The 52,004-nt window shown below is 40.5% G+C and overlaps 9 protein-coding genes across 9 annotated transcripts; 6 read left to right on the top strand and 3 right to left on the bottom strand.

Annotated features, from left to right (window-relative positions):
- Positions 1-406: 406 nt before the first annotated feature.
- LOC128739982 (WD repeat-containing protein 75) lies at positions 407-15,265 on the top strand. Its single transcript, XM_053835492.1, has 5 exons — positions 407-619; positions 682-2,999; positions 3,070-3,230; positions 3,291-3,491; positions 14,859-15,265. The coding sequence occupies exons 1-5, from the start codon at positions 465-467 to the stop codon at positions 15,219-15,221; spliced, it is 3,198 nt and encodes a 1,065-aa protein (XP_053691467.1). The 5' UTR covers positions 407-464; the 3' UTR covers positions 15,222-15,265.
- LOC128739983 (uncharacterized) lies at positions 4,891-13,544 on the bottom strand. The gene is made up of 2 exons (XM_053835493.1): positions 12,749-13,544; positions 4,891-5,570 (listed from the first exon to the last, which is right to left on the bottom strand). The coding sequence occupies exons 1-2, from the start codon at positions 12,866-12,868 to the stop codon at positions 5,442-5,444; spliced, it is 249 nt and encodes an 82-aa protein (XP_053691468.1). The 5' UTR covers positions 12,869-13,544; the 3' UTR covers positions 4,891-5,441.
- Positions 15,266-15,352: 87 nt separating the features above from the next.
- Positions 15,353-21,951, bottom strand: LOC128740857 (uncharacterized). Its single transcript, XM_053836427.1, has 3 exons — positions 20,622-21,951; positions 19,321-19,373; positions 15,353-16,683 (listed from the first exon to the last, which is right to left on the bottom strand). The coding sequence occupies exons 1-3, from the start codon at positions 21,857-21,859 to the stop codon at positions 15,353-15,355; spliced, it is 2,622 nt and encodes an 873-aa protein (XP_053692402.1). The 5' UTR covers positions 21,860-21,951.
- A 1,530-nt stretch (positions 21,952-23,481) lies between these two features.
- LOC128740856 (uncharacterized) lies at positions 23,482-24,756 on the top strand. The gene has a single exon (XM_053836426.1). It carries the CDS (start codon positions 23,482-23,484, stop codon positions 24,754-24,756), a length of 1,275 nt encoding a protein of 424 aa, XP_053692401.1.
- A 4,036-nt stretch (positions 24,757-28,792) lies between these two features.
- Positions 28,793-30,191, bottom strand: LOC128743767 (uncharacterized). Its single transcript, XM_053840427.1, has 2 exons — positions 30,009-30,191; positions 28,793-29,951 (listed from the first exon to the last, which is right to left on the bottom strand). Exons 1-2 carry the CDS (start codon positions 30,189-30,191, stop codon positions 28,845-28,847), a joined length of 1,290 nt encoding a protein of 429 aa, XP_053696402.1. The 3' UTR covers positions 28,793-28,844.
- A 5,597-nt stretch (positions 30,192-35,788) lies between these two features.
- Positions 35,789-38,112, top strand: LOC128742644 (uncharacterized). The gene is made up of 3 exons (XM_053839068.1): positions 35,789-36,035; positions 36,102-36,536; positions 36,597-38,112. Exons 1-3 carry the CDS (start codon positions 35,841-35,843, stop codon positions 37,257-37,259), a joined length of 1,293 nt encoding a protein of 430 aa, XP_053695043.1. The 5' UTR covers positions 35,789-35,840; the 3' UTR covers positions 37,260-38,112.
- Positions 38,113-43,098: 4,986 nt separating this feature from the next.
- Positions 43,099-46,527, top strand: LOC128740855 (uncharacterized). Its single transcript, XM_053836424.1, has 6 exons — positions 43,099-43,437; positions 43,512-43,616; positions 43,689-44,651; positions 44,726-45,161; positions 45,627-45,634; positions 45,923-46,527. Exons 3-6 carry the CDS (start codon positions 43,760-43,762, stop codon positions 46,522-46,524), a joined length of 1,938 nt encoding a protein of 645 aa, XP_053692399.1. The 5' UTR covers positions 43,099-43,437; positions 43,512-43,616; positions 43,689-43,759; the 3' UTR covers positions 46,525-46,527.
- A 494-nt stretch (positions 46,528-47,021) lies between these two features.
- Positions 47,022-48,782, top strand: LOC128740854 (uncharacterized). Its single transcript, XM_053836423.1, has 2 exons — positions 47,022-47,889; positions 48,322-48,782. The coding sequence occupies exons 1-2, from the start codon at positions 47,022-47,024 to the stop codon at positions 48,780-48,782; spliced, it is 1,329 nt and encodes a 442-aa protein (XP_053692398.1).
- A 233-nt stretch (positions 48,783-49,015) lies between these two features.
- Positions 49,016-50,725, top strand: LOC128740853 (sodium channel protein Nach). Its single transcript, XM_053836422.1, has 6 exons — positions 49,016-49,110; positions 49,161-49,355; positions 49,418-49,876; positions 49,942-50,141; positions 50,216-50,485; positions 50,589-50,725. The coding sequence occupies exons 1-6, from the start codon at positions 49,016-49,018 to the stop codon at positions 50,723-50,725; spliced, it is 1,356 nt and encodes a 451-aa protein (XP_053692397.1).
- Positions 50,726-52,004: the final 1,279 nt, after the last annotated feature.

Below are 52,004 nucleotides of genomic sequence, written 5' to 3'. Positions count from 1 at the left end.
GAATGTCAAAAGATTGTGCCCACTTGTGCTCAATATCCGCCATAATCGCTCGTGGAAAGCTGGATTAAACGAAATAAAGAGCAACACTGCCATACCTGCCATATACCAAGAGTGCCCGATTTGATGGAATGCTGAGTTGTCAAAAAGATTGTTCGCATATTACGAACACAATTTATAGCGTCTGCCATTATAGCGCTAAGAAGCTCGATCAGCTGGATACAGCTGCTGGATGGGGTCCAAAGTACGTTGGCTACCCTACATATTGACTATAATTCGAGCAGTTACGAACTTTGTTAATGGCATCTTTGCTACCGAGAATCGAGCTCGACTCGAAATACTTGACTTGCTTCGAAAACGCGTGCGTTTGTTATTTATTTACGTTCAAATTTTACACGAGGAGCAGATTGTGCGGGGAAATTCTGTATTTCGCGTGGTCGTAATTTACATGTGAAATTCATGTTAAAATGTGCATCGAAAGTGTAGAAATCGCGAAAACTAGAAAAATGGATCGAACGGAAACGAAAGAGTGTAATCAAGCGGATGGTGATGGATTGCGGATGCAGCGAATCGCCGGTGGATGCATGATTAACCATGCGCCGCTGTTCTCCCCAGACGGAGAGTAAGTTCAATTGATCACCATAGATTCCAGAACATTATCATTAAACGTTCACATCTTTTCAGCGTAATATACGTAATTTGGGATAAGTTGGTACGGGCGTTCAGTGTTACCACGGGAGAAGTGGTAAGGGACTTTGAAGGAACTGGAGAAGACATAATTGGCATTCTGTTCGACAGAAACAATCGGAAGTTTTTATATGGATGCACAAGCAGTGGACAAATTCTGAACTGGAATACGGACTCCGGTGTCCTCCATGGCAAGAATGAAATTCTGTTGGGAACCAAATACGCCGTTGATCATTTCAGCATATTATATGACGAAAACGATGTGGGCATTTTTCTTATCAATGGATATTCCAACAAGCAGTTGGTTGTGCTCTATAGCCCGACTAAGTTGAAAGTGCTAAATACTTTGCCAATCATGATCGAGGACTTTAAAACGCAATTGAAGTTGGCTCCGGGCGGAGATAGATTAAATTATTTTGCCTTCATCACCGATAGTCTGTGGCACTGGGCGACCATCAAGCCAGTGATAAAAACTGTTACCCGCAAGCACTGTAATGATGTCCCACCGCGAGTGGTTACTTGCCACCCTACAGAAGATATTGTAGCTATTGGGGACGAAATTGGCAGAGTGATTCTGTATAAAAATTTTCTAAGGTCAAAGTCCGCCGTCCCAGAAACTTATCATTGGCATCATAATACGGTATTATCGGTTAGATTTTCCCATACGGGGACGCATTTTTATTCTGGTGGTTCGGAGCGGGTCATGGTTAAGTGGACCGTAGGTAAACAGGACCTTCGGGAGATGCTCCCTCGATTGACCGACTCGGTCGTACAGATTGCGGTCGCTCCGGAGAATGTACGGGTAGCTTTATGTACGGCTGATAATGGCATTCAAATTTTAAACGCATTACAAAAGCAGACTGCGGTAATTCAAAGCTTTTCCAGAATTTCCGACAACTTTACTGCACGCAATCCATTCCCCATCGGAATAAAAGTCAATCCAAGAACCCAGACGATGATTCTAAATGGTAGAATCGGATGTATACAATTTTTCTCTACTTATAGTAGAAGCTTACTCTACACGCTGGATATTACACTGCGAAATTACAATACTATAGAGCAGAAAAACGTTATTTATAACACGGTTGTTAGCAAGGTGGCAGTGAATGCCCATTGGTTGGCCTCGGTGGAAACTTGGAACGACAATTGCTATTCGTCGGAAACAAGATTGAAATTTTGGAAATACGATGAATCGCAACAGAATTATGCGCTGAACACCAACATTGAAAATGTCCACCAAGGTGGTGGTGTCGAAGGATTAGAATTCTCCAACACTTCGAAGGAACGGGAATTGCTATGCGCCACAGCTGGTAAAGATCGTTGTATAAAAGTATGGTCGGTGGAGGAGATTGAAGTTACTGGTGGTGGCGAAAAACTGGTTTGGGTCTGCGTAGGTCGCGTGGACTATAAAGCTCTGTCGGTGCAGTCAATATCCTTCTCACAGGATGGCTCCCTGCTGGCCGGAGGATTTGGAAACACTCTTTGCGTTTGGAATGCGGAAACCTTGCGTTTAAAATGCGTTCTTTCTGCACCAGCCGGACAAGACGGAGGCGTTAATCGGGTCACAATATCCGTTCCAAAGCAAAATTCAAAAGTAACTCAAGCTCAACACAAGGAACAACGATCGAAATTAGTTCAGCAATTATTGCAAGTGCTGGAAAGTAAAGATGCTTCAGCATTGGTCAAAAAGGTTGATCCACGTAAATCCAAACGTGTATTGATAGATTCTACCAAACAGGTAGACCATATGTCTCAACGAGACAAGCAATATGTTTTCCAGCGAATTCAGCTTCACAACGAACTTTCGCTGTTGCAGAAAGCGGAACTTTTCTATCGACTACGCATGCAATGCAGAACAACTGATGACGTGTACGAAAAATTTGCCGAAAAACTGGCAAAAGCTAAACGGGTTTCTTCGCAGGCCGAGGTGCATCTTCGAAAAGCCATTGATGATCTTTGCTCGGACGTCAAATTTCGCTCCAAAAGGAAACTACACTGCTATGAGCAACGAAAAGTTTTTTCTCCAACGCTAGCTCAGTGCACCAGTGTGTTCAATGTTAATAAGAAACCACGGAAATATCGCCCCGTGAGCAACAGCACCAATCAGCCACCACTCAAAACCGTCGCACAAATCCAACATGTTCTCTTCTGTCATGGAGAGTATTCCCATCTGGTCGTGGTGTGTACGGAGAACCGACTGCTCGTCTGGAACCTTTTGAACCTCCGAATTCAAGTAACCGTCAATATAACCGTTGAAACGATGGTCATTGATTCGTTCACCAATTTGATTGCTGCCTTTACCGCGGATAAAGAATGTAAGTTTTATCCTAACGATCTAAATGTGTTTGTATTTTTCTTATAATAGGTACCAATCTTACTTTTTAGTGTTCGTATTTTTGCCAAATATCCCGATGCCCTTGTATCACAGAAAAAACATACCGCCGGTGTACGGTGCTGCATGGATCCCACGACGATATCCAAAATCCCAATCCCTCAATGTTAACTGGCAAGCGGTATCTCATCTCTACTTTCTGAACCAGAATCAGGTAGGTCTATAGACCACAGCACTGGGAACAAGTAGCCGTAACTATTTCTTTCTGTTGTAGGAACTCCTTCATTTGGTATCCGATAGCGATGAGGAATCGCACGGTCCGGTGGTCTATATGACTGACATGCTCGGTAAAGGGCTACCAAACACGCCGTTCGCAGCAATGCTAGCCAAACAAACCTCCTCCGAAGGAACGCAGTCGACTGTAAAGAACTATGCTGGCGCTATCGGAGTAGCTGGGAAAAGCAGTATCAAGGAGGTAAGTGAAAGATTTTTTTAAGCATTGGAGAGTATTTTCAATTTCCTAGTTTTACTTACGGAGGGTAAGTACGTTGCTAAGCCTTATCGAACTTAGTAAGCAAAGTGCAGTGAAACCATTTGCAATGACTTCTATCCTAGGGGGCTCTGTAGCCGCAAGGTTGCCTATTCTGCTTTGAGAAGCGAATGGTCGTGGGGTCTTCTCTTAGCAGAAGAATCAGGCCATTCGATGTCAAAGTGACATCAGCATGGGTATTCTCAAGCCCCTCATTACCCTTCTTTCATGTTAAATTCTATATTACTCCTGCGAAACCTCTTACTTGACAGTGCAAAAAGTCACTTTTATAGTTAAACAGGTCAGCCTCGCCACGGATGGCTGCAAATAACAGTTCCACTTTTCATTGAGTTTCCGATATAAAAGGAGCTGCTATGCGAGTAGCGACAGTCTCTAATGTAAGCCTACCAAAGACAGACTACCCCAAAACTAAACAATATCTGTAAGTCTGTAAGTGGTTCAACAACTGCTAGTAATTCTGAATGAAACGGCCATCGATACCTTGTGTGATTTCTAGGAATAAAATAATACTAGGAATAGAACAGTCCCGGTGGGAACCAAGGTCGTATGCTGACAGGGAAGGAGGGCTCTTTCGAGCTTCGAAGCGTTAGGAGCAGCTCAAAACGACGTTTGATCTTCATGTTAGGTGCGGCCGATCATCTTCCTGGTACCTGGCGATAGTTGGGCGACTACGGTGGGTGGTCCACGTCGTAAGGATTCCGGACGACTGAAGTATAATTTGTTCAAGAATCCCACCGGCACAAGGAATAAAGGAGCCCAACCTGCTAGATAGCTCGACCAGGTTAAAACCGACTTGCGTGTGACGAGACGCTCAACGAATTGGCGACGAATAGCCCAGAGTGTTACCTACACTACAATTGAAGAGTGGTAGGAGTACAGTAGAGAGGAATTCTTGATACTCTATGCTGCTAGAATATAGAGATGAGTAAGCGGCTGATGAACAATTAGTTATCTGGAAAGGATGGCATCCCACGTAACAATTTGGGTTTTATTATACTCTCATGATGGCATTTAAGACCGAAATTGGTCTTGAAGACCACCATAAGAGTACAATAAAACTCACTTTGTTGCTTGGGATAACAGCGGAGTTTATTAAAATGACCCTAAGAAAATTGGCTACTTGTCTGCTCCAGTTAATTATGAGAATTTGGGATACTAAACAAAGAGACAATCAGGAGCATTGCAAGGAAGATCTCAGGAATTAGAGAGCGATAGCCAACAACCGGAAGTGGAGGAATTACGTTCATTAGGTTTTGCAGTAAGATGGAATACCAGTGAAATAAATTTCGTTAGTTTCACTTTAAGCTTGTTATGCACTAGCAGTATTTATTTATAAATTATAAAAATAAAAAAACAGTCACAGCTTTAAAGCATAATCGTAGATCATAGATTCATCTGCCCGCAATACATATGTATGTGATAATAACTTTGTTGTTCAGTAAAAACGTGCCTGACGTGCCAACTGAATCGCAAATCGCAAAGGTAGAAGAAATGGTAATTATAATTTCCATTCTCCAGACTATTCTCTTTCTCGTGGACCATTCTTATCATATTTTCTCTCAGCGTCCTGATGGTAGAAATAACTGCTATTGTTGGATATATCTATATAATATGGTTGTTGTTTTTCGTCATTCGTCAACCTCATGGTCACTGACTACATTTGGTTTATATTTCCCCTCACTTCTGCTTGAGTTTGAATAGTTGCTTCGGTAGGAAGTCCATTGACACTGCTGTTCAATTATTTAGCGCATCGAATGATAAAATTGTTGTTTTGTTTTCGGTATTATTTTGTTTGAAAAACGGAAAACGACCAACCTCACCCCCCAACGGCGGGCGGGGCTGGCTGCTACCGGCTTCCAATCGAAGCTCCCCATCTCAGATCATGTCGTTCGGCCGGCGCAGCATGTGCAGGCGATAGTTGCGACAGCGTCTCATCAGGTGAATGTCATGCTTGAAGTACCGCAAGCAATGCCACTGGGGAATCTCCCGCATCGATTGGGCAGCCTGTTGAAGAAAAAAAACCATAAACATGAGATGATTTTTAGTTGATCGTTGATAATTTTCTTCCACAATTTAAATACACCGTACCTATGACTGTGTGATAAGGATCAAATTACAAATTTTTTCGAAATTTGGACACAGAAATCATGAAAGTGCCCGAAAAAAAATAAAACGCTTCTCACCGAAAAGTCAACAAGAGTAATATATAAAACGCTTTTTTGTTCAGCAACGTTTAATTAATAAAAAAAACTCTATTTGTGGGGTAATTGCGATGACCTCCAGTGTAATTTCGCAGTGCACATTTGAAGACATTCCAGCGGATTAATACACCACGCAACAGTGAAACCGGACGATATCGATTTCCCACCTCTTTCTGGGGTACGTGCCCTGTTGCGTGACTATTTATACAAATGAATTTCGTTTATTATTTGTGCTATTTTCGTCTGTATCACTGTGCCAAACAACGTGACGTTGTTTGTTCGCTAGTTATTTTCCGCCTCTTATCGACATTTTTTGTTCGCAGGGAAGAAAACTGAGTCCGATGATTCATGTTGGCAATGAACCTGACTGTACCGTCGGTTATTTTTAGGGCTGATCCAGATAGCGGTAAAGCATGTTTACTTCGGGCAAAACTTGTTTATTTGTTTATTTGTTACCAATCAACAGACCCAGATGGTCCTAATGATGCTTAAGTTTACTTAAAATATTTACTTTGATTCTAGAACGTGGAATGTGGAAGTCGAATCCGGAAGAAACCCTATTGAAGGTTCGCTGCAGACCGATGACAGCACCGTGGGTTCCGTAATTAGTACGTCGAACAGGCAATCTGAAGAAAGCAGCATCGCGAAGAGCTCGAGAGCGGACGTTGATGTTTAATTCGCCGAGAAGCGAAGGGCAATCGATGTGATTGGTTAGCAGATCAGCAATCAGCATAGCACGGGAAAGCTCTCGCCTCACTTGCAGTGAGTCAAGTCCTATAAGCTGTGCACGACTTTCGTAACTTGGCAGCTGGTGTGGATTATTCCAGGGTAACCGCCGAAGAGCATATCGAACAAACCTTCGTTGGACAGCTTCGATCCTGTGTACTCCGTTGAGGTAATGAGGATTCCAAACTAGCTTTCAGGCAGTAAATGTCTGTAAAATTCCTAGACACTCTCAATATGAATCCCAAGCAACGAGATGCTTTGGCTACTACATAGGAAGTATGCTGTTTAAAAGATAATTGCTCGTCGAGGTGTACACCGAGATCCTTAACACATGTTTCTCTATTGATTGCGTTACCTGCTAGATGATAGTCGAATCGAATTGGCATTTTCCTTCGTGTGAAAGTGATGACTGAGCACTTATTGTTGTTTAAGCTCATACGATTAGTTTGGCACCACTCAGCAAAAACGGTTAGTTGACGTTGAAGAAAGAGAGCATCCTCGGTGGTCCGAATTACACAGAATATTTTAAGGTCATCGGCAAAAGATAACCGCGGGCATTCAAGCGAGAAGTTCACATCGTTGAAATAAAGTAGGAATATCAGGGGTCCGAGATGGCTACCCTGCGGAATTCCGGAAGAGGCAGAGAACTCTTTGGATATACAGTCACCTATCTTGACTGACAAACGCCTATCTCTTAGGTACGACTGGAACCAACGTAGAACGTTAGGACCAAAACCCAGTCTGTCCAACTTTGCTATCGCGATGGCATGGTTAATTTTATCGAAAGCAGCCGATAAGTCCGTGTAAATGGCGTCAGTCTGAAAGCCATTGGACATTGCGTCTGTAGCATATGTTGTGAATGCTAAGAGGTTCGTAACGGTAGAACGTTTTGGTAAAAAACCATGCTGAGTTTCGGCAATATACAGCTTGCTATGATTGAAGACAGGTTCCAAGATGACCATTTCAAAAAGTTTGGCAACGGCACACAGCGTCGTAATCCCACGGTAATTATCAACTTGCTTTTTATCTCCTTTTTTGTAAACTGGGAACATAAATGAAGATTTCCAGAGAGTTGGAAAAATTCCGGATGTGAGCGACATGCCAAACAGATGTTTCAAAGGAGCTACTAAGGCAGCGCAGCAATGTTTCAGAAGGACTGATGGTATCCCATCCGGACCCGCAGACGTCGATGTTTTCATTCGGTTTATAGCCGAATGTATCATGCATTCATTGATATCGATACAATCTAACGACTGGCTTGATGTGGGAACGTTACGCGCCGCAAGCAATATATCAGACATTGACAACGTCTCACTTGAAAAAATGCGGGCGAACTTTCTAGCGAACAGCTGGCAAATTTCCTGTGGGCGCGAGCCAGTCTGCGCTTCATAGTGCATCGTTGAGGGTAGTCCAGGTTCCTTCCTCTGCTCATTTACGTATTTCCAAAATGATTTTGGGGCTGACTTAAGCCTGCGTTGGACGTTCTGCAAATAATGTGTATGACAGCGTCTAACTGTCCTCTTGTAGACTCTGTTGATTAGTACGTAACGCTGGCGCAGTATGTAACCACCATGCTTTGTGTATTTCCTCAGTGCACAGTGTTGTCTACAGAGATTTGTCAGAAAAGTTGGGAATAAAAAAAGGTAATACATTGGGTTTCCAATACAAATTTCCATAAGAATTTCGAACGCAAAACGAAAATTGGGCTTTCCGAGTTTTGCGCAGATGTTTTGGTGCTTCAAATAGAACCATCAGGCCTGTGCTCGCTTGATACGATGCATATTCTACATGTATGCCACAAATATGAATATAAATCGAAGATTCCGGCAAAGTGATTAGCAAGGTGAAAGGCAATCCTGAAGGAGTAATATCTGCGCCTCGCTTCATGCCGAAGAGGCCAAGACCGTCGACAGGAGTTGCAAGACAGAAGGACTTCAAGAGAAAGAAGGATACGATTAGCAGTTAAACAGATCCTACAAATGAAGAGGGCACCGAAAGGGACATTCATACATACTCCGTGGTAAGTCGTCGGTAACGAAAACAACAAAAAATACGAAGAACAGTCCTGGAAAATGGAAGAACATTAAGCTAACGTTGACTTGTACGAAGTGAAGAGGTGCTACGCTATGTAGACAATGCTGGAACTCAAGAAGTTAAGTGCAAATGTGCAGAAAATCAGGCATTTGAATCTTAGCAAGATCAGGCCATTGTTTCATTCTCAGGCTCATCTGCATTTATTAACAATAAAGCCTCTTGTTTCAAGTTATAGGTTTATAAGACTTGCTCGCGGCGCGTAATGAAACTTCTTGTTCATGGGAAAATTATAATTTGTTTCACTACCTTTTTCTAGAAACGAGACTGGTGATGCAAAGAACAAATCACGACTATTGAACTCTGCTTTATCGACGATGAAGCTTCCAGCCGTGACTAGTTAAAAGAATGGTACTGGCTCGAGGTGCGTAAGGAAGTCACTTGTCCAAAGGCAAATCATAATTAGTCTTTGAACTTTCTCACTCTAGAGAGCGAGATTGGTTGACAAAAGGTAAATCTAATCCCTTGTCTAATCCCAAACCCAGCCAATTCTTAAAAGCATCCTGCAAAATGACGATTACTTGAATCAATCATTTTCCTTATCAACAGCCAGGTCAACTGCGCAGTATGTACCGCAGGCCAGCGTTGCCAACTAGTTTTTACGAAAATCTTGAAAACGAGAATAAAAGTGTCTGGAAAAAGTCTGGCTGTCATTTGGTCTAATGGAAGACAATGTTTGGAAAACGTATGATAACGGTTTATTTACAGTCGTTGGGAGTTACTTTGCTAACAAAGGTCAAGTGATATTCCAGACTCTCGGGCCTCTAGACCAGAAGCCAGGCTGCAATTGGCCAAGGATATAGCACCTTATTTCGCTCTCTGATAATAGATTAGATTAGCAAAAATATTAGTTTAAATAGTATAACAATTGAAAATAAAATTGTGTGGTTCAATGGTTGCCTAAACCTGTAGTTCTAAGACCAGCACCTGAAAACCACACAACTCCGTACCTAGTAGCTTAGCTACTCAATTTTACAAATTATAGTATTTTCAGGTATGGCCACGTGAACGCGCTAGGTAGGGACTTGGGTTGGCTAGAGATATGTTGGGCACTTCTTCCTAGTTGTCTTCCCCATTTCCTATCCGAGATTGGTTAACAAGTAATAAAAGCATAAAAATAAGAAGAAAAAAGGTGATAATACCGACACTTACGCACGGATAAAAAGCCAGTGGCTTAGTCTGTAGCGATACTGCAAAAGAACGAAGTGCGGAATACAGCGAAACACCTCTTTCAACAAGTAGTTAGTTATACAGAAGAAGGCTTCGTAAAACTAATGGTGTCTTTATCTGTAGTTGGTACACACTTTCACGATGGACGATGAAGCACTGTACCCAGATACTAGACAAACTGACGAGGCAGTCTAATGTTCAGAGATCAGTTGTCATCGCCGGATGCTTGGGCAGTTGCGGAGTAGCCGCTTTACCAATCCAATGCGGTGCAATCTACTAGAGACTCTAGTATAGCTAAATGTACATCTAGGCAACAGATGTATAACCATCAGCACATACCGTAGGAAAAACCGAGAGGCCATTAGGGATGTTTCCATAGTATGAATCACCATACAGCGAGGAGGAGGTCCACGAAAAGGAATGCACCAGGACCAGGTCTAGTGCTGAAATTAGCAGACAAATTTCACACGCATTTTACTCTTCTGAACATCAAACGGGCACAAACGAAAATGTTGCTTCCGTTCCGTGCAGTGTTGATGAAGACCATTTCGTCGCCGTTTTCAACTATTGCGATTGTCGACTTTGTTTTTTTTTTTCGTGGTAGCGTTACTTATTTGACCACATGGAAGTTTTTACGCAAGTATCTTTGGCCTTAAACCACCTCAATAATCCACTTTCAAGAACTGAAGTCGAATGATTTGCATCAAGTTCCAATTTTTGGTAGATGGTAGATCAATAATTAACGTTACGTTACTGTCTTTTTCTCCTCAAAATGTAAGCATGTAAGTGGCTTGCTATCTATATCGTGTGATCACTACGACTACGGATCAATGTTCACCTTGCGTCAAATTCTTGACAAATTTCGGGAATACAACGCGCGGACTCACCGGATTTTAAGGCAGCGTACGATTCAGTGAAAAGAAATGAACTATGGCAGATAAGTTAATAAAACTGTGTCGTACAACGCTGAACAAATCAAAATCAAGTGTCAGAATAGCTGGTGAAATATCAGACGCAATCGTGACGTTAGACGGATTGAAATAAAGCGATGAACTTTCTGAGCCAGTGATGGCCAAACTGCGGCCCGCGGGCCGCACGCGGCTCTTGAATATGGTCCATGTGGCCCGCGGACTGTTTATACCGTGGCCACCACCGCTCTAACCTACTGTTTAATATAGCACTTGAAGGAGCGATACGAAGAGCAGGTGTGCAAAGGAATGGAACCATCGTCACTAAATCGCAAATGCTCCTAGGTTTTGCGGATGACATCGACATTGTTGGTGTGTTATGAATTTGCGAGAATTGGACTGATTATAAACAGTGCCAAAACGAAGTACATGGTTGCTGGCAGAGAGCGTGGAAGTCTGAGTGATGTTGGATCTGAGGTGGAAATAGATGGGGAACGGTACGAGGTTGTCGACGAATTCACATAGCTGGTAACATGCTACAATGACGGCACTCGAGATGTGAAGATACGCTGCAAATAGGGCTTTCTAAGCACTTCGTAGCCAGCTGTAGTCACGAAGCGGACGCGTACAAAATTAGCTATGTACAAACGGTCCTCTACGGTCATGAATCATGGACGTTAAGAGAAGCAGATCGGCGTATACTTGGTGTATTTGAACGAAAAATTTTGGCGGCAAGATGGAAAACGGCGAATGGCGTAGACGCATGAACCACGAGTTGTACGAGGGGTATAAACATGATGACAGGTACCGGTGGTTACAGTGGGCTGGACATGTAGTCAGCGAAAATAATGTTCAGCAGAGAACCTGTGCGAGGTCATCGGCTTCGAGGTAGACCACGCACTCGTTGGGTGTGTGCAATCGAGGAAGATGCACGCGCAGCAGGAGTGCAGGGTGACTGGAGACTGGCAGGCCAAAACCGAGAATCCTGGAAATCACTAATACATTTCGCTAGGATCCGTTAATATGGATTGTCGGCCATTAAAGTAAAGTAAGTAATATCGTGTGATTTGACGCCTGTAGTTTAGTTTTTGTGGAGTTACGTAGTCCCTCGTCTATACGGATAAACCTGCAACGATTGAGGCCTTGGAAGACGATTTAACACGAATCATTGGTGAGATATGCCAGCCGAATTACTCCAAAGTGACAAAAAAGTCCGAAAAAAGAATATTGTTTGAAATCAAAACTTAATATGGGTTAACATCGGTCCTCTGAAATTAATTATTTACGACAAAGACACAAATGGTAAAATTAAAAGCGTTCTATGTCGATTTACTATAAAAATGCATAAGTCGCGAAGAGCTGAAAATTCGCAAAAATTTCCCTGGACTTGAAATTTGTTTGCTCTCGAAATAGTTCGAATTCATAGAGAAAAGATTTTTACTTGACATCATACTTTTACGCTTCTTTGTTGTTCTATTTTTTCCACAAAAGTCAAAGTCGTTTGGCATTAAAAACAAGGGAATTGTGCGTTTTTGTTCTGAGGAAAACTTGTTTTCTTTTCACCTCCATTGCTTCGCATTTGAAATTTAATCTATTTTTTTACCCGTACTACGTCTTATGTCCCAGCTATTATCATCAAAACTATTCATAGATCCTGTCCTAATTAAAACAAGTGTCACTATTCCTTCACCTATTTTATCTAGCGTGACTTTAGAATCGTTATGTTAAACCGCCGTGTATATGTATATCATGATGTTTGCCATTATCCTTGTAGCTATGGTAACAATGCTAATCAAACATAAAGCAATGATAGTTTTATGGGTTGGCTTTAATTGATGCTCCTTTAAAAGCAAACAAACCGAAGAGTGTTATTTCTTGCAGGAACATAAACTTTGACTCGAATTAATTACATTTGCAATATTTAAAAATCCAACTAAATTTAATAGCATATGTAATGATTAATATTCGCCAATATTAGAAACATTCAAACGTGCTGGCAAATATCGTTACGTTTTATTTAATGTCTAATACCACACAGTCCAACAACATATAAAGAATCCCAACTGTCTAAAAGTTGATACATTACCACTTCCGGGTTGCTGAATATCAAACTGTCCACCACCTCGGGATTGACGGGCCAACAGCGAACCGTTCCGAAGCAGCACAGTGCTAAAACGAGCGCTATTAGCAGTCCCACAGCTTGCATTTCGGAATGCCACCCACTACTGTTTGTGGAAATATTAGTTTTTCAATCCGAGCCTTGTGCTTGCGGCGAATTGTCTGACAAGACACTCTGAGGTTTAATTTTCTAGTTCAAGTGTATGTTGTTTGCCACTTTCTTGGAAGGTACTACTCAAGTTCTGCGAATGAAGTCAAGTGCTCCTCGAACAAGAGCGGTAACGTAACACTCCTCCGCCCCTCGCGCTTTCCGGTTTCGGTGGAAACTCTTGTCACGACGCGCAACACTAGAATATTATTTTCCCACTGTAGGTATGAATGTGTTTAGCGACACTTAACCTCTTTGTTGGTGATTTAATAAAACAACACACTGCCACCGGAGAGCTTCCGTTCCGTACTCGGGCTGTTGATATTGTAGAAAGGATTCGCCGTTGTTGTACGCCTTTTATACTTTCTGGTGAGCAGAGGGCGGTACTTTGAACGCAAACTTTGTTGATGAAACTTTCACCTTCACAGGGGCCGCGCGCGATAGCCGCTCGGTCGCCAAACGAATCTTCTCGGCAGATTCGCCTATTTTTACTACTTCTTATCACTTGATTAATTGGTACCACTGTTGTTGCATATGTTCACGCTCAATAATGCGGTCGACCTTCAAGTGTTCATATGCATCCGCCTAACTCATCTGTTAACTGGTGTTGGAACTACAAAACGATTCGGTTCCTTCCTCGTTCACAAACCGTGCTCGATTGGCTGATAAAGCTTGCCGTGAATTCTTTTATACATTATCAAGCTTGCAAGCTATTATAGCATGTTCGAGTTTCAACCGCCATCCACCAGCGCGGCAAGGAACGCTTCCCGCAGGTTCGCGGATGTGGAACTCGACAACGTCTTTCTACTGTTTAGACAAAACTTATGTAAGACCGAGCGAGTGCGCCATGTATTCGCACGCAAGAGGCCCGCCATGCTGATTGTTGTTGGTTGCACATGTTGCAGCACCACCAATCATTCGCAGCCGTGCCAGATGGGAGAACTATTGATTAAACGGAATCGATGGGGACGAGCGGTGGTTTCGTTTATAGTTGGTAATCGACGTTTATAGTTACTCACCAGCCGACTCTCTGGTTCGAACGGTTAGGTCGATTACTTTTCTGATTTTAATAGTATTTTGCGAGGATGTTTCAAATATCCAATTTCGGGATTCTCTTTTTCAATTTAATGATAAATAACTAGAGAGTTTGGAGCAGTTTCCGTTTACTTCTACCTACTACTGCTTACAGCGATCTTCTGTTTACGACACTTACAGATAGGCGTCAATCCTCCTAGTTGGCTTCGAGGTATGACGCTGGCCTAAATAAGCCAGTCGTCGAATGTTGGAATCTCGGCTGGGAGAGGCTGTTAAAGTCAGAAGGATCGTAGCAACTGGCCCTGCAATTGTCCTGCACTCTAACAGCTGGCTGCGAAGTCTGTTGTATAAAAACAGAAGGTCAAGCTTCGATAACGGAATGTAGCACCTAGGCTTTGCTTTGCTTTGCTTTTACAGATAGGCGTATTTAGGTTATGACTTGTAACCTGAATAAGGAACTTTCTAGTTTATTAGTGAATTCTAAAAAGACGCTCGAAAAGAACAGAAATATAAAACGAATTTTATATTGGTTTTAAGGAAAGTGAGTTTTTGGAAAATTGGGGTAGTTTTATATTGAGCAGGGCTATTAAATTGAACGTAGATATCAGCTGACTTGTTCGAACTTCAAAAAACATAATAGTTACTAGCATTGAAGTGTTTCAGTTGAAATGAAAGACCAGAAAACATCTATAGATAGAAAACGACGGGTCTCCACCTTTTCAGCTTTAACATATATCTAACATTTGCCAAAATGCTCGCTTACAATGATTGAACAACAGCGGGAGAGCATCTGTTACGAGTGCGACCGGGAATTTCGCAACAGTAGCATCTTACATTTGTCACTTGCAGATCTATCGTTCAGGTTTCTTAATTTATGTTTTTCTCTTTTTCGTAGATTGCCGCATCTTCTGCCCATACAATGGCTCCTATCAGTTTACTGTGCAAGGATTTCCTCAGATCTCTTCTGATATTCGAAGACCGAAGACGGGTCAGTAAAACAAATGCTGGCTTCGAAACATCGTCAACTGTTGCTCATGGTGACGCTCCCAGTGACGACGATGACGGTGGTGACCCGTACAGCGATGTCGATAGTGAAGCAAGTCAAACGGCTGGTGTAAAAGCCAAAATCGCAATTAGGAAAGCAAATCAAGAGTCCGTCGAGCGAGCTAAGCTGAAAGCCCTGACCCATACGGAACTGCTCGATCGTGATTCGAAGCTGAGGAAACTGTTGCAGGAAAGCGTTCAAATAGAATTTTGACCAGCTTTTATGTAAGTAGAAATACTATACCTTCGTTAAATTTACTCCAGAATTATCATATATTTTCGTCATTTATTGAAACCTAAACATTCAATCTAATAGCATTGAAAGAAGCTCCCAAAATTATCACCTCATGGTAACTTAATAATGTCAATAATATTTTCAATCATATCCACGATTCTGGTTCGGTAACCCAGCTCTTCATCAAATACTTTTAAAATTTTATCATTTTTCTGCTGTCCACTAAACTGCGAGTAGGACTCGGGCGATGAGAAAACATTTTCCAATAAATTTTTCGGCAGTAAAGTAACGTGGTTGATGATGAAGTTATCGAGTGCTGCTGCCCGAGCATAGCGTTGGCATGAGGTCCGAAATTCGTCCTGCGTCAAATGTTTTTCGATCTCCAGCTGATGGCGAAGCAGTTCCGTTCGCAGTGATTGATAGTAGTACCCCTGAAGAAAACTGTAGTTCTTCCGTCGAAATCCTGTGGTCGTTGTTAGCGTCACCAACATGTTAAAGTCATATGCCGGAGGCACATAGCGAGCCAGTTGAAAGTCAACCAGTAGGCATTCCAGTGGCCTACCAGCCCCGGAATAGCGAAACATTATGTTGTTGTTCCACAGATCTCCGTGACTGAAAACATTCCGATAGGATTCGGATGTTTTGACAAGCTCATAGATTTCTCGCATGCATTCCGGAAGCAGTTTGACTAGTGCTTCCTTTCGCTGAGGATTCTTTTCCCAATGGTTGACAATCAAACAAAGAGTTTCTATGTCCGCTTCTAATTCAGCCACCCGTGGATAATTTTCCTCCAGAATCCAGGCGTTCTCATCTAGCAATCCTGGAAACTCTGTCACAAGGTTTTGATTTAGCTGCGATTCCAGGGCAAAGCTAGCGGCATGAAGTCTTGCTAGCGTCCGAAGGGCCTGCTCGAGATGTACTAAATCTAACAAACCGTTATTATGTTCTAACACGCGAAAACCTTCTATCCTGACATTTCTGAATATAATCATGCGATTATCTTTCTGAAACAATGCCTCCGGGCAGAACCGGCCGAATCGAGTAAGGCGCGGTATGATATGCTGAAAGAGTTGAGCTTCCTTGCTGAACGCTCTAGTTTCCTCTAAATATTTCGCTAGTGGCGGTAATCTGGTTGGTAACATTTTAACGAAAAGCGTTACTTCCTGCTGCTGTTGGTTTTGATCGGATTCAACGCCGATTAAAAGTATGGAGAAGGAGAGCCGATAATGGTCACCCAGATAGCCGGTTCGTTGATCACCCAAATTAGTGACGACCGTTGAGATAATCTCAAATTGCATGGTTTCATTGTTCAGAAAATTTTTCACTATTTGATTTTTCTCATCGGAGTTAAGTTCCAGAGGATCAGCCATCATCATGGCAGACGCTTCGCGTTGGTATCGCACTACTGAACTACGACTATCACTACTACTAGAATTACCGGCTAGATTGCAGAAGAGCACAAGAGCCGCGTGGGTAATTTTAATTTATGATGATTGTATATCACATGGTGTGACACTATTTCTCGACATAGTGTCATTAGAGAAAAGCAGCTAGTTTATTGTAAGAAAACATAGTTCCGAGTGAAGAACTAATCCATTAGTCTGAATAGCTTTCAATTCGCACTTTATCGCAATTCAACTGGCTTGAAGACTCTAAAACATTGGAAATTGACTGCTTTCTTGGAAAAGCCTTTTACAAACAAACAAACATTTACTGCAGCTTTTGTGGCTTAATGTAAGGACAAACAATAGAAATTTAGAATAACATTTAAGAAAAAAAAACGCTGTTCGAGTTGTTGAATTTAAATCTATATCCGTCATTAATAGTCTGTTTTTTAACCGTAACACAGGAATAAAAAGTAACTTCCGTGAAGTTTTTACCATTAAAAAAATTAGAAAACGGCGAACAAGAAAAAAATACGACTATTTTTGTGGCCACTTGACACAGAAAGAGTACCAAAGAAAAGGGCATCAAATTATAAAAAAGTATTCTAGAGTTTTTCGATAAGAAAGAAACAATTATGTGTATACACCAAATTTGAATAAAATCGGTACATTTTAAGATTTCCTATCAATACTTTCTCAGATTCCAATACAAGTTGTAGAGTAAAACAAGGTAAAACATTCCCTTATACGACACTTGAGTGAAAAACTTTTGATCTACTGACTTTTTTAACGTGAAGAACAGGCATGCCTTCCTGAAATTTTCTGATAAGAGTATCGAATTGGCATTTTAACTGTAGTAGAAAATTGTTGAGTAAAATGGAACAAATCAGAATTCTAGATAATATTGCATTGAAAGAAAAAATTTATATTCTTTTTTGCTAACATTTGTTACTTTGCTTACCATAGAATCTCAAATTAGAAAGAGTTTTTCTAGATCACCAATCGATTTCTCGTGATTTTTATATAACAAATATTTACCTCTTAAAAAGGGCGGCAACAAGTAGCTCCATTTTTCGGTCGATTTTGCCCACTGTGAGCTGGTTTAGTGGTTTCAACGACAGCTAACGTCCGTAGCGGCCGGAGACTCAAACTTACTTGCGACCAACTCGCCTTTGAATCATCTGCCATCTATCTTGATCTTGAATCTTGAAAATATTCTGAAAAATCTCAATTTTTTTAAAAAGAAGAAAGTATACCTTGTAATTCTTCAATTTTAATACGGTGCCCTTCAGGGTTAGAGCTTAGGAATAAGGAAGCATACAATTCAAAACAGGATAGAACGGGACGAAACGAAATTGGACAACATCAAACGGACGAGCTTTGTTTTTTAAATGATTAACAATGGCAAATCACTAAATAAGCAAAGCTTTGGGTTTGCTGAAGATGGTTGTATCTTAAAGACGTCACTCTTCTTTCTCGACAGACTTCTCTGCTGAGTACTCTAGAGAGTACAGCCGTGATTCGAACATATGACGACTGGCTTGTTTGACCAACATCGTACCTCGAGGCTAACTAGACGGTTAAATTGCCACTAATATGTATTTCAAAGAAATTTTTTGTTTTTTTTCCAAAACAGTTCAATTTTGCAACAGAATATAACAAATATAATGAGAGTGAGGTTTCGATTTTAACATGCCCTGATCATTCCACTCCTCCGTTTGTACAACCAAAGTCTTTCCACGTGTATGTAATCAGCGAGAAATCCGTAGTCCTACGTTAACTAAGTGGTCGTGTCTGGCAGAATCCTTCTGTTTTTTTTTGTTGAAAGCTACTGCTGTTTAAGACCATAAATTATAGTACCGATTTAGAGCTAGAAACTATACTTTTAATATAGTAGGGAAGGCTGAGCAACTATCATTTAATTTCTTAAAATGGAAATGGATGCCAATTCAAGTCTCAGTCTCAGTCCCGTACATAATTGTCTTTATTTGAAGTACAAATCTGCAACCTGCTCGAGCGTACTATTTGCTCAGTAATCTCTGTAAGCGTTATCTCCAGACCGGTTACATGAATATTTGTTGAAATTTATCTAAAGTAATCGTCCGGTCAAGACTTTGCGGCGTGCATTATAAATCACAGCCCTAGGATGTTTGTTGCTATGACCACAATAATAGTTGGTCCTTGGTCCACTTCGGTGCTAGTTATCCAGTGGCCGGCGAGGACGTGTGCAGTAACCATCATGTTGAGACCGGCAGAAGTGGGACTGTCTGAGAACGATATTCAGCTGATTGTGGCTCGCTATCTTGGGACCAGCACGATTCTGGTAAACGTTCGGGATGCTTGGATTGATAGTTTCGGTGGAAGTCCAGATGGGTTCCTGGCTGATCATTTTGCACTGAAGATCCGAGTCGATGGCGCGGCTGGACTGGAAATCCAAGAATTGTCGTTCTTTTTGAAAATTATTCCCAATGGGAATCCTGCTCTGGCAAAGTATTTGCGAGAGATCGGAAGTTTTCAAAAGGAGGTCAATCTGTGCGAGAAAATCATTCCCAGAATTCAACAACAAATCGAGAGCAGACAAATTGTTCCCAAGTATCTGTTGACTAAAGAAGATCGAATGATTGTCATGGAGAACGTGAAGGTAAAAGGATTTGATATATTGAAAGGTAACAAAGGGATGATGGATTACGCACATCTATCAAAAGCATTGGAAGCATTGGCGTTTATGCACGCCGCATCGATTGTGCTAGAAGAAAGGGAAGGTAAAAGGCTAACAGAAATGTTTCCAGACGCTCTGAAGGAAAATGCTTGGACTGGAATTGAAGGAAGCACTCGTACCAGGGATGTCGAAAATGTGATCGTTCTGTGGTGTGAGTTTTTGAGAATCTCTGAGCGAGATTCCAGCGAATTGGAGAAGTTTTTGGTTGCCCTACCAGGCACCATGCGGAGTCTGTACGAGTATGTTAAACCGTCAAGTAGGTGGAGGAATGTGTTTAGCCACGGAGATCTGTGGAGTAATAATTTAATGTTCAAAACCACACCAAGTGGAGAACCGTCGGATTGCATTCTAGTTGATTTCCAACTGTCTCGTTACACACCACCGGCTTACGATATAAACTTACTCTTCTCGCTTACAACAACAGAAGAATTCAGAGCTGAAAATATGAATTCGCTGTTGGGGCACTATTTTCTAATCTTTCAGCAAGTATTGAAATTGAATGGTATTAATGCCCAAAACATCTACACGAAAGAGTCCTTTTTGGAAAGCTGCCGGCACTATCGTCTGGCGGGACAAATCCATGGATGCATCATCGCTCCGGAAGTGCTGCTTCCGGAGCACTATCTGGAGCAGGTATTTGCCTTCTCTGCCGAATGTGCAGGATTCATGCCACTACCGAAGGTCAACATTTGTTTGAGTGCATTCCGAACGAACCAACAGTATCGGCAAAGGATGCTCGATATCATACAGGAGCTGCTGCCACAGGACGATGGCGAGGAAAATTTGAGTTAGAATTATCATATTATGGGGTAATTATGTATTAGAATATAAAATGGGAAATATGATTGAAAATAAATTAAAAATAAAAATGTTCCTTATTTCGACGGATATATTTGGACAAAACTTATTACGTCTTGCCAAAAAAAAGCAAAGGGTATTTGTTTTGGAATGTCACAAATCAATTTAGTACAAACGAAAGTCATGTTCCCGTTTTATTTATTGTGGTAGATATGATTAAAATTAACATCAAGCTACTATGGAATGTTGTATCATCTACTGTTCAGTAACGTTACTTATTTTTAATTTACAAATGATTCCATTGAAACTAAAATAGGATACCTAAAAAGGTATATAAATAGAAGTGCGTGTCAGTATCGCTCAGAATTGTACGACAGACATATTTTTTCCCAGTAAAAAAATTGTGAGCGATTTTTCCTGATCGTGGTTGGTTAGTCAGCCACGAACCAATAACCATGAAACATTGCATGGGTTTACAGTACTTCAATCATATCTCTAATTATGCCGGTAATCCTTGTTCTATAGGTCTCATCCTTTTCCAACACATCCAAACACATTCGGATCTTATCTGTCCCGCTGAAATTGCCGTATTCCTCCGGAGAAGAAAACACTTGATCCACACAGTACCGTGGCAGCAAAGTCACATGATTCATTAGGAAATTATCGATCAATCCGGAAGTCCGATAGCGTTGGCACGATTCCAAAAACTGCGTCCGAGAAAATATTTCCCCCGGCGACAGACACTGTTCGATGAGCTGCTGTCGAACCGTTTCGTAATAGAAGTTGATCAGTTCATTGTAATGTCGCTTGCGGAACTCACCCGTGGTCGTCAATGCAATCAGCATGTTTACATCGTAGGCAGGTGGTGCGTAGCGGGTAAACTGATAGTCTATTATCAGACAGTCAATGGGGAGGCCATCAGCTGAGTACTTAAACATCAGGTTACTACCCCACAGATCACCGTGGCAGGCAACGTTTCGGTACACAGTGGATGGTTTCACCAAGTCGTAAATTTGCAGAATGAAATCCGGTAATTTTTCTAGAATAATATCTAGACAGGGATTTTCTTTTTCTATAACTTTAACCAGTTCTTTCAAAACCTCAATGGCATTCTCTAATTCCTCGATGCGAGGATTATTGTCTTTGAGCACCCAGCAATTTTCGTCTAATAGCTTAGGAAACATTTCTGGGAGGGGTTTTCCGGTTTTGGTTTCTAACATTAATGAAGCGCTGTGAAATTTAGCAAGTGCGACGAGTGCTTGCTCCAGATGTGCCTTATCGAAAATACCAGTCGCAGTATTGCTTACTGTACGAAAGCCTTCTAATTTTAGGTTTTCAAACACGAGCAATCGGTCATCTTTCGAGAGATAAGCCTTCGGTGCAAATCTGGTGAATTGTGCCAGTTTGGGAAACATCACATTGTAGAGGTGAACTTCTTTCCGAAAAGTTCCAATCGCTTCCAAATAGCGTGTTAGCTCCGGAATGCCACTGGGGAGGAGCTTTAGAAAGGCTTCTAATGTTTCCGATTGAGCTTTGTTTTGCAGCGTGAACTCCAGCTTTAGCACGAAATGATCACCAAGATAACCGACACGGCTCGTACTGAAGGGCGTAACTTGACTCGAGTTAATCTTAAACTGTAACTTTGGATTGTTATAATAACACCGGACGATGCTTTCCAGATCGTCATAATTTAAATTAAACTTTTCCGCTTCCATTGTCAATTCTGTAAACTGCAACCGGATTTGTATTTGCCCTGTCGTCAACTCGTACACGACATGAGGGAATGTTTATACTGTGGAAACTCCTTTCGTTCCAGCGATAGTCGATAGACTGACTGATAAACGAACGTGAATGCTGCGAGAGACGATTTGTTGTGGCTCAATTGATAACGAAACAACTACCAGCAAAGTGCTGACCAGTCTGGTTGTGCTTGCTAATCAATATTTGGTTTGTTCGCGGCACACCAGTGTGTGTTTAAACAGACACTAGATTTGTATGAAAGAGAGGCATTGTGTTTCGTGGCTTGGAATGGAATGAACCTGAATCGCCAATTTTTGTTAGTAAAATCCAAATCAACAAAAGATCTTGAGAAGCATACTTTCCAGCACTAGTTATTATAACCCTTTAAAAGTTATATGTAAAACTCCCTTCGCATCATTTGTAGCTAATATACGCGATGATTGACACTTTTTTAAATTAAATAAAAATAAAACTATTCCAATCAAATTTTACTATCTATATTTATTCGCGACAGATACGTATTTCGCCTACGATTTGCAGGCTTCATCAGTGTCTGTTTTCGAACATTTTTTTTCGACTAGTAAAGATACCAAATAAAAGTTTTTATCCAAGTCTCTAGGCAATTTTACATTTAAATGTATACATAAAGCATGAAGTTCGATTTGGAATCAGAAATCATATACCTATCTAATGCAAATGAAAAGATGATTCGTTAAAAGAAAAAGAGCACAAAATCCAAAAAAGACATTTTTTAATTTAGAAAGCGCTATAAGCGACCAAATCAAGGTGACGTCATTTGGCAGATACTGAAGCCCTTGTTTACGTAACAGACGGCAGAATCCAACAAAGATTCAGTTATTTAACGACAAGTTTATTGCTTAAAAAGCAATATGACTAAATTAAAAAAGTCCTTATGCAAGTAAAATGTTAAACACACGCTACATTCGATAAAAATGAAAAGGAAAATTGTCCAAAATGTAAACAAGGGTGCCAGTATCGGTCAATTTATGGCATGATGATTTGTTGAATAACATATGGTATAGTTCATCTCCTTACCGCAACCCTCTGCGCATTTCGAAGGAAATCGAGAATGCGCGCGAAACATGCACGTAGCACATCACTCGTTCCAGAGTCGTGTCTGACAGAATCCTTTTATTTTTCTGGCGAAAACTACTGCTGTTTAACTGTTAGATCATAAATTACAGTACAGATTTAGAGCTACAAAGAAGATTACTTCAACAATATAATAGTTTTAATATAATAGCCAAGGCTGTGCACCTCTAACCTAATTTCTCAAAATGTACATGGATACCGAGTCTCAGTCTCCGTTTTAGACCGTGCATTATTGTCTTTATTTGAAGTACAAATCTTCAACCTGCTCGTGGTACTATTTGCTCGGTAGTCTCTGTAAGCGTTATCTCCAAATCAGTTACATGAATACTTATTGAAATTTATTTAAACTAATCGTCCGGCCCGGATTTGAGGTGTGCATTATGAGTCACAGCCCTAGGATGTTTGTTACTATGACTACAATAATAGTTGGTCCACTTCAGTGCTAGTTAACCTGTGGCAGGTAACGACGTATGCAGCAACCACCATGTTGAGACCAGCCGAAGTGGGACTATCGGACGACGATATCCAGTTAATTGTGGCTCGCTATCTGGGGACCAGCACGGTTCTGATAACAGTTCGGGATGCTTGGATTGAGAGTTTCGGCGGAAGTCCGGCTGGGTTCCTGGCTGATCATTTTACGCTGAAGATCCAAGTCAATGGCGCTGCTGCTGGATTGGAAAGCCAACAGTTATCGTTCTTTTTGAAAATTATACCCATTGGTAATCCTGTTCTGGCAAAGTATTTGCGAGAGATCGGAAGTTTTCCAAAGGAGGTCAATCTGTACCAGAAAATCATTCCCAGAATTCAGCAACAAATCAAGAGCAGACAAATTGTTCCCAAGTATCTGTTGACTAAAGAAGATCGAATAATTGTCATGGAGAATGTTAAGGTAAAAGGATTTGATATATTGAAAGGCAATAGTGGAATAATGGATTACGCACATCTATCAAAAGCATTAGAAACTTTGGCGTTTATGCACGCCGCATCTATTGTGCTAGAAGAAAGCGAAGGTAAAAGGCTAACAGAAATGTTTCCAGACGCTCTGAAGGAAAATGCTTGGACTGGAATTAAAGGAAGCACTCGTACCAGTAATGTCGAAAATGTGATCGTTCTGTGGTGTGAGTTTTTGAGAATCTCTGAACGAAATTCTAACGACTTGGAGAAGATTTTGGCTGCCCTACCAGGCACTATGCGGAGTCTGTACGATTATGTAAAACCATCAAGTAGGTGGAGGAATGTGTTTAGCCACGGAGATCTGTGGAGTAATAATTTAATGTTCAAAACCACACCAAGTGGTGAACCGTTAGAGTGCATTCTAGTTGATTTTCAACTGTCTCGTTATACGCCACCGGCTTACGATATCAACTTACTATTTGCTCTCACGACGACAGAGGAATTCAGAGCTGAAAATATGAATTCGCTGTTGGGGCACTATTTTCTAATCTTTCAGCAAGTATTGAAACTAAATGGTATCAATGCTCAAAGCATTTATACGACGGAGTCCTTTTTGGAAAGCTGCCGTCACTATCGTTTGGCTGGACAAATCCACGGATGTATCATCGCTCCACACGTGTTACTTCCGGAGCACTATCAGGGTCAGGCATTGGCATTCTCTGCCGAATGTGCAGGATTCATGCCACTACCGAAAGTCGTCATTTGTTTGAGTGCATTCAGAACGGATGGACCTTATCGTCAAAGGATGCTCGATATCATACATGAGCTGCTACCACAGAAGGATAGCGAGGAAGGACACAGTTAGAATTATCTTGTATATACAAAAAGCTTCAGCAATAGAATAGTTACGTACTTCTGCATTATAGGTATCAAGCTATAATTAAGTATTTTAAAATGGGCTAATTTGATCAAAAATAAATCAAAATAAAAATGTTCTTTATTTCCGTGCAATTTTGGATATAGGCATTTGGAGAACATGGCCGTTTCAGAGAAGAATTTGTAACGCAAAAGCCTTCTAGTTTGTCCAGTAGCGCGCCGATCTTGCAAAGAAATCCGGATCTCACTGGGGAGTTGTTATATGGTGCACGCCGAATAAGTAGAAACCATGAGCTTTTACAAGCCTGCTTTAAGGGGAAACCGAAAGTGGCTCAAAGATGGCTGGGTAAATGGCTACCATTCGAAGCATGTATTGTTTTGCACCTTAAAAATGCATCTGTATTGGCAGAGTACGCTTTCGCCACGTAATCAGTGCTTCCAGCGCTGTTATAATTTCCTAAAACTTGTAATTCAATTTATCGATCTGCTATCTATACCTATAAAGAAGGATTTCTGTCTGTCTGTCTGTCTGTCCTGTGTTCCTTATAGAATCAAAAACTACTGAACCAATCGGCGTGAAAATTTGCATGTAGAGGTTTTTGGGGCCAGGAAAGGTTTTAGTGATGGTTAGAGACCCCTCCCCCCACTAAGAGGAGGGGCTCCTATACAAATAAAACACAAATTTCTGCATAACTCGAGAACTAATCAAGCAAATAGAACCAAATTTGGCATGTGGGTGTTTTCGGTGACAAGAATTTATTCTAGGGTAATTTGAGACCCCTCCCCTCTTTATAAGGGGAATTATAACTCCTCTCCCCTTTAAGAGGGAGGGTTTCCATACAAATTTCCTCATAACTCGAGAACTAATCAAGCAAATGGAACCAACTTTGGCATGTGAAGGTTTTCGAGGGCAAGAAAATTTTCTACGGTGAATTAGGACCCCTCCCCACTCTAAGAGGGGGGGCTCCTATACAAACGAAATACAAATTTCCTCATAACTCGAGAACTAATCCAGCAAATGGAACCAAATTTGGCGTGTAGGTGTTTTTGGAGGCAAGAATTTTTTCTGTGATGAATTAGGACCTCTTCCCACATTAGGAGGGGGGGCTCCAATACAAATGAAATACAAATTTCCCCATAACTCGAGAACTAATCAAGCAAATAGAACCGAATTCGGCATGTGGAGGTTTTTGGAGGCAAAAATATTTTCTACGGTGAATTAGGATCCTTCCACACTTCAAGATGGGGGCCTCTACACAAATGAAATACAAATTTCCTCATAATTCGAGAACTAATCAAGCAAATGGAACCATATTTGGCATGTGGGTGTTTTTGGAGGCAACAATTTTTCCCATGATGAATTAGGACTTCTTACCTTTTTAGGAGGGGGGGGGGGCTCCCATTCAAACGAAATATAAATTTGCTCATAACTTTAGAACTAATCAAGCAAATGGAACCAAATTTGGTATGTGAGAGTTTTAGATGGCAGAATTTTTTTTCTGTGGTGTATTACGACCCCTTTCCCTTTTAAGAGGGTGGGCTCCCATACAAATGAAATACAAATTTCCTTATAATTTGAGTACTAATCAAGCAAATGGAACCAAATTTAGCATGTAGGAGATTTTTGAGTCTTGAATTTATTTTATGATAGTTAGAGACCTCTCACCCCTGTGGTAGGGGGATATGGACTCTCATACAAATAAAACAGAAATTTTTGCGAAACTCAAAAACTAATCCAACTCGAGAAATTCGAGACTCTTCTATAAAACATTAATCAATAACAAGACCACAAAAACTATCTATAGTAACACTAGATCATTCAGGACGAGCCGGTCGCGAGTGTTGCCGGTGACCCGCCGTCGGAAGCGCCGCCCACTGGGGGGCTTGCAAAACTCGAGAAGTGACAAAGATCATCCGAGATTCATGATTTATGTACAACACAGGTAAATTTGTGGCAATACGAAGTTTGTCGGGTCAGCTAGTGTATCAATAAACGCTCAGCAAAACATAATTGCTAATGGAAAATAAATTTAACTGATCATATCGATCATTACGTGTTCATAAAAGCGACCAATGTATAATTTGGAATTAGTTAATAGATATTTGGTTGCGCACATATTTCGTTGAACTAGCGATTTCCGAAAAAGCAGCAACACAGTATCAAACTTTCGTCACATAAATGAGCTTTTAAAGAGCTTTCAACTTTCGCCGCATCGATGAGCTTAGAGTGAGGTAAACAAACAAAACGCACACGCAGGAATCAAAAACGCAATCCGATGCAAGCGGATTAATTAAGTATCCTAGTCATCCTACGCATTATTCAGTTGCTGCTGTTAATTTTGATTGAATCGGAATGCCTTGATAAAGAAAACAAACCCTTTTTCGGGATGTTTGTAGTCAGTGCGGTTGGCTGCGAATCAGCTGTTTATGTTTGCAAGCTCCGCTATTTGACATATATTACCAATACTAATGCAATATTCAAATAAACGTTTAGGATTTTAACGAACACATGAGATGTACAGTACAGTGTTTGTCGCACTAACACAATAACGTGAGCCACTTTCGGTTCCGCCTTAAGTCTTGAAGTTTAGGGGGCTCCGTAGCCGCAAGGTTACCGAGTCTGCTTTGGCAAGCGAGTGGTCGTGGGTTCGAATCTTAGTAGAATCTGGCCATTCGATGTCAAGTGACTTTAGCATGGGTTAATTCTCAGGCCCCTCATTTACCCTTCCTTCATATGTTGAATTCTTTATTTACCCACAGAAGCATCTTGACAGTGCAAAAGTCCCTCCTATAGTAAAGTGTACTGGTCAGAGGAACGAATGAGTCCTCGCCAGGGACGGCGGCAATATGGGATAGTACTGGCAGCGAGGAATAAGTGGGTAAAATAAATCAAGTGTTGAAGGAAGGGTAAAACCCAAATACACACATGCACGCATAAAAAAATTTAATAAGCATATCCCTCACTCAATAGCGATTATAGCAAAAAGAAATGCAGTGCAGGTCATACAGCAAACACCCGGGCGATATAACAATAGATCAACTATACTGGTCGCAGTGATGAGGCCACACATGAAAAGGGTGAAGTCGTAACGTTTAATGCCAAGGCTTTCCTTTTTTCTTTTTAGTTCAATGAAAAGGGGAGATAGCTTTTAGAAATAGATAGAAATATGGCTTCCCAAACCAAATCACGGCCAGATTTTACTCAGTTTCACTAAATCCATTCTCTTACACATTTGATCTTTTACATTCCTGCTTTCCTGGAATCGTCAGTTTCCAAAATACGTAGAGCGAAAGGCTGACTCTTTCCAAACTATTTCATCGTCAACAAAATGCGTGTCGAATTGCTTTGCAAGTACCTATAGATCCTTTATTAAAAATATTTTAAATTCGAAACATTCTATTTTCTACAAGTTAGGTTTGGTCGACTTTTGAGAAGAGTTGATTTGCTATATAAATTTAATATACTATTCTTAGTGACTATGATTACTTCGGCAACTAATTTGGCATCAAATTTGATTTAGGAACAATCAGGTCTTTCGAGATATAAAGCGTAATGTTGTTGTGCTGGCTTATTTATCCTTATCAATAAATAATTATGTAGTATAAACAAAAGAGTTTACTTCTTTGGGTAAGCTTAATGGCAGATGCAAATTGAACAATTTTATTTATAAGACATTACATCACAACCACATCTCAAAATGATAGTAACTTATAATTTTTTGAATGTGCTGCATTCTCTTTCGTATGAAAGGATTTGTTTAATTCCCAAAATTTAACTTTTCAATCAAACTTCAAATGCAGCTAGACATCATTTTGAGTCAATAGTGCTACATTGTTGTTATTTTGATTTATCAAAACTCGCGTTGTTTTGTAAGTTACAATTCATTACCATTCATGGCTGTCAGCCTGCTGATAGTGGTTGACGAATGAAGCGATAAAAATAAGTTAGTCGATGACATTGAAATCCAATCTACTAATACTGCTAGTAGTAGTAGTAGTAGTTTTGTAGTTTTAATTTCCAAAATAGTTAAATTTGCCTGATTTTAAATATTTACTAATGAAGTACTATATCCAAAATTACTCAAATCCAAACAAATACTCAATAGTTTCATCAACGGAATCCAACAATCGTTCTCGATAGTGGTCGTCCTTCCGGAAAAAATCCATTATAATATCATCGCGACTGACGAGACAAAACCGGTGATAGGCTTCAACGTCCGTTACATGTAAATCGCCGAGGAATCCTTCCGGTAGATTTACGAAACCCAGTAAAATCCCCGACCATAGCAATCCCACGAGACGATAGTGCTGTAAACTCTCCAGAAATTGTTGCCACGGGAGGACATCATCTAAATTGAGATTCAACCGGTGCAGTTTTTCCCTCAACTTCCGATAGTAATATTCCACATAAGAATCGTAATGTTGATCCCGATGCGACCGACGAGTTAGCAGATAAATTGCGCTAAGAAAATCTATCGCCGGTGGCAAATATCGTGCAATTTGGAAATCTATCAAAACGCAACTAGTCGGATTGTCGTAATGAATTAATCCGGTGAGAGGGTCATTTTTAAACTTGAACATCATGTTATTAAACCACAAATCCCTATGAATCACGACCGATTGAAAGTGATCGGTTGGTTTTATCAGGTCATAAATTCTCTCCATTTTACTATACATCTCAGATGACATTTTTTCTTTCCACGCTGCCGTTCGGCCGTATTTCGATCCTTCCAGTGCTACTTTAAGAATCCCCTTTAGTCCAACAGTGAACCACGTACTTTCCTCCGTAAACGTGTTTTCGAATAGCATTGATCCAAATTTAGCATCCAACCTTTCCCCGCCCATTTGGTTGAATTCCAAATCCAGTGAGCAGGCATGCATTTGTGCTAAGGAATCGAAAATCACCAACATATGTGCTTCTTCAAAGCCTCTTCGTGAAGGCATGGGCCGGTATCCACTGGCATAAAGATCTTCCATCACCAGCAGATCATCTCGTGCCAACCAGCAAGATGGGCACCATTTCGTAACTTTGGCAGAATCCTGATTAAATTTCGCGAACAACTCCTGGTATGTCACGGCTTCTTTTTTGAAAATTCCGATTTCCTGTACTATCTCTCGTTGTTTCGGGTCTGTATAGGGTAGACATTTAACGAAATACTTCAGATCTTTGGTCCCACCATCAACCTACAATGAGTTTTTGTTTCAATACGATTTACAGTCGCCAATGTATGTCGGATTCACCACTTCCACCGTTACGATCAAATGGGCGTACTCTCCCAGAAAGCCAGGTTGACCGGGAACCTTTTCCAGTCGGAAGCTGACGATTCGAATGTCACTAGTTTCGGCATCGCGCGGTTTTGCTTGCTCTCGTCGAACCACTTCACTGCACTCGCTGAGTGATACAAGTTGATTTAAACTTGTCATTTCTTGTGCCAGTGCCAGAACTTCTATTTATAACGATGAGATTATCACGCCGTGCAACTCAGGATGAGGTGCAGCAGCAACTGGCGAAGCTCGCGAGCCGGACTGTTGTTAGTAGAATATCTTTAGGGCTTTTAACTGCTCGCAAGATATGATATGAGGAGTGACACTTCAAGAAAATGTGTCCGTTAGTTTGGCTTGTAGTAATGTGGTTTCTAAACTCGCCAGATTGCTGTATTTTTGAAAGCACATACTGTTATAATTTTATTTTGTTTATTTTATTTATAAATAGTGTCTGAAAATAGTTTCTTCTGTGATTTGGTTTTAAATGCAATACTCTTTTCTCAAAAGCAAAAAAAGACCAGAACATTCACCTGAGTGCTGACAGTGCTTACCTTTTCGTTTGGCACTTGTCTAATCATGCTAATGGTAGCATCCTGGAATGTGATGGTTAGTAGCAAGTACCGCGCGTATCATAGTTGACAAAGAGGCGCGTATGCTATGTCTACATTCATGTGTCCTATCTAGCGTCCATATTAGCGTAAATTCAGTAAAATGCGACGACATAAAATTCTAAAATAAATTTTTTAGACTTCAGCACACAATACGCAAATGTGCATATACGTATAAACAGTTGTTTAGAGAGAGTCTTGATTAAAATCTAGCCAGAACTAGTCTAGTTTATTTAGACCAAATCTTAGCAAACAATTGAACTTGTTTTCTACTACCATGTGAGAATGCTGATTGATATCCGCTGTGCATAGAGAGCATACTTTAATACAAAGTACCATTCAGCTGTCTGACAGCTCACCCACGCTATACCAAGTATGAGTTTCAGCTCTAGTTTCAGAAAAAATGCAAATAATTTGCCATTAAAAAGGATACGCTTTGTCCTTTGTATACATTTTTTTTGAATATTGTTCCTTTATTAAGCATGTTAGTGTATTTTGCCAATTATCGCACACCTCATGCAGGTTCCTTCAGTTTTGACGTAGGACTACGTCTTACGGCAAGTTTTGAGATAGGGTGTCATTCCAAAAAATCGAAAAATGCGAGCGTCACGAAAAATGAAAGGTTTTGAACGCTAATAGCTCAGCGGTTTTCCGATCGATTTTCAATATTCTTACACCAATTGATCGGAAAATCTTCTAAGAATTGACCCAAATGAAGAAAAGTATGGATTCTTGATGTTGAACTATTGAACTATTGAAAATAATGAACCTATGTTTTACCAGAATTCTCGCTTCGTGATTGGTTGGAAGATTCTTTACGATGATTTAAACCTATACCAATTTGATATCTGTGCTTGGGAAGTAAGCCAAAACAAGTAACAGTTACCTCACTTCAACAAGATTTCTTAACACCGCGGTTCAACCTAGACCATTTTGATGTCCTTGCTTGGGAAGTACGCCAGAGAGAGTAACAAGGCCCCCTCGAGCCAACAGATTTCTTACGAACGCGATTAAACCTAGTCCAATCTGATGTCTGTGTTAGGGAAGTGTGCCAGAAAAAATGACGCAAGTTCGTTGCCCCAACAGATTGCAAATTCTTTACTGCGAGACGATTAAACCTCGGCGAATTTGATATCTGTGTTGGAAAAATGTGCTACAGCTGTGTGTTCGGTTATAATACGGCTCTGTATGAATACGCATGCTTGCCGTTTCATCAGAAGTGTAGTGAAAAGATGTGCTGTTGATAAAATAGGATTGAATCGGTAAAATCCCTTCATCGTGGGAAACCATGGATAATAAAAACAATCTTTAATTTCAGTAAGGTAGCAGGAAAGTAATAGTTTGTGTTCTTGATTTTGTTAAATTGTTTTCAAATTCACAATCTTTTGAGAATTGAACGTATGCAATGTTACTGCTTTGATAAATGTTACATACAACGCATGTAGCATGTATATATGTTGCATAAAGCACGTATACATGAAGAATCGAATGATTACAAGCATGAATACATGCTACTATCCCTACAAAGAGACTTACGTAGTCCTGCGTCACCTATATATGCGGTCGTGTCTTGTACACAAACCCCCTGATTTTTCTTATCTAGCAGGGAAAATATTACGTTATTTACATCAATATTTGCCTTGTAAACAGAATGACCTTTCAGTAAAGCATTTGCTATGATTTCATAGCCTGAGACATTACATAAATTATGCTATACAAATCCAATCCTTACTCAACCCAAATCCAATTCAAATCTAATCCAAATACAATCTAAACCCAATCCAAACATTGAATTATCCAATCCAATTCTATTCGATTCATAAATAAATCCACTTCAAAGTCAATCCAAATCGAATCGTACTCCAAAAATTAATTTCAAATTTAATCCAAATCCAACCCATATTCAATCTATTCCATATCCGAATCTAATCCAAACATTTAATTATCCAAATCTATACAATCTAAATCAAAAAAGAATCCGCTTTAAACTCAATCCAAATCTATTCCAAATCCATTCAACTTTCCAACAAACTTTCAAGAACAACTTTCCAACAATCTTATCAAAAGGCAATACAAATTTCATCCAAATCCAGTTAAAATTCAATTAAAATCTAAAAGAAATCAGTCAAAATTCATTCCAAATTCTGTCCGTGTCCAGTGATCAACTCAAATCAACTCAAATCCCATCCAAGTTCAATCCAAATCATTTCCAAATAATAAACTATCGAATTTAATCCAAATCAAATATAGATCTTCAATACAACTTTAACTCTAAACTCAATGCATATCTAATACAAATTTCATCTAAATCTAATTAAAATTCAACTAAAATTCCATCCAAATCTAATTCGAATTCAATCTAAATTCTGTCCGCTTTTAGCCCAAATTAATTCAAATACAGAACAAATTCAATCAAAAGTCAAATAAAGTTTAAAAAAATTGTCCAAATTTATTTTCGAAACCAAATCAAACAATAAATTATTCGATCTAACCCAAATCAAATATGGATCCATTTGAATACAATCTAAATATATCCAAATCTAATTCAGAACCGATTTAAATCCAATTATTATCTAATACAAAATTCATCGAAATTCAATCCGAATCCAATTAAAATTCAATATAAATTCAATTTAAATTTCATCCAAATCAAACTCAAATATAATCCAAACCAAATCCTGGAACTCCCCTTCCAGAGAAGGGAGGGGTCTCAAACCATCATAGAAAAAATCCCTGCCTCCAAAAACCTTTCCATGCCAAATTTGGTGCCATTTGCTTGATTAGCTCTCGAGTTATACAGAAATTTCCTCTTAAAAGGGGGAGGGGTCTCAATACATTATAGAAAAAATTCTTACTTCCAAAACCCCCACATGCTAAATTTGGTTCCATTTACTAAATTAATTGTCGAGTTATGCAGAAATTTGTGCTTCATTTGTATGGAAGCCCCCCTCTTAGCGAGGGGAACGGCTTTAATACACCATAGAAAAAATTCCTGCCTCCAAAACGCTCAACTTGCCAAATTTGGTTCTATTTACTTGATTAGTTCTCGAGTTATGCAGATATTGTGTTTCATTTGTATGGGAGCCCCCCCCCCCCCTTCTCTCAACTAACAATTTGGGTTTTATTACACTCTTATGATGGCATTTAAGACCAAAAGTGGTCATTTAGACCGCTATAAGAGTACAATAAAACTCACATTGTTGCTTGTTGCTTGCTCTCCTCCTTCTAAGAGCTTTTAGGTTTAGCAGCCGAAAGCCGGGGCGGCTCCTGCCGTATCGAAAATTCCTCTCCATTGTACTCGGTCCTGGGCTACTCGTCGCCAATTCGTTGCACGTCTCGACACACGCAAGTCGCCTTCAACCTGGTCGAGCTATCTAGCACGTTGGGTCCCTCTATTCCTGGTGCCGGTGGGGTTCTTGAAGAGAACGGATTTCACTGCACAGTCATCCGGCATCCTTGTGACGTGGCCGGCCCACCGTAATATCTCAACTTTCGCCAGGTGTACGATGGGAATCTCTACAAGCAGTGCCTGTAGCTTGTGATTCATACGCATCCGCTACTCTCCGCTTTCCGTTTGTACTCCACCACGAAAATAGTCCGCAACACCTTTTATGCGGCGGTGTACGCTTCCAGATCGAAGCATCTTACGGAGGGAAAAGTAGGCTTGATTTCCAGCTTGAATGCGTCGTTGGATCTCCTTACTCGTATTATTGTTGGCAGTGACCAGAGATCCCAAATATACGAATCGCGGTTTTAATTCACCATAGAAAGCATCCTGCCTCGTAGAACCCTCATGCCAAATTTGGTGTCATTTACCAAATTAGTTCTCGAGTTATGTTGAAAGTTGCGTTTCATTTGTATGGGAACCCCGCCTCTTAAAGGGGGAGGGGTCTCAATACACTATAGAAAAAATTTCTGTCTCCAAAAACCCCCACATGCTAGGTTCCATATGCTTGATGAATTGTCGAGTTATGCAGAAATTTGTATGGGAGCCCCCCCTCTTAGAGGAGGAGGGGTCTCAATTCACCATAGAAAAAAATCCTTCCTCGTAGAACCCTCATACTCAAATTTGGTTCCATTTGCTAAATTAGTTCTTGAGTTATGCAGAAATTTGTGTATCATTGGCATGGGAGCCATCCCTCTTAAAAGGGGAGATGTGTCTAACCATCGTAAGAAACTTCCCCGGCCACAAAACTCCTGCATATAAATTTTCACACCGATCGGTTAAGTATCTTTATCTCTATTCCCATGTCTCTCTATCTCTATCTCGGTGTCTCTATCTATATCTGTGGTCATCCTTTATTTTATGTTACCTCTTTCTCTCTATTATCAACATTCAGCTACGCTACGTATTAGTCCTTATTAGTAATATTCGCTATATTGGTCCTATTTTCGCTACAATCCTATTCCTCCATTGCAGATGAATGGCTATATTTAGCGCATTTTGATTGAAACATAAATGAAAGTTACACTTAGGTTAGAAAAAATCCGAGATAATTTAGCGTTGCATTCATAGATGATTGTAGTGAAAATAGTGAAGTGTGAAAATAATAATGGCGCCATGAGTTAATTGAATTATCCAATCAATTTCGTGTGTTAAATTGCATAGACAGCTTGGAGTCGTATATACCATAGCTACCTGCGATTTAACTTATTTGGTCTTGGCATTCTGATTTTTTTTTAATCAGGAAAACCACTAGAAACAAATAAATAGTTGAATTAAATGAAAAAATTTCATCTATACTCAATTTACTGTCTAATGAATAATTCAAAAAAAAATAGCTTCACTGTTAAAAATTGCTTGAATTAAAAATATCAGCCTAAATCGACGTCTGCCGTTGCTACTTAACCTGCAACCGCCCGACACAATTTCCCGCGATAGCGAATGTAATTTTCAAAGTTTATGTTTACAAACCCCCAAAAACCAACAAAAGAATCTGCAAATTTCACGAAGGATGATAACTGCCACCATCGAGATAACATCACTCTAGTCTATTGCGCTGTCATACAATCCGCTGGAAGTGTTTGTGAATGGCACGTATCAGCACGGAAGCAATCAGTTAAATGATTTGACCACTCAACATAATACAAAACGCCTTGCCTGGTAACACGAGACGATTAGTCACTAGTCGCAAACATCACCTCAAGCCGATCGGCTGTAAAAGCAGTGGGCAAATCAGCAGGATAGATTAATAGTGTAATGAACTGTAAAACCGACAACGATATGCGGCGTGTTAAATGTTACGAAAATCTTGTGAGTTTCGAGGAATGCAAAGAGATAGTTGAAAAATCGCTTCATTTGAACAACCCGAAGATATTGGACTATAAACTGGAAAAAATTCCCGGTCATATAGGATTTCTGGGAGAGTACCTGGAGCTGGAAATAACTGTCGAAGTATTAGCATCAAATTAAAAACAGCTACAGTTGTTATTTAATCACGGATTTCATCCATTCCTTTAGGACAATGGAAGCTGTACCTCGAGTCACTATTTCCTCAAGGCACTACCAATTATCGACCGAAATCAGCGGGCAATGATGGAAGAGCTGGGATTTTTTCAGAAAGAATCTCGAGTGTACTCGGAAATTTTTTCTGCTTTCGGTCTCAATCAAGAACCGGCGAAATGGCGTCCCGATTGTTATCTCGCTCGTGGTGATTTAATCGTTCTAGAAGATTTAAAGAGACGATATGGTTTCACTATGGTGCACCATAAGACGCCACTCGATGGTAAATATTTACATCTAGTTCTAGAGGCGATTGCACAGATGCATGCCGTTTCGCTCAACTATGAATTCAATGTTATTGGTGGCGGACGGAGACTGGATGAAATGTACAGTGATATCTTGTTTGAAACAACAGTGACACACGATAACAAGTGGTTTATGGCAGGTCTTAGTGTAAGCGAGTCGCGCGGGATGTGACTTTAATCTAAAACAATAATGTAAATATCATTTCAGTGTATTAAAGCTATGGCACTAAACGCTACAAAATATGGTAAACAGCCCGAAAAGAAGCTACTGATGGAGCAAGAGTTGGATAACAATTTACATCGGATATTTGATATCGTCAAACCAACTAGTTCGTTTCAGAACGTTTTGGTGCATCGAGATATTTGGCATAACAATCTTATGTTCCGGTATGAAAAAGATCCCGTCACAGAAGAGAACCAAGTCAAGGCATGTATTTTACTTGACTTTCAAATCTGTCGCTACCTACCACCGGTGATTGATTTTTTGTTGGCCATTTATCTCACAACCAGAAGATCAGATCGGGATCGGTACTTTGAACACTATTTAGAGTTCTACTATGATACTCTACAAGAAAAGCTAGAAAACTTCTCGCTGAAGCCAGACCTGATACTGTCCCGAGAACAACTGCGTGATAGTCTCAGTCACTACAAAATAATTGCACACATATTTTCCTGCATATATTTGGCACTGACCAATCTGCCGGAAAACGTGCTGGACAATCTTCATCACGAAGATCCCGACCAATACCATCGAGTTTGTAATGTGAACAGAGATGAGTTTGTGCTAAAGTATCTGAACGAAGACGACTTCTATCGCGAAACGATGGTTGAGTGCGTCGAAGAGTTGCTGGAGTATTTTTTCGGATTTTGAAAATGATCGAATTGAAAAAAAGCTATGTCTATGTAGTGGTGTCTTATTCTACCAATCTAAATCTTACATATCCACTGAAAGTCACATGACTACTACTAAATCTTGACAAATTCGTATGAAAGTAATTTTCGTTGCACTAGTCAAAATTTTACCTATTTGTTCGTAAAGTTTCAAATCATTCGTGGTTGCTAAAGCTCTATAATAAAAATTACAGCTGTGAAATAACCAGCGCACTTCAATAATTGGGAGATCGTATAACATGTAACAATTATCCGTTTACTAAACTTTTGATTATTATCAAAACTTGCTGTAAAAAATATCTACCAATTACCTGTTCTTTCGTACAATTTTAAAGTACAAAATATTAGTACAATCAGAATTTAGTATGTACTTTTTGACCGCAGATATTAGTTTAGTATATGTACTTATCGCTAAGTTCAGAGATTATACAATTGTGTGGACAGAAAATCAATGGATAAATAGAAACGGAAGTGTAGATTATATAGCACTATTTGTCTAAAATAGGATTCTGGGACTCTGCTGTGGTGTTTGATGTACGGCTACGTAAAGCTAAAGATTACTTATTAGCGAAACAACTAAAAAACTTTAAAAATGATTAAAGATTAGATCTGAGCGTATATAATATCAAGCATGACCACTTACTTTAAGTTGGACAAATAATGCGATACCGTAAAGAAAATGAAGTGTAGAATACAGATATAATAAAGAAAGCAAGAACATGTCGTGTCATACATAAGTAGTAGGCTATAATCATTGTCTTAATATCAGTACCAAAAGTTTTACACCGAATAATATAAAATGTGCATTGTGAAAATGTATGTAGTAAAGAACGTTAAGTCATAGTGAATAAAGCTAATTTTTTTACGTTTTACTTTCACAGGGAGTCATGCTATGAAAACAAATCAGCAACATTTCAAAAGGTCGAATGTGTAAATGAGAGATTTTATTTGTCCATTTTTTCTCCTAAAATTAATAAGAATTAAATTGGATAAGTTTTCCTCTTTTTTTTTTAATTTTAGGTTTCGTATTCTACTAAGACGCTCCAAAAACTTCAGTCATTTTTTCTCTTTAACAAGTGTTCTGGATCAACTGAACCGTTTTCGCATTCATATAGATAATCCTCTATTATTCGATTTTGTATCAGGTGCGTAGAGGTAAAAAGTCAACAGTGATTGCTCATAAGTTTAGGTAAAATAACAATTTGTTTTCTGTTCAGTGCCTGCGAAGTTCCTGCGAAGCAAGGCTCAGTAGAAATCGTGGTTCAATGCTATGGCAAAATCTTCCCAGCATGACATTATTCCAGTCATGTTGCCACTTTTATGTGACAGTTAGTGCTCGAAGTGTTGGCAAAAGTAACAACCTTGCCAGCCGTGAGCGTCTGACTCCAGGTTAGGGGCGGCTCCCGACGGTGATCCCACTGCACGATGAATCGCCGTTTCCGTACCAGGTATGCGACCAGATTAGGGGCGGCATTAACAGCGGCTGATCCGGAGCGGGCGGCTGACCTATGAAACGCTATACGCAAGACAGCAGCCCTGTCCACGAGACTAGCTTAAACAACCTTCGCTAGGAGACATTCAGGAAAGGAACTATAACCGGATAATCGGTATGGACCCAGGCAAAAGAAAAAGGACAACGACTATTGGAAACTTGGTACTTGGAATGACAGGACTCTATTTGAACCGGCACGCGCGGTTGTCCTGGCAAGAGAGCTGCAGAAGATGAAGGTCGAGGTTGCCGCCTTGCAGGAAGTACGATGGCTGAAGACGGGAGAACGCGAATAGCGCGCAGTAGATCCTATAGCGGGCACGACATTCAAATATCACATCTACTATCAGTGGCGGCGATAAAGCAGAGTATATGGAATCGGATTCGTATTACATGGAAAACAAATGAAGCGTGTCAAAAGGTGGAGGCCCATCAATGACCGTCTATGCGTGTTGAGAATTAAGGGCATATTTTTTAACTACAGTCTGATAAATGTGTACGCACCGACGAACGACAACCCCGATAACGTAAAAGAGGCGTTCTATGATCTTCTCGACAGGACATATGGAGAGTGCCCAAGACATGACATAAAGTTAGTCATCGGGGATACAAATGCACAGGTCAGACGTGAAGAGTTCTTTCGTCCCGTTATTGGTAGAGAAAGCCTAAGGTAGAGGTAGAGAGAGCCTAATCAACTTCGCTGCAGCCAGAGGAATCGTTATCTGTAGTGCCCATTTTGCAGGTTGAAACATTCGGAGGCACACCTGGAAACACCCTAATGGAGAGGCCTGCTCTCAGATCGACCACGTTGTGGTTGATGGCCGGCACTTTTCTGATGTCGCAGCCGTGCGATCCTGCCGGGGACTAAACGTCGACTCGGACCACTATCTCGTAGTAACCAAGATCCGCTCCCGGTTGTCCAACGTATTCATATGGAAACTAACGAGGAAGATACGACTGAATATTCGGTGGTTATCAGCGGAAGGAGTTGCTGCAGAGTACTCTCGGAAGATGATGAGCGGATCGGTGAACCTCTCGGAGAGAACCTGAACGAACAGTGGAGACACATCCACGACGCGATCAGAACTGCAGCGCGGGAAGTGTTGGGTACTACTGCTGCAGCCTCTTCCAGTGAGTGGATTGGCGCAAAGTGCCAGTGAGTGATTGATGAGAAGAATCGATAGCCAGAGGTCACATATTGGCTGCAGCTGTGACACGCTAGAGCAGAGAGAGACACCTAGATGCTAGAGCTGCCGAAAAGAGACTTCATCGTCGAAAGAACCATCAGCACTGGGAGAAGAATTTCTTCGAGATGCACGATAGGAAACGCATCTTTAATACGATTAGCAGAATCAGGATCCGGACCGTGCCAACTCCTGTTATGTGCCACGACGGAAGTGGGTAGGCGTTGGAAACAACATTTCGATGCATTGCTGAATGGAGCAGTCAACAGGATAACGATTGTGGATCCACCAACTTTAGACGAGGTTAGGAAAGCAGCGAGAGAGCTGAAAAACGGCAAAGCAGCTGGAAAGGACGGCATCCCCGCCGAACTTTGGAAAGTCGGGAGCGAACGGCTGTATTGTGCAATCCATCAGGTTATACTAAAGGTATGGACTGAGGAGGTATTACCTGCGGACTGGCTGGAAGGTCTCATATGCCCTATTTACAAAAAAGGCCATCGACTCGAATGCAGCAATTATCGAATGCAGCTCAATGCTGCATACAAAATTCTCTCCCGCATCCTGTTTCTCAGACTGAGGTCGTTTCAGGAAACCTTTGTTGGCGGATACCAGTGCGGTTTTCGAGAGGGACGCTCCACGTCGGATCAAATGTTCACCTTGCGACAGATCCTCGATAAATTCCGGAAATTCAACTTGCAGACTCACAATTGTTTATAGACTTCAAGGCGGCGTACGATTCAGTTAAACGAAATGAGCTGTGGCAAATTATGCTTGAGCATGGTTTTCCAACAAAACTGATTAGGCTAATACGTGCCACCCTTGATGGTTCAAAATCAAGCGTCAGGATAGCGGGTGAGACATCGGATTCGTTTGTGACGTTAGATGGTTTGAAGCAAGCTGACGGACTATCGCATTGTTCAACATTGCATTGGAAGGTGCTATTCGAAGGGCAGGCGTGCACAGAAGCGGTACCATCATCACGAAACCTAATATAACAAAAATGTTCCTTGGACATCCTCGTGATTTTGTCTGAACCTTGTAACGGTAGCTTTTATTATCGACGGTGGGGACGGTATAAGAAAGTAATAAAACCAAAGGGTTTATCCAAACAGAGTGGCACAAGGCGTGAAGAGAAAAAAGCGGAAAATTAGGGAACGTTATTAACGCTTATAAAGTATATGTACCATTCCTCTTTACCCAAGCGGGGGGATTTACTGATCGAACCAAACTATAATGGGAGCCAATTATAACCGGATTTGTGTTGCCTCTCTGTGGAGGTCTCTGGAATATGGCCTGAACCGACCAACGTGGCCTTAGGTAATTAATTTCGCTTCTGTTAATTTTCTTATTGAATTCTAGTGTGATTTGATTTCCCCTTTTTTCCGTGTGGACCAGTATTCTTGATTTAATTGTGATATCGCCCGGGTTTTTACTGTAACCTGCAATGCATTTCTATTATGCGTACTTTTGTGTATTGGGTTTAGCAGGCTCTTTAAAAACCGGAACATTTCCGGACGGTTTCGATACAGCTGAAAGCTCGCCAATGAACTTACTTCTTACTTCTACCAGCCGAGAGCCGGGGTGGTTCTTGCTGTACCAAGAATTCCTCTCCACTGTACTTGGTCCTGGACTACTCGTCACCAATTCGTTGAGCGTCACAAATCACGGCTTCAACGCCGTCGAGCCATCTAACACGTTGGGCCCCTCTATTCCTGGTGCCGGTGGGGTTCTTGAAGAGAACCGATTTCACTGCACAGTCGTCCGGCTTCCTTGCGACGTGGTCGCAATATGTTGCAAAAAAGTCATTACTACAATTTACATTCGTTTTGGAAGTGTTTCTGAATATTCTTTGACCAACTTTTTTTTTAATTTTTGCTCACAATTGATGGCAATACAAATCAACTGAGATTTGCCAGATTGATAGCTTATTTTTCATAATAATGGTCAGAACGTCGTGATTTCAGTTTGATAAACCGAGCAAAGAATACGAAAAACGAGCACTAACCTCGAAAGCATTCGGCTTCTTGGTGGCGGTCAATGGGATAGAACTGCAAATGATGTGAAAAACAGTGAAAACACGAGAAGTGTTTTTCCCAAGTAGCTGGCACATTTCTTCGTGTGTTGGTTGTTTTGGTTGTAACCAAGAGAATACTTCTTATGTGAACAAAACGAAAGGGTATGCGAGGCTTAAAATCTGTCTCTTGATGAATTTGAAATTAAATCCGATTATTTCCAACTCATCTCATCTTCATACAGAACATTCTATTCATTTGCCCTAGCATTTAGATTCGAAGAAATCACTCATTCGGCAAAATGAGTCATCCAACTCGTCGCTTTTAATTTCGTAATGATATATGACGTCTACCTTTAGCTCTTATCGATCAGCACTTAAAGACAGACTAATTTCGAATCTCGAGCAATATTGGGCTAGTTTTAAATAGAGAAAAGACGTTAGAAAAAACGAGTTGATTTTAAAAATCATCTTCACTAATAACAGGTTTGTGGGTCCTTCGACAATAATTGCTCATGGTGTACCGTAACGCTGGAATGTATCTAATATCTCCGATACAACTTTCTACAAGCAATATTCAAACGTTTCGTGGTTATTGCTATTTGAATTCATTTTTGAAAAAAAAAATCAAATTTTAATCGAAGCGTAGAAATGTCCAAAGATGCCAAACACGACGGTAATTTGTTAATTTTTGGCTTTCCCGACCCGTTCGTTAACACACTTTCAACATAATTCATTAGGTAAGTACTCTATAAACAGGCGAACATCGAAAGCATTATAACTATTTCATGCATTCATTCGTTTGTATTAATCACTAAATGCGTCGCTGGTCACACTCTGTGGTATTTGTGTTAGGATTTTTTGATTATCATCCATAGTTAATAATTACGTCTATCGCGATTTAGAGAGCCCAGTCAAACGGTAGTTGAATGAATCAGCAAAAAATAATTAAAATCCGCCTGTTTGCTTGCTGGCTTGCTCTCACGACCAGCAAGCACCGCAGGCAGTGGTTCAACGGAAAGGTACGCGCACGCCATTCAGTCGTAGCGTTCACTGCAATGAACGCACGGCACGTGAGTGTGCATAGAGTTGCTTGCTACAATAGAACGAAGCAAACAGCAAAGCATTTACTTCAAACATTTGGCGTTTCTCCTTCACCACGGACAAAGTGGAAAGTTTGCCGCCGTAAAAACCAATCTGTGCTGGTGTGTAGAAAGTAAACACGTTTATAATATCAGACACCCAAACGCGGACAAGATAGCGGAAGACGTGAGGTTTGCTGCCACGATTAGTATTTGCTGTGCTCCGCTCTGGTGGACCAAACTGGATTTCAGTGGTACAGTGCAGTTTATCTCGCTAGTCATCACCGAAGATTTAAGCAAGTTGCGTATGCTGTTGGTGCTGTGATTTTAATAAACTATTAAGATCCTGTAAAACCAGATTTGCAGGAATCTTCCCGAAGTGCAGCTTTTTGGTATGTAATTATGTCACACATGTGAATTTCCCCTCATCAGCGAAATGTCAACATTTCAGTTCATCCAATTTCAGACCGCGTGAATCAGCAACATGACAGTACGGACGAATTTGTGGTGTTCCATCAGCACACTAGCTTGAAACCCGTTCAATATAGATATGTTGACGCATGGACCTTCGGTGTGTTTTGAATGCTGCTCCCGTTCTCTATTACGATATATAGTTTTATCTTATCTCGTACCGTATTTTTAGATTTACAAAAGGGTGCATTAGAGCAAGCAAAGAATTAGTCGAGTAATAACTACCGCTTGTTAGACGTCGGCATGGATCTCAAACTGAACGCAGCCGAGCTTGGTTTAACGGACGAGGATGTTGACGTGATAGTGAAACGTTATCTGCAGGAAAAACGTGACAAATATAATGCCAAGTTCAGAGTGCTTTCGTTCGAAATAAGACGATTAAGTGAAGAACCGATTGGCTATCTGGGGGATCATTATTTTTTAAATGTTGTGCTTCGAGAAAAAATGGTACACTATTCGGAAGAGGAAGAAGAGTACGCGGAGGAAGAATATCTCAGTTTTTTTATGAAGATTCTGCCCGAACAGGTACCGAAGTTAGCTGATTACGTTCGGGAAATGGGTTGCTTCAAGAAAGAAATTCAACTGTATACTTATCTGATACCACGACTGCAGGATGTAACCATCGGCATGAAGCCATTCGCTCCCAGGGCATACCTTACGAAAGATGAAAAACTGCTCGTTTTTGAAAATCTGCGAGCAGAAGGGTACCGCATGGTTAAAAATAACAAAAGCTTGCTGGATTTCGCTCACCTGGAAGTAGCGCTTAAAGCTGTAGCCAAACTGCATGCTGCATCTTTGGTGTTAGAGGAACGAACAAAACAACCCATTGCAAAGCTCTACTCAGGTCATCTGAATGAAAATGTGTACATAGACGATGAAAAGTATGTACGAAAAACTAATTTGGAAAATGCGATCAAAGCTCTAAGCGAGCTGATTAAAAGAATAGACAAATATAAAAATTCAGACCGGTTAGATTATATCTTAGAAAAATTTCCGCAAGTAATTAGAAAAATTTACGATTTTGCTAAGCCGTCGACGGTATATAGGAATGTATTTAATCATGGGGACTTATGGAATAACAATCTAATGTTTAAATACGAAGATACGGATAAACCCGCAACAAACAGTGATCCAGGTAATTAACGAATCATTACTAACACATTTCGTTACGAGCGGATAGGTTTCACTACTAACAAGCTTTGCTTCTAGTTCCTGTGGATGTTCTGCTTGTCGACTATCAATTTTCCCGTCTTGCACCACCGGCGTATGATGTAATGTCACTCATAATGCTAACGACTCTCAGCGAGTTCCGCAATCTACATCTCGAGCGGTTGAAAGAGATTTATTATGATGCGCTAGGAGCGCTGCTAGCGAAGCAGAGCCCTTCGCTAGACGTAGAGAAAGTACTGCCGAAAACGGTATATTTCGAATCTTGCCAAATCTATCACCTTGCGGGACTTATCGAAAGCTGCATGTACTTTCACTGGCCGCCACAGCCCGACTGTTATGAGATATTCAATGGTGCCGATTGGTACGATGAGTCGCGAAAACCGGAGGTTTTCGTAAGGGCGGCCATCAACGGGTTCGAACGGTACGCCGACTATCGGCATCGGATTAGTGATATGATAACGCAAATTGTTGATGGGTATGTGTTAGTTCAATAAAATTGGATTTTGCTGGATCTGTGTCTCACTTCATTTCTTTGTCAATGTTGTATTTGTTATTAATCACGCTTGTACTAACAAATGCGATTCAATGGAGATGAAATTTTTTGGTACTTGAGCTGGCGATCACTGATATTTATTGTTTATTTAACATTTGTCAATATTGGATACTTTCGTAATTAATGTAAATCCATATTTACAAAAAATAGCTTCTAAAAAATATTAGAAAGATGCTTAAAAGAGATGCTGGCATTCTTTTTATAAAATATTTCCGCAAATTTCATTACTTTCTGGAGCATTTCAAAGCGAATCAGAATGATAATCTCTAATTTGACTAGGAATTTATTTATCTGTTTATTATGACCGAATATCGGTTTCAATGTTAATATTTATTTTTCACTATATTTCACTTTGAGTCAAAACATGCATGATAAATCTAAAAATAGAACAATTAGTAAAGCAGCGTTGAGACAAGAGATAAAACATCCGTGAATAAGCGCACGTGCCATGAAGTGCCATAAAACGAGTCTTTGGCGCAAAACGCAAACAAGCTCATACGTAGATAATAATTACATTATCTTACACTAACTCTCTACGTGATGTCGCATTCGCAAAATTTCCGCTCGCTTTCATGTTAACAAACGTATTATCTATATCGAAAACCCTACAAATGCTCATAACGCGCATGTACAGTAGAGTCCACGAAATGGGGTGCAAACAAACATTTTGGTTTACATTTTAGGTCCTACTGAAGCTGGTGCTGACGGGCAATGTGTAATCGGCGAACGACGCCGTCGAAAACGTTCCTCGGTCGTTCGTCCCAATCCGTTCGATTTCCCTAATCTGCTGCTAAGGGATGGCAGCGCTCCGTTGAATTGTGTCATGATTGACTTCCAGATAGCTCGCTACTCACCACCGGCCTATGATGTGATGTCCCTACTGAATACTACCACGACCAGCGCCTTTCGAACCGTCTATCAGGCACGGCTGGTTGAGCTGTATTACGAGTATCTGCGAAACGAACTGGAATGGTTTCAGATCGACGTGGAAGGAGTTTTCCCAGGCGATCATTACCGTGAATCCTGTGAAGAGTACAAACTAGCCGGACTGATAGACAGTATTCTGTTTCGTCATTTAACCTTACTTCCGAGCGAGCTGGTTTCGGAGTGCAAAGAATGTCCGATTCCGATTTCGTTCGATAACCTAATGGAAAATTCCATTTCCTGGCTCAGTACAACGGCGTGGGACACCAGTGGAAGCTATCGATTCGTGATGGAGGATCTACTGGCCGATCTGGTGGACAGCTACATTCTAGATGACCAATCCGAAATTACTCACCTGTAACCAATTGGGAAAACATCTGAAAAAACTAAGTCAAGTTTTATTAAAACTGATTTTAAATTTAAATATGCAAACAGAATGTAAAAAATTGTAAAATTTAATTTAAAAATTCGTGTCTTATAATTTTCTAGAAAGTACCCCTTGATAAAAAAAATCATACAGAATTCAGAACTAAAAATTTCCTTCTTAAACTTTGTATTCTAAACGTATTGGCGCGATACTAATTAACCAAAAAATCAATTAAACACATAAGATTTCATCACTTTCTTTCGCCTAGAGACAAATCTAATTGTTTCTTCTCTGGTACAAAGAAAGATTTATTGCCTAAATCCCTAGACAGCTTCTCTGGTTGTTTATTATAGATGACATAAGAATTAAGTTGCTAAGCACTTCCTTATCTCGATATGCGCAAGCACAGTCCCGTAAGGAATTTCGCCATTTAGTACTTTAAGTACTAGCAATGTTCCAGCGTCCAAACTTAGTTCCAAATGGTTTACAGTATGGATTCCACATCCAACGCTAGCGTTCTGAGTATAACAGAGGTGGAAATACAGCAAGTCGTGGAGCGATATATCCTGGAGAAACAAGGAAAATGTCCCTCAAAGCTACGAATTCTTTCTCACCACGCGAAACGTTTGAGCGCTGAGGGTGAGCCTGTCGGATATTTAGGCGATCATTACTTTCTTAACATTGTGCTCCGAAAAGAGTCTACAGAAGAGCAAACCATCAGCTTCTTCGTTAAGATATTGCCCGAACATGTGCCAAAACTTGCCGACTACGTACAGGAAATGGGTTGCTTTCAGAAAGAAATTCGGCTCTACACCGGTTTGCTACCGAGACTTCAGGATGTAATGACGGGGACGATGCCCTTCGCTCCTAGAGCGTATTACAGCCGAGGTGAAAAGTTGCTTATTTCCGAAAATCTTCAAGCTAAAGGCTATAAAATGGTACAAAGTAACAGGATTTTACTAGATTACCAACACTTGAAAGTAGCCCTGGAGGCGGTCGCCAAATTGCACGCCGCTTCGTTGGTGCTTGAAAACCAAACGAAGCAATGTGTTACAAAACAATATCCTGGCGTTTTGGACGAAAATGCGTACGTAGATGATGGTAATTATGTGCGGAAAATAAATCTGGATAATGCAATCGACGCCATGTGTGAATTGATAAAGCGGATAGGAAAGTACCAAAAATCCGATAAACTAGGATTTATCTTAGAAAAATTTCCGCGAGTGATAAGGAAAATCTATCTTTTTGCGAAACCATCGAGTGTTTATAGAAATGTTGTCAATCACGGCGACCTGTGGAGTAACAACATAATGTTTTTGTATGACACAGTTAAGTCATCTGCTGTGAACAGTGGTGAAGGTAAGTCTTGAATGTACTTCGGTTTGTTTTGATATTTATTGTTTGAGGATATGTCAAGTGGAAACAAACTGTCAGTGTCGAAATAACCACCAGAGTGCTACTACCTACCTTTAAAAGTTTATAATTTGAGTGAAGCAAAGACAAATTTGTGAAAGAATACAAAAGACAAAAATAAAATAGCACAAATGTCAGTCATACGCCAAATGAGCAATTCTACAAGTGTATAGGGATCGTCAAAGCGAATTTGATTGTTTTTCTAGATAAGTTAAAAACGTTTTTCAAGCATTTCGGTTTAATTTCGAATCCTTTTGTTCTTTGTTTTAATCGGAACTTAGCGGGGATGACGTCCCATGTACTGCGGATAATCTCAATAAAAATGATGGTTTATTCTCGACCGTGATAAATACTCGAAATAATGATCCAATTTTGTAGGTTCACCCCAACCAACTTCTGCCATTTTGCTTGATTATCAACTTTCACGTTACGCACCGCCTGCTCTGGACGTTCTGACTTTGATCATGCTGGGTTGCATGGGGGAATTTCGAACCAGACACCTGCACAGCTTACTTGACGCCTACTACACTGCTTTATCAGCAAACGTGACGGCCCATAACCTAAACATGGAACGTATTCTGTCACGCAAAGAATTCGAGACATCCTGCGAGTACTACCACCTAGCGGGACTGATAGAGAACGTCCTCTTCAGCCATCTGATTCTGATTCCGGCCGAGCTGGTTAAACCGTTGATGGGTTCATCCGAATCGTTCGATGACTTTATTCGTAATGGCACGGCAAAGGTGCAGCTGTGTGTCAAATCGTTCGAACAGGACGAAACATTCCGCGTACGTCTTACCGATGGGCTGTCGGCGATAATCGACAGATACATTCTCTGATTTTATCGCAATCTGTGAATAATTTATGATGTCTGATTGAAATTATACAACCTTTGGGGTGCTATAAATAAATAATGTTTGTGTCGAAAAAAGGAACAGTGATTTGTTTATTGTGCATAAACCATGAGCCGAAAAATTATTCCCTTTTCTTCAAGAGCCGTAAGGTAGCTCAAACTTGAAAACGCTTTTCTTTTCAACCATCGTACAGTTCAGTTTATTTAAAATATCTCACCATGGGATTCATAGATATTATCAAGGATTATTTGCTCAACACTTCAATCCACGGTGTTCGGTTCATTGTGGACGACTCTTATCACATTGCTGAAAGGTGAGTTGTTTTTTCGGTAAAAGTTCGTAACCTAAAACTATTTTATGCAGGATTTTCTGGAGCATCTGCGTTGTTATCTCTTGGTTTGGATCGGCCCTACTAATCGATGCCTCTCTGGAGGCTTTCCGTACCAGCGCAATTTCGTTTGTCGTAGAGACAAACTACCGTGACTGGAACACTGAATTCCCTTCAATAGTAGTTTGTGAAATGCGCAATATGGAACGAATTCAAGTAGTAGCTGATGAGTATGAGTTTTAATCAAATCGTTATTCTTTCCATTAACATAGGTGTAATTATTTCATTTCAGATTATGGGGTGAAGATCACGATTTCGCAATGGAAGAAGTTCTCAACGAAATTGCTTTCTTCCGCGGGGAATCATATCACACTGTGAACGAATGCACGGGCGATGATCCTGCGGAGAATTGTTTCTCTAGTAATTTCTCACATTTTGCTCGCCTGGTTCGAAGTCCATGCGAACGTACTCTTGAGGAGTGCTACTGGAATGATCAACCGTTTGATTGTTGCAAATATTTCCAACCTATGGAAACGGAAATCGGTCTGTGCTATGCAGTGAACTCGGTTCAAACCAGCGCCAAAGTCCCGCTTAAGATCGATATGATATCGAACAAAACTACCGGCCCAGGACGGTTGAAGATTACCCTTCTGACCGAAGCATACGTGTTTACCCTAGGAGAGGAAGATGTCCCAAATTTAATAACTCCAAAGTCAGAGGTTTTAATTATTGATGCTTCTGTGGCATACAAGTGAGTTACTATTAATGATAATTTCTTCTAACAAAAACTTGATTATTTTTAATTATTGAAAAAAGACGACAAATCTCCATCAAGAACATTGCAAATGATCCAGAAACAAAACAAGTCAATGTAGAGCAGCGCAAGTGTCGCTATCCAGACGAAAATAATTTGAATGTTCACGCTTACTACAGCTACAGTGCCTGCTCGGTTCAGTGCCGGAAAGATAAACAATTAAAGACCTGCAATTGTACCAGCCATCTGATGCCAAACACCGGTAAGATCCAACAATAAAGATTGTATATTGTATGTTTATAGTTTATATAACGAATGCACTACTTCGACACGCAGATCCATCCCAGAAGTGCAACATAACCGGTCTGGTCTGTTTGAATGCACACTACGAGGACCTGACCGTCGTAATCCCGCGTTGGTCTACCGGGAAGGGCGTCGTCTGCGACTGTTTGCCCTCCTGCACGGAGCTAGACATTGCAGTGGTGCACGATTCGCGCGAAACTCTGTACACGGAAAAACGCCTCTCCACGCTTGATATCGAACTGTCCGCACTGCCGACGGAACGTTACAAACGCAATGTGGTCCGTGGCCGGCTCGATCTGGTAGGTGAGTGTAGGTGATCTGTTAGGGCTAAGCGAAATGGGTTAGTCTAATCGATTTTTCACGTGTTATTTTCCACCCTGGATCCCGATACCTGCGGATGGAGCAGTCTCCGTAGGGGGCACCACCGGCCTGTTCGTCGGGGCGAGTTTGCTTTCGTTCGTCGAGATTGTCTATTACTTTACGATTCGTCCCTATGGAACGACCGTTGCGAGGAAAAGCTCCCCCACAGGCCCACCCAAATAAGTAATGGGTTTTACATTCACCTTTCGATGATTTACTGGATCACCCGTGAGGGCGAGCTCGCTTTAGCTTTGTTTAGTGTATTGACTGAAGAACGTAATTGATGGGCGTATAAATTAGGAAAGAGTAATAGTTTTATATTACTGCTTTGCATTGCCCTAATAAGCGGCCAGCCTGAACATTTATTTTAATTTTATGCATATAAACATAGCTGATTGAAGTTATGTTGAAACTTGTTGTTAAAGAAGAGAGCACAAACTGAAAAATCTCACCTCGCTTGAATAGTTTTTCAGTTTTGATTTGATTTAATAACTGACAGTTGGTACGTCTTATTGGTTGATTTATTGTTAGCTAGAAGAGACTTTTTTTCATCTCGAGTCATGACAATTATTAAGCTTCTTTTTGTTTTTCACATTCTGTTAACTTTAATTGAATATTGAATTTATTTTATTTTTTTTTTTCTAAAATTGCATTGACAACGAATTATTTGAATAATTATTTCTTCAACGTATAATTTCGTCTAAATTTTATAAAACAGGAATGCATTCATTTCCTATAATTATTACACTTTATTTTCTACAAAGTACTCGGTAGAGTAAACATAATAAACAGGTGCATAAAAAGATTTCTAATGTGTACGAAAGAAAAATCCCAATATATCACTCAGCCGTTAAAAAGTAACTAACCAGAAGTCAAAATTTCTGCTATTTAATTTCCTCACCGACAGATCAGATAGTATAAGCCAATTATTCACATCTCCAGTGAAATAAATGGTATTCAACATCCATAGGCTAAGGAAACTTTGAGCCTTGTTGCAAATCGAGCGAGAAGCAAACAGTGCCATCCGTCATATAAGCGAATATGAGAAGCATAGCATTCAACGCTTACTCCACCTAAGAGTACGACAAACAAACACTGGTACTGTGCGCATACATTCTGCTACCTACACACTCGTGAACGCAGAGCCTCGTAGCGTCTTTCTGCACAACCAACTCACAGAGCCAACAACTCATCAGATTTTGCTTTACTTTTTCTTTTCTTCTTCATCTTACGCTCTCGCTTACACACGCGCGTTCTTACGGCCTCGCGATCGATCGGTTGCACTGACGAGCGAGAGCGACGATTGTGGCTGATAGTTTAATACACACTCGCAAAAACTCGTGAGAATGCTTGATAGATAAAGAGAGTCTGACAGAGATGCCCATGCTAGCGTGTTCGTTAGAACGAGATCGCGCGTGTGAGAAAATTAGACCATCGAATGCGAGCTTCGAAACACTGACTT

This window comes from Sabethes cyaneus, chromosome 3 (assembly GCF_943734655.1).
Source record: "Sabethes cyaneus chromosome 3, idSabCyanKW18_F2, whole genome shotgun sequence".
NCBI classification, from domain to species: domain Eukaryota; kingdom Metazoa; phylum Arthropoda; class Insecta; order Diptera; family Culicidae; genus Sabethes; species Sabethes cyaneus.
The sequence above is the reverse complement of the archived record's forward strand: the minus strand, read 5'-3'. Positions and strand labels throughout refer to the sequence as shown.

Coding starts and splice junctions, on each gene's coding strand:
- LOC128739982 (XM_053835492.1), top strand. CDS start 465: ATGTGCATCGAAAGTGTAGAAATCGCGAAAACTAGAAAAATGGATCGA. Junction 620..681: donor CTGTTCTCCCCAGACGGAGA/GTAAGTTCAATT, acceptor ACATCTTTTCAG/CGTAATATACGTAATTTGGG. Junction 3,231..3,290: donor ACTTTCTGAACCAGAATCAG/GTAGGTCTATAG, acceptor TTTCTGTTGTAG/GAACTCCTTCATTTGGTATC.
- LOC128739983 (XM_053835493.1), bottom strand. CDS start 12,868: ATGCAAGCTGTGGGACTGCTAATAGCGCTCGTTTTAGCACTGTGCTGC. Junction 5,571..12,748: donor TATTCAGCAACCCGGAAGTG/GTAATGTATCAA, acceptor TTTCTTCAACAG/GCTGCCCAATCGATGCGGGA.
- LOC128740857 (XM_053836427.1), bottom strand. CDS start 21,859: ATGGAAGCGGAAAAGTTTAATTTAAATTATGACGATCTGGAAAGCATC. Junction 19,374..20,621: donor AGAGATATGATTGAAGTACT/GTAAACCCATGC, acceptor CCTTTCTTCTAG/CACAATCGATGCGGCGTGCA. Junction 16,684..19,320: donor TTCCAATGCTTTTGATAGAT/GTGCGTAATCCA, acceptor TCTGCAATCTAG/CCGGTAATTCTAGTAGTAGT.
- LOC128740856 (XM_053836426.1), top strand. CDS start 23,482: ATGTTGAGACCAGCCGAAGTGGGACTATCGGACGACGATATCCAGTTA.
- LOC128743767 (XM_053840427.1), bottom strand. CDS start 30,191: ATGACAAGTTTAAATCAACTTGTATCACTCAGCGAGTGCAGTGAAGTG. Junction 29,952..30,008: donor TGATCGTAACGGTGGAAGTG/GTGAATCCGACA, acceptor AACTCATTGTAG/GTTGATGGTGGGACCAAAGA.
- LOC128742644 (XM_053839068.1), top strand. CDS start 35,841: ATGAACTGTAAAACCGACAACGATATGCGGCGTGTTAAATGTTACGAA. Junction 36,036..36,101: donor AGCTGGAAATAACTGTCGAA/GTATTAGCATCA, acceptor CCATTCCTTTAG/GACAATGGAAGCTGTACCTC. Junction 36,537..36,596: donor GGTTTATGGCAGGTCTTAGT/GTAAGCGAGTCG, acceptor ATATCATTTCAG/TGTATTAAAGCTATGGCACT.
- LOC128740855 (XM_053836424.1), top strand. CDS start 43,760: ATGGATCTCAAACTGAACGCAGCCGAGCTTGGTTTAACGGACGAGGAT. Junction 44,652..44,725: donor CGCAACAAACAGTGATCCAG/GTAATTAACGAA, acceptor CTTTGCTTCTAG/TTCCTGTGGATGTTCTGCTT.
- LOC128740854 (XM_053836423.1), top strand. CDS start 47,022: ATGGATTCCACATCCAACGCTAGCGTTCTGAGTATAACAGAGGTGGAA. Junction 47,890..48,321: donor TGCTGTGAACAGTGGTGAAG/GTAAGTCTTGAA, acceptor CCAATTTTGTAG/GTTCACCCCAACCAACTTCT.
- LOC128740853 (XM_053836422.1), top strand. CDS start 49,016: ATGGGATTCATAGATATTATCAAGGATTATTTGCTCAACACTTCAATC. Junction 49,877..49,941: donor GATGCTTCTGTGGCATACAA/GTGAGTTACTAT, acceptor TATTGAAAAAAG/ACGACAAATCTCCATCAAGA. Junction 50,142..50,215: donor CCATCTGATGCCAAACACCG/GTAAGATCCAAC, acceptor TTCGACACGCAG/ATCCATCCCAGAAGTGCAAC.